Source organism: Spermophilus citellus (assembly GCF_964194105.1).
Source record: "Spermophilus citellus genome assembly, chromosome: 18".
Lineage (NCBI taxonomy): Eukaryota > Metazoa > Chordata > Mammalia > Rodentia > Sciuridae > Spermophilus > Spermophilus citellus.
The window spans coordinates 17,888,450-17,958,242 of record NC_138200.1 but is presented as its reverse complement, the minus strand read 5'-3'; the positions used below and the strand labels follow the sequence as shown (position 1 = coordinate 17,958,242).

Here is a 69,793-nt window from a genome sequence, read left to right as displayed (position 1 = left end):
TTTGTACTGGGCACTGGCCTCTGGTGAGGGTGGGGACACCAGGGCCGGCCGCGGGGTGGGAGAGGGCGGCAGGAATTCACGCGGCATGTTGGGAATGCTGATGCTGTGAAACCCCGTCATTGATGGGGCCGGGTCCCTGCCTGCCACCCTCAGGCCTCGGCGGTGGGACATCTGCTCCTTCACCCCACTCACCACACCCGCCTGTTCCCCCAGCCCGATGCTGTGGCTCCCATTCCTTCCCACAGTTCTCCCGCCTCCTCGGTTTGGGGGGAGGTGTAGCCTTAGAGTGGCTTGGAGACTGAGTGGGTGAGTCCCAGCATCTATAGCAGAAGAGGACACATGGGCAGACTTACGACAGGGCTCAACCCGCAGAAAGAAGGGGACAGTGGGTGCTTAGGCCCCCACCCCCTGGCACCTGTGTGACTCTTGTTCCAGGTTGGCGACTGGCAGCTTAAAGTGGAACTAGAAGATATCCCCAACTCAGGGAGACCGAGGTAAGGGACAGGTACCAACTTCCCTTTCCTCCTGGCTTGCCTGGCTTCTCCCTTTTCCGTGGCTGGCCCAGACTCAGCACTGTCCTTGGAGACCCCCAGGCACATAATCATGCTGAAGATCATTTATCAGTGTATCCCTACCACACAGAAACAAGGAACTTGGTGGCTGAGATCACAGATCTGCTGAGTGGCCTTAGGCAAGTTACTTAACCTCTCTGGATCTCAGTTATAAAACGAGGATAATAATTCTTCCTACATTGAAGAGATCAGAGGCGTTAATGTAGCAGAGTGAGGCACAGGCCTGGAACATGACCCGTTGTTATATAAGTATTTGTAATTAAAATAACAGCAGCAGCAGCAGCAGCAGCAGCGGCTCCTTCCTGAGGCCTTTCAAGAAGCTCCGCCTGTTACTTCCCTGGCCTCTAACCTGCCCCTCTCCCTCTCCAGCTGTGGCTCGCTCACTTGCCGCCCACAATGATATTCCTCACGGCTCTGCCCCTGTTTTGGATTATGATTTCAGGTAATGTCTTGGGGGGAGAGGGTGCTGGGGATCTTGAGCCTTGGTCTCAGGACCCCCAGGCCAGTGGCAGGTGATGGGAGCCGGAGGGGGTTATCTGGTAGGAAGTGTCCCTCAGCCTCAGCTGTCCTGCCTGCCTGCAGCCTCTCGAGGGGGTCACTGGAGTGCCTGGATGCCCTCGTCCATCTCCGCCTTCGAGGGCACCTGCGTCTCCATCCCCTGCCGCTTTGACTTCCCGGATGAGCTGCGGCCGGCTGTGGTGCACGGCGTCTGGTACTTCAACAGCCCCTACCCCAAGAACTACCCGCCCGTGGTCTTCAAGTCCCGCACCCAAGTCGTCCACGAGAGCTTCCAGGGCCGCAGTCGCCTCCTGGGGGACCTGGGCTTGCGCAACTGCACCCTCCTGCTCAGTACCCTCAGCCCAGAGCTGGGGGGCAAGTACTACTTCCGCGGGGACCTGGGGGGCTACAACCAGTACACCTTCTCAGAACACAGTGTCCTGGACATCATCAGTGAGTCCCCCAGGGGTCGTGCAGGCACCAGGGGGTTGGGGACAGCGCTGGGCTGGGCAAGAGTGTGGGAGTCGGTCCTCCCCAGCATCCCTCCAGGGAGGTCTTTGGCAGATGCAGGAGGAATGGGTGGGGGTGCAGACCACATGGACTGCCCACATGACCCAGATGAGCAAAGCAGGACCCTAAATAGACTGGCTGCCCTCGGAGGAAAATGGTTGCTCTTACTCATCTAGAAACATCTGGAAGTAAAGGAAGTGGGGCCCAGGGGTCAGGGGCAACCTCTTTGGATCGATGCTTTAACTGGGTGGTCTTGGGCATGTTTTCTAACTTCCCTGGGACTTGGTTTGCTCTTCTGTAAAAGAGAGATAAGAACAGCACTTGCAGCCAATGAGTGAATAGTTGTCAAGTGCCCCTGGCGGTGCCTGGCACCTGGTACCCTGCTCAGGCTAACAGAATGCAGGGCCACTACTGTCAGGCATTGTGAATTTTCAAGGGAAACCAAACTGTCAATTTTTCAGTGTAAACTCCTAATTCCTAAATATTGGTGCTGATTTAGATATACTTTTTAAAAAATCCTGGACCTGGGGTATAGCTAGTTGGTGTGAGACCCTGGGTTCCATCTCTAGCACCATAAAATTAAAAAAAAAATCCTGTAGGCCAAATAAAATGTGGCTAACTCCAGATTTGCCAATCAAAATAGAGCCTAATTTCAGGCAGTGCCACTGCCTAACTTATGGACCGACTTATTACTTAGAGATCTAAGATTCAGATTCCCCAGTAACACGAGGTCTATACGGGGAGCTGGATTATAGCTCTGGTGTAGAAAGAGACCACATCGAACACACCACACAGTGTGCACATACTATATACACACATGACACATACACAAACTGCACACACCCCACACATACACAACGCACACACACAGGCGGGCAGGTCAATCAAAACAAGCATGGGGGCAACGCAAGGTTTCTTAGAGAATATACTTAGTGTCAACAGCACTGATGCTGACTGCAGGCGGCAGGGTTTGAAGCCCAGTTTCACCCTGTGCAAACTATGACCTCAGTTTCCTCCTTTGCAAAATGCGCAAAATAATAGCGTGAGCTTTTCGCATTGCTGGAGGGATGGGGTGAATTAAGCACCCACGGTGAGTATTCAGAACACTTTGTTGTTACTTCATTATTTATTGCACCCCATTGGGTCTGTGGAGGGCTTTGGGGTGACCAGGAGGAGGGAAGGTTATGGAGATTTCGGTATCCAGGGGCCCAGGTACCAGGAATGGAGTTGGACAAGGTGGGGAAGCCCCGGAGCCCAATGCTGTCTCTTGGACCCTCCTTTTCTTCACTTGGCCTAGACACCCCCAACATCGTGGTTCCCCCAGAAGTAGTGGCAGGCAAGGAAGTGGAGGTCAGCTGCATGGTGCCCGACAATTGCCCAGAGCTACGCCCAGAAATAAGCTGGCTGGGCCACGAGGGACTCGGGGAGCCGACCGTGCTGGGTCGGCTGCGCGAGGACGAGGGCACCTGGGTGCTGGTGTCGCTGCTACACTTCGTGCCCACCAGGGAGGCCAACGGACACAGGCTGGGCTGCCAGGCTGCCTTCCCCAACACCACCCTGCAGTTCGAGGGCTACGCCAGCCTGGACGTCAAGTGTGAGCCTGGGTGCGGGCCGGGGGGCGGGGCCGGGGGCGGGGCCGGGCGGGCCGGGCGGGGCCACGGCGGGGCGAGTCTGCAGCCCCCGCCCACCTGCTGACCCGCGGTGTCGGTTCAGACCCCCCCGTGATTGTGGAGATGAACTCTTCAGTGGAGGCCATCGAGGGCTCCCACGTCAGCCTGGTCTGTGGGGCCGACAGCAATCCCCCGCCACTGCTGACCTGGATGCGCGACGGAACGGTGCTCCGGGAAGCCGTGACTGAGATCTTGTACCTGGAGCTGGAGGAGGTGACTCCCGGGGAGGATGGCATCTATGCCTGCCTGGCAGAGAACGCCTATGGCCAGGACAACCGTACCGTGGAGCTCAGCGTCATGTGTGAGTCCCGGCCCTGTGCACCCCAGGCACCCACATACCTCAGCAGGGGACAGATAAGAGCCAAAGTGTTCACTCCAGGATCCCTGGGACCTGCCGTAAAAGTGGTGGTGGTCGAAGCCATGAGCCAGCCATAAACGTGGAGGGGAGGACTGCAGATCAAGGTGTTCTTTTGTTTTTCCCACAAGTGTCTATCTGGTGTGCTCCTGTTCTGCACCACTCTTATTTCAAGGACAAGACCGGAGGACACCCATTCTCTCCCTGCCACCTAGGAAAGCCCTTTAAATGGTTTCCTGGGGTCAGCCCTTGGCTGATGAGAGCAGATCTGGGCGTGTGTGTGTGTGTGTGTGTGTGTGTGTGTGTGTGTGCACGCGCTTGGAACGGATCTACCACTGATCTACACCCCAGCCCAGGAATCTGTGTTTTAATCTGTTAGTTTCAGGGGAAACCCAGCTCCATTGAGTGCACTGTATACTATGGGGAGCTGTCAGAACCGGTTCTTAGCAGTGAACCAAGCAGAGGCCATTCATTCATTCATTCATTCACAAATATTTATTGAGGCAAAGTGCCCAGGATTGGGGATAATAATGACAGCTGAAGCCAATGTTTACTCAGCACTTCCTGAGTGTTGACACGCATGCTCTTCCCCCAGGCATCCCCTGCCCACCTCCTCCTAGTCTCCCCAAGCCTTTTCTAGCTATCCTATTTTAAACCATGACTACACTGACTTTTCCTTTGTTTTTCCCCACACTTACCCTATTTTGTAAATATATTTGCTTATAGAGCATGTCCCCATGTGGACATTATTTAAGCTAGAACAATGCCTGTCACTCAGCAGATTGTCAGTGAATGCAGGATAATCACCCCTAGGAAGATGGAATTATTATTAAGCCCATTTTCCACATGAAAAAAGTGAGGACTGGGAATGCACATAGGTGGGAAGAGGTAGGTAGTGCCAGGAGCTACAGATAAGCACTCTGGCTGCAGAAGCACATTCTTATAAATTTATAAGACAGCCAGGATTGGGGTTACTGTACCATCCTGAGTGGTTGAATTAGCTTTATGGTGCTATGGTGAAAGTTGACTGGTAGGGGCAGCAGCACTGCCTGGTTTTTGACCATCGGTTCTCTGTCCTGTCCCCTAGATGCACCCTGGAAGCCGACTGTGAATGGGACAATGGTGGCTGTGGAGGGGGAGACAGTCTCCATCCTGTGCTCCACACAGAGCAACCCAGACCCTATTCTCACCATCTTCAAGGAGAAGCAGATCCTAGCCACGGTCATCTATGAGAGCCAGCTGCAGCTGGAGCTGCCCGCAGTCACGCCCGAGGATGATGGGGAGTACTGGTGTGTGGCTGAGAACCAGTATGGCCAGAGGGCCACCGCCTTCAACCTGTCTGTGGAGTGTGAGTACCCCTTCCACACACTGGTAGCCCTCACTCCCTTCACTTGTGATGGGTGGTACAGCCACCTGCCATAAAAGTTGGGGACACCTGGAGGGACACACACATTTCAGCCAGGGAAAGCTTTGTAGGTCCTCACCAGCAGATGAGGATGGGGGTGTCAAGGAAGCTGAATCCATAGCAAAAAAAATAAAAATCTCACCAGCTAATACTGTGTTCCCACCTGCCAGCGTGGAACTATGACCAAGGGAGGTTGCAGGGTCCTGGGGCGACTGCCCCTCTACATGAACTAGAACAGAGACTCCGTGGGTCATTCCTATGTACGAGATGCTGTTGGAAATACTGCCCAAGGACCCACTCATTTCATCTTCATGAGGGAGGTTCTATTATTTCCCCTAGTTTACAGAGAAGGAAACTGGGGCCCGGAGACGGAGACGTTATGCCACTTGCCCAAGGTCACATAGACAGCAAATGGCAGGATTTGAGATTCAAATCCAGGTGATCTGGTTCTACTCTTCTGTACTATCCAGAACGGACCTCATCCTGTGTTACTACATCAGAATACATGGACTGAGAAGTTGTTTTGTACTAAGGGCTGAGCGGCTCTGTGGGAGGTGGGTCACAGGTTTAGAAGACACCAAGCTTATTAACAGATACAGTGCAGCTTGAGTGGTGAGAGGGATGCTCATTAAAAAAAGCTACTGTCTTGGCAATGAAATGCATCCTTCCGTTGCAAACTAGGGCCTCTCCTGACCTCCTCTCTGCAGATAGCACCCTCTGCTCCCGCCTCCCCACCCCAGTCCATCACTGCAGCTTGTAGCAGCCAAGTCCCAGTTTCCATTCCCCTTGGGCAAGTAACTCCCTCTGGAGTGTCACTTCTGGGTTTCCATTCCCCTGCTTCCTCCTCAGCTTTGCTTGGCCTCTGGCGCAGGTCTCTCTGCACTTCACCTCAGGCTTCAGTGACTCCCTCTCTAACAGCCTCCTCCGCGTGAGTTTGTCAGTGAGATTCGACATGTAAAAGCGTTCAGTAGTGTCTGCCCCACAGTCTGTGCTCAGTATTCTGTTCGTGGCAGTAATTAGGACATAGTGGATAGGAACGATCGTGAAACACCATCTCCTGTGGTTAAGCCTTGGTCAGCAGCTCCTCTGTTGACCTATAATCCTGGGCACCATCCCCCCCATCACTGCCCCCTCTAACTTCCTCATGATTATAGCAGATGGCTGTACGGTGCTCTGCTTTCTCATATGTGCCATCCCGGGCCCAGTGTCCCTTCTGCTTCAGCGCCCTTTCCCCCATGCTGCCCCAAATCAGTAGTTCTTATATTTAAGGGCCGGAGAACCCTCTGAGAATCTGATAGAAGCCTCAGAGCAGACACACCCCTCCTGGGTCAGAAGAGGGGGCAGGACACTCTCCTTAAGGGCCTGCCCCGGGCCATGGAACCAGTTCTTCGCAGGCATTATCTTGCAAAGCAGATACACCTCATCATCATCCCCTTTAATTGAGGAGAAAATGAAAGGTCAGAATTCCCTGCGGCCATGTAGCCTTGGCCACAGAGCTAGGAAGGCGGTGGATGTCTAGGTCTTTAGAGTCCTGACAGCTGGCCTCCGCTCTTAGATCTTTGGCTGCTTCTCCTCCCTCTAGCCCTTGACACAGGAGGACTCACTGAATCTTGTTTTGAAAGCAAATGACCAAATTTGGAGCAAGAGGCCTTCAACCTACTGGAGGCAGGTGCAGGGCAGCAGTGGCCCTGTCCCCTGCCCCGCCTGCTGAGGTCCTCCTTCTTCACCAAGAACTCTGTAAACCGCTTGCCCCCAGATCCCTTCTGTCCATGCAGTCAGTGTCCCCATAGGGCATGTAGGAGGCAGTCACCTTTACTGAGTGCTTACAATATGCAGGAGACCTGTCTGAGCAAGGTGCCCATATTGACTGACTTCATTGTCACACCACACGCGTGGGGAGAGGGGACTGTTCTTCACCACAGCTTAATAGAAGGAAACTAAAGTTTTACTGGAGTCCCGGACCTGACAAAGTTGAGCAGACCTAGGGCAGAATCCCTGTTTTCCTTTTTTGATGCACAATCCCGGGCAAGTGACCTCAGCTTTGCTGAGTCTCAGATCCCTCCTCCATAAAAAGGTATGATCAATAGTAACAGTACCGCACTACAAGCAAGGCTTAGAGGACTAAGGGATTCATGTTGAGCCTCCCAGCACCTGATGAATCCTGTGCACTCTATATGTTCGTTTTCAATCTCTTTTCTCATCCACCTTTTACTGGGACACCAGCTTGGGTATTTGTCACGGGTTCCTGCAGCCGAAACCTGGCTCATGTGCTATCTCTAGGATGCTACTATCTACCTAACCTGAGTAGGACTCTTACAGTGCACTCATGCACCAATCTGCAGAGCCCCGAAGCCCTTGCAGGTTAAGGACCACAACCCCTCTTTGTACCCCTCTTCCCCTCTGGAAGGCCCAGGGAAGCTGGGTGACGTCACTTAGCCAGTAGATGGCAGAGCTGAGACTCAAGCCAAAGCCATGCCACCCCCAACTCCCCCATTCTTTGTTCTCCTTGGGATTTATACATCACATCAGGGTTTCATAGGTCTTACAGGTTCCCCGCAAAGCTACCAAGATACTGAGCACATGCCCTGGACTAAGGTGTTGGCCAGTGTCCCCCACAGATCAGGGTGGATGCTCCACCATGGGAGTGACAGCTGTGCTGGTTTTGGAAGGGTTTTGGAAGAGTTCAATCTCTATCATTTTAGATTGATTGCTTTTCATTTTCTCTGAGCTGTGTTGATGGGTCAGTAGTACAATGAGCATACTGCACGTTTGTCTAAATGGCATTTGGGGCCTTCTGTATTTACTTGGTAGACTGAGAGACAAGTGCATTGAGATTCTTATTGGAATTGTTCCTGGTGCAATCTATCTGCTCATGTGACTTCCTGGCCCACTCTTTTGTTGCTGGAAATTGAAAATTCATGGGGTCAGTGGACCAAGGGTCTTTTGCCTGCATGTAAGTGGATTTGGGACAGAATTCACAGGACCAGTGTTCAATCCAGATTAAGCAGAGGACAGTACCGATTCACCAAGGGGGATAAAGAACATGGTTTAAAAAGCAACATTCAATGTTCTCATATAATTTCATATTTTGAAAAATGAAACAATAAAAATTCCAATACAATATTTGTAATCAAATGGTAGCAAAGAAAAGCTCAACCAAATGGCTTGGGATGGATTTGGTATTTGGTGCTGGTGGCAAAGGGGAGCCCAATGAGAGGGAAGCAGGGGGATTCTGGGGGAGGAAACAGGTGGGAGTCATGTGATGGTTGGACTGAAAGCGGGCTGGAAGCCAGGAAGAAGGCAGGAGACTGGATCTGTGTGCAGGATTCTGGGGGCCGGGGAGAATCCAATAGCTCTTCCCTTCCAAGTGTCTGAGGGAGACACAGCAAGACCCAGTCTTGGAAACGAGAGAACAACCATAATCAGTATATAACCAGGTGGGGATGAGTGCCCGGAAGAAAACCTGAGCAAGGCAAGGGGTGAGTGATGAGTGTAATTTCCATGGTGGGTCAGAGAAGGAGCTGCCTCCCTCCTATGGAGGGAGGGAGATGGGCAGGTGTCCTAGGGACGTTCCAGGTAAAAGGAGGAACCACAGACCTGGGGATGGGAAGGTGCTCCATGGGTCTGAGAAACAGCAAGAAGGCCACTGTGACTTGCAAGGGAAGGGACCAAGGTAGAAAGGAAGGAGCCAGGGCAGGGAAGAGAGAGGGAGTGGTCAGGTCCCTGGGGTTTTGTAGACCAAATAATTGAGGTGTTTTGTTGTTGGTTTTTTTTTTTAATTTTGTGTTTTTTTGGCACTGGGGATTGAACTCAGGGGCACTCAGCCACTGAGCCACATCCCCAGCCCTATTTTGTATTTTATTTAGAGACAGAGTCTCACTGAGTTGCTTAGCCTCTAGCTTTTGCTGAGGCTGCCTTTGAACTTACAAATCCTCCTGCCTCAGCCTCCCTAGCTGCTGGGATTACAGGTGTGCACCTGGCCTGAATTGCGGTTTTATTCTAAGTGATCCAGGTAGCAGCTGGAAGAGGGCTTTGAGCAGGGAGTGCTCTGTTTATGTTTCATAAGATGAACAAAGTTAGAGATGGTGCAAGGGGGGAAGTCCAGTTCATCCCTGTGACATGTCTTGATCTGGCCCATTTTGAGGTTGGAGTTGCCCCCAAAGCAGTGGCAGGAGGACATCCTGAACCCTCCAGAGCTGGGGCCAGTGGGGTTCTAAAGGAAGAAGTTCTGAAGGCCAGGGTGGTCGGTCCAAAGCATTTATTAGAGAAACTCTCACACAGATGGTGGGGGGTCCCATGTCCTTGCCAAAGACAGCTAGAGAAAGGGACATTCTTCCTAGGGATCTCTGTCATGAGGGTGTTGGAATGTGGTGTTTATAAGAGGGTTGAAGGAACTCGGCTCAGGGCCGGGGCTGAATTGTTTTTCAGTGTTTTGAGGAACGACCTAAACATCTTTATCAGTGCCTGGGAACGTTCAAGGCCCTGGCCTAGGTTCAACTCTGCAGGGAAAACCTGCAGCTGGGCGGATCACACAGGGGTCAAGGCGCTCCGTGTTTCTTGGTCAAGACAGAGAAAAAGAGCAGGGAGAGCCAGGGATCCCACACACAGCTACCACCCCCACCAGTGGCCACCCTGGCCCTGCCCTCGGCCAAGGAGGCCTTTGAGGCCCAGCCCTGGGTGGGCTCCAGCCCACTCCGTCTTGGTCTTGACCCTGCAGTCGCCCCCATGATTCTCCTGGAGTCGCACTGTGCCGCGGCCCGTGACACGGTGCAGTGCCTGTGCGTGGTAAAGTCCAACCCAGAGCCGTCTGTGGCCTTCGAGCTGCCATCGCGCAACGTGACTGTGAACGAGACGGAGCGGGAATTCGTGTACTCAGAGCGCAGTGGCCTCCTGCTCACCAGCATCCTCACACTGCGGGGACAGGCCCAGGCCCCGCCCCGGGTCATCTGCACCGCCAGGAACCTCTACGGCACCAAGAGCCTGGAGCTGCCCTTCCAGGGAGCCCGTGAGTGCTGTGGCCTTGGGGGTGGGAGGCCCAGGAAGCAGAGGGCCCCTTTTAGATCCAGGCGCCCCCCTCTCCACCAAGGTTACTTGGATACGGATCAGTGGAGCGGATTAATAAAGTAGCACAAGCTACTGAGGAGCAGCTGCCCTGAGTCTGCCTGCTCTTCTCGAGCCCCTTCCTGAGCCCTCTAGCAATTTCTAAAGGGATCCTGCATAGAGCCGGGAGCCTCACGTCCGCCAGGCATTGCAAGGACGTGTCAATATTTTGACTCTCCCAACCTGTCTTTGGAGACCCCAAGTGTCCTCATTGCCACCAGCATCCCTGAGGGCACCTGGGTCTTCTCTGTCCTCAGACCGACTGATGTGGGCCAAGATTGGGCCAGTGGGAGCTGTGGTCGCCTTTGCTATTCTAATTGCCATCGTCTGCTACATCACCCAGACACGCAGGAAGTGAGTGCGGGGGCTGATAAGGGGAGGGGGAGGCTCCAGGGGATGGGAGCGGGAGGTGCAGCAGAGGCCGGGGTGGGCAGGGAGGGCAGCCCTGCGTGAGTGGGGAGGCAAGATTCTGCTCAGGGAGAGAGGGCTCCTGCCTTCGTGGGTCAGGGCCCAGCCTGGCTGAGCACTTGATGTGGATTACACAGGACCTGTCTGCCCAGCCTACAGGGATGGTCCCCTACCATCCCCAGCCAGGGAAGGCGCCCCAAGGCCGGGAAGGGTGGGCAGCTGTGAATGCAATGAAGGGCATTTGCTCTGGTAACAGAAAGAGAGTGTTGGGAGCCACCGTGGGGTCCCTTGGGCCAAAGTCTTAAGGTGGATGTGGGTGCGGAGAGCTCAGGGAGAGGGAGATCTGGGAGTGCCACGAGGGCTGACATGTCCTGCCCTGCAGAAAGAACTTGACAGAGAGCCCCAGCTTCTCCGCGGGAGACAACCCTCATGTCTTGTACAGCAGCGACTTCCGCATTTCTGGGGCACCGGAGAAGTACGAGGTGAGGACCAGAGCCCTGTGGCTCTAGGCTAGCCAGGGGACCTGGATGTCAGGGACTCTGAGGGCCTGAGCAAGGCCCGCGAGGCCAAGGGGCAGAGGGAGAGAGGAAGGAGTTGTGGAGGGCTGGGTTGGCTGGGAGGTGGGGAAGGGGGTGCCAGGCTGAGGCTGTGGGGGGACCATGAGGGACAGGGCTCAAGACAGCCCTTGCCCTGCCTGCCTGCCTGTGTCTATGACTGCCTTTCCTTCTCCAATAGTCCAGAGAGGTCTCTACCCTGCAATGTCACTAAGAGCCCCAGGAGGTAGGTTCCGGGGCCTCAGTGTGCCTCCCTCTGGGCCCTCCATGGTCCTGGGGTCGGCTTGCCTGTGTGTGTCCTGTCAGGCGTCTAAGGCAGTCTCTGGCTTAGTCTGGCCCTGCCCAGCAGCCCCGTCTACTCTTGCTGTTGCTGCTCCCTCCGTCTGTGGCTGCTGTCCCGTGTGTGTCCAGATACCTGGGGGGTGGGGGTACCCGGTGCAAAGCATCATGGGAAGATGAAGTCATACCCACAGGTCCTCCCAGATGGAGGAGGCAGACCACGCCAAATCCAAACGGGGGACTTTGGAAACTTCTGGAAAGGTGGGATCTGACTGAGTAGACTTCACCTGGAAAGGTGTTCTCGGTGGCAGCATGTGGCCCTGGAGTCCCTGTTGAAGAGGTTTCCTGGAGGAACGGACTTTGTAGGCCAGGTTCAAGCTCTGCAAAGAGAAGGTTGTGGTGTTAGGGACATCGGCACCTGCAAAGGCCCCAGAGTGGGACGTGGTGGCTGTGGGGCTCCGAGGGCTGGTGGTCCTTGAGAGAGGAGGCTCGTGCAGGGCTTTGGGGCTGAACTTGGGGACCGGGGAGGTGCCAACACTCTGTCATTTTTGCATCACTTACTGATGCAAAGGAAAAAGAGGGAGAGGACACTGCTGAGGGGTTGTCACCTCCCACAGAGCGAGAGACGCCTGGGATCTGAGAGGAGGCTGCTGGGCCTCCGGGGGGAGCCCCCAGAGCTGGACCTGACCTATTCCCACTCGGACCTGGGAAAGCGACCCACCAAGGACAGCTACACCCTGACGGAGGAGCTGGCGGAGTATGCGGAAATCCGCGTCAAGTGAGGGGCCGGGCAGCCCGTGAGCCAGCCGCCCTCAGGACCCTCACGGCCCCCCCTGGCTGTGGGCTCCCTTCCTCCTGAAAGCTGTGGGGGCTAGGACAGGAAGGGGCTGGGGCAGGTGACACTGAGGTCCTGGGGGCCTGGCCTCCCTCTCCTTCCTAGCTGCCCCCTCCCTGCCAGCACCCCACACCCACATTACAGCTCCCCTCTATCCTCTCTAACCTCATCTGTCTGGAGGGGAGCTCTGTCTGTCCATGTTATTTATTGCTGCCTCCCACCCCACCCCACCTGGTCTCCTGTCCCCACACCTGGCCCCTAGACCTGTATAAAAGGGACATGAAATAAATGCCCCAACACCGAATGTCTAGACCCTGATGATTTCTGACTTGTCTTTGGGGAGCCTGCCATCCTGCTGTTTCTGGAATGATCCCAGAGTTGCTCCTCACCCTCTGCTGGGCCCTGGGTATGGGCTGAGCCCAGGGAGTCTGTCCTTCAGCCTGAGTCAACCGCTATTCTCCCTCTCTGGTGGCTGGGGGAGGGGTCTGTTCTGGCTTCTGGGGGATTTCACGTGACAATCCTCATTCCTGCTTTGGTGGCAGTCAGGATAACTGACAGCACCCGGGTTCCATTTGCATGAGGCTCACTGAAAGGAAGGCAGGTTCCTGAAGGGCACAGGGTCCCATTGACCACAGTCCCCACTGCTCCCTCTTGTCCACACCGACTGGCTTCACTCGTTGACATTACCTTCTGGTCCCTGCAGGTCACGTGGGAGCCCCAGACCCAGGCAGCTCATGAGCCTGTGTTGGTTTTTCTCCCACCCTTTACACTCAGGCTGCACCCTGCAGCTTCCCAACAAATATTAGGTGCCAGTTGTATACAGAGCCCCTTCAGGAAGCTCAGGTCATCCTGAGAAGACTCCCAGAAGAAGGCTATGAAGATGAGTTTATTGGGATTGGAGAAGATGAGTGATTTTTTTCCAGGGTCCCAGAGCCAGGGAATGGTGTGGCCAAACTCTGGACTCGGTTCTTCTGGTTAAAATGTGCTTCGTTTCTATCACACCTGTCAGTAATTTAAAGGGCCAGTCTCTCTGATATAAATGGTAATAATGACACCATTTGTTGATTGCTTACTATGGGCCACAGGATTCTGTGCAATTTATGTTAATTAATCTTCATTTCCTTTTCCTAACAACTATGACAATGGTTCCCAAAGTGCAAGTCACCAGCCAGCAACATAAGCATTCCCTGGGAAACTCATTAGAAAGGCAAATTTGCAGGCCACTGTGCCTCAGACTGCAGGAATCAACACTGGGGAGAGGCCAGCAGAGTGTGTAGCGTGTGTGTGTGTGTGTGTGTGTGTGTGTGTGTGTGTGTGTGTTGAGGCCTCTGGGGGTTGCTGATTCCCACTGATGTTTCAGGACCTGGAGTTGCTAATGCACAGAGAGATCAAGTCTCCTTCTCTAGGCCCCCCAGCTGGTAGGTGTGGAGCCCAGACTTGAGCACCTACCTGTGGCTCAGAGGCCACCCTCCTATCAGCGTTTTGTCCTGTCATTTTGGTGAGAACAAACTTTGCAGGGTCCTGGGGCCTTGAAAGAAGATTTAGAAGGAAGCTGTGGTGCTGCAGGTATTCAGGAAGGGGATCAGGAATCAGGGAACGAAGATAGCAGCTGTCCCTGGTGGTGGAAGATGACAGAAGATACAGGATCCAGATCAGGGGCTGGAGCTCTCTTCATGAAGGACAGGAAACAAATAGTCTCTGTCACACAGGATACCAAACAGTGACATGGGACGCCTGCTGCTAGGGAAAGCGAGGGGCTTTCAGAGCATAGCATGAAAGTGTGACTTAGGGACTCAGCCGTCAGGAGAGGCTTCCCAGGGGAGGAAAAATCACGCCTGGGTGAAGGACCCAGAGAGGAATGTGATTGGCAGAATTCCAGGAGCTGAAGTGGCAGGAGACGTGTGAAATGGGGCAGAGAGTAGGAGGCTCTCTTGACCAGCAGGATGGAAGTTTCTTCCAGTTTCCCCGCACACGAGCTCGTGGGCCCCACCCTGGCGCACCTGTCCCCTGGCAACAGACCCTGGCTCCAGCAGGTCTGGCCCAGTAGGAATGTGCTCTGAGGACTTCGCCCTGAAGAGCAGAGTAGTGTCAATAACCAGGGATCGGGGAATGACATCTGGCTGCCCAAAGTGCAACCCAAGCGTGATAGTGGCACTCGAGATGATCCCAGAGGGGCCGGCGTGACTTTTATATTACTATTTGTACTTCATTTAGTCAGTCTCCCAACAAAAGGAAATCAGCGTACCCAACAGGCAATTTAAAAATAAAAGATGAAATAAAAGCAGCGGAGGAGACTAAGCTAAAAAGAATAAAAAAATCAAGTGAGTTGTTTTAAAGAAATGTATTAAATGAAAATATTTCCTGAGGTTTGCAGACAGAACCCAGGTCCTGAAGATTGTGGGAAAATCTCTAAAGTTTGGGAAAAGGTGAAGTCATCTGATGGCAAAGACCATCCCTTAGGAGAGATGGACACTCCAAGATGATACCCAAGTAGGACTCACGCTCTTGGACTTTCTCCACCCAGCTCCTGGACCCTTCCAGAACTCAGTATGTGCTTAGCCAGGCCTGTGGATGGAACCCAACAGAACCAACCTCTGCCTCTTGGAGCTGACATTGTGAGACAGAGACAGACAACAATGAGGTCAGCAAGTGCCACATTATTGTACTTTAGATGGTAACCATACCAATATGGCGCCTGAGTAGGTTGGGAGGCGAATGTGTGGGACAAACCTGCATGTGAAGAAGAGGAGTCATTTTGAGTGGAGCCCAGAAGGAAGGGAGAGGGGGAGCTCTGGGGGCTTCTGAGAAATGTGGGTCTAAGGAATGTCAAAAATCAGTGGCAAAGGCCTGTGGTGGGAGGGTCCTTGTTGTGCTTGTGGAACAAGAAGGAAACTAGGGAGATTGAGCGATGAGGGAGCCCAAGGCTACCAAGCCCTGGATCAGAGGGCTTCTATGCCAGGGGCAGAGTGTGGGCTTTTACTCTGAGTCGGGAAGCCACCGGAGAATGGGACTCAGAGAAGCGTCCTGGGCAGGCTCAAGGTGTAGCAGACCTACTGGCAGCGGCGTAGGTAGGGTGCAGAGGTGACCCTCAGAAGCAGAGCAAGGACTTCAGAGGTCCTGACTGTTGTCCAAGACAGAGGAAGTGGACATGGAGAGAGGGGCCAGGCCGGGACCCTAGAGGAGGAAGAGATGGGAGAAGGGGATTCCCAAGGGAGGGAAACCAGAGGCGACTCCCCTGTTCCTTAGGTGCCAGAGGAAGAGAGAGGACAGGTTCAGTGGGGAACCCAAGAGGGGTGTGTTCTGGCCTCATTCAGGCCCGGGGAGGGGCTGCTGGGGAGCGGAAAGGCTGATGGCATCCTTCCCTGGAGAACCCGTGACCCAGTGACTCACAGCCACCAAATCAGAGACACAGATAAACTCCAGAGATGAGCTGTGGGCGGGCCAGACTAGAACTGAGCAGGTCTCATGGTGTCATGCAGAGGGATGGGCTGCCACACGCAGGAGGGAGGTCACCCAGGCACCAGGGACAACTCTCCTCCTATCAACTCCTGACATTGAGTTACTTCTGGTTCAGAGGACCCCACCCCCAGCCTGTCCCTGGGACGGTGCCTGGGGCAGGCATCTCCATTATCTTCCTGGATGAAAGGGCTCCAGGCTGCTGCTGCTACTCCCGAGCCTCATCCAGGCAGGGTCCATGGTTGGAGGAGGACTGGGCTCTGGATGGGCCCCGGCGGGAGCTCACAGCGCAGGAATAGCCAAAGCTCCTGCCTTCTCCATCTCTTCCCTCTCAACTCCACCTGCTCCCCAGATAGGAGGTGACAACCTCATCCCAGGCAGAACAGCAGCCAAGCAGAAGACCCCGCCCACAAACTCACTGGGTTTAGAATATCTTCCCTGGGGACAAGGAGGGGAATCGATTTGGTCTCAAAAGCCCTCTCTATCAAACTCAGGCTAGGGTGGGATATCCAGAGGGTCGAATATCCAGAGGGGAGGAAACCAATGTCACCATGGAGCCTTGTTCAGCAGAGCAAGTGACAATGTCTATAATAACAACAGCTCCCTTTACAGAGTGCCCTTTCGGTGACAGCTAGCACACAGTGCTACAATACTTGTGACCATGGTAAGAGTGATGCCACAACACACCCATGAACTCCGTGACATCAATGTCATCCTTAGACAGAAACTGAGAGGATAGCACTGTGACGAATGGAGATCTGGCATTTGAACCCAGGTCTGGTTACCATGTGCTCTTCCCAGGGGCAGGTGCTGCAGAGCACTGACCCTGTGTGAGTCTGCTAACCCCTTGAGGAAGGCGCTAACAGTCCCTCAGCCAGGCGGGGAGTGGCAGTCTAGTTGCCTGGCTCCGCAGCTTCCCTAGTAGGAGTTGACAGGCAGGTCACCCCAAGTGGAGACCATATACATCATTAAAATAAAAGAAGAAAGGAGGGGCTGGGTTGTGGCTCAGGGGCAGAGCACTTGCCTAGCATGGGTGAGGCACTGGGTTCGATCCTCAGCACCACATAAAGATAAATAATTGAAGGTATTGTGTCCAACTACAACTAAAAAAATATTTAAAAAAAAGAAGAAGAAAGGGTTAGCAAGGGCATCAAAACTACCTCTCTTGGGAATCCTGCACCCCAGTCTTTGCCTTCTCCACAAGGTTTCCAGAAATGAGGTCACGTCCTGTCACCCAATTTCCTCTTGGCACTGTGGCCAGCAGAATCCTCAGACACTCAGGTGATGAGCAACGATCCAGTGAGTCCCCTGCCTGAGACTTTTGGGAGCTGGAAGATCTCAGTCCTACACTGAGATCGCTGTTTTTTTTTTTTTTTTTTTAATCTTCTATTTTGAAATAATTATAGACTCACAGGAAGTTGCAAAGATAGAACAGAGAGATCTGATGTTCCCTTCACTCAGTTCCCCTCTTTAGATGCTCCTTACATAATTACAGTCCAATGTCACAACCAGGAATCTGACCTCGGCATAATGCACGTGGATGACCCCACATCGTTCTTATTGTGTCTGCACATGTAGACCCATCGCTGCAGTCAAGGTACAGAATTACTCCCTTCCCCAAAGAGCTCCCTCCTCCTCCTTCTCCACCATCCCTAACCCTTGGCAACCAGTAATCTCTTCTGCATCTCTGTAATTTTGCTCTCTGAAGAATGTTACAGGGGGGCTGGGGATGTGGCTCAAGCAGTAGCGCGCTCGCCTGGCATGCGTGCGGCCCGGGTTCGATCCTCAGCACCACATACCAACAAAGATGTTGTGTCCGCCGAGAACTAAAAAATAAATATTAAAAATTCTCTCTCTCTCTCTCTCTCTCTCTCTCTCTCTCTCTCTCTCTCTCTCCCCACACACACTCTCTCTTTATAAAAAAAAAAAAAAGAATGTTACAAGGTATGACCATTTTGAGACTGGTGTTTTTCACTCAGTAAAATGACCTTCGGAATCATCTGTGAGGGTGCGTATCAATACTCATTCCTTTTCCCAGATACAGAGTATGGCCAGCCCTCCATATCTGCAAGTTCCATATTTGATTCAACCAACTGTGAATCAAAAGTATTTGGAAAAAAATTGCATTTGTAATGAAGATGTCATTTTTTGGTCATTTTCTCTAAACAATACATTACAGCAACTATCTACACAGCGTTTGCATTGGTTTAGGTATTCTAAGTAATCTAGAAATGACTTTAAAGTATATGAGGGGCTGAGGATGTCACTCAGTGGTAGAGCACTTGTCTAGCATGTTCAAGGCTCTGGGTTTGATCCCCAGCATAGCAATAGAAAAAAATAAAATAAATACATTAATATATTTGAATAGTTGAATGCAAATAACACCACCAATTTATATAAGGAACTTGAGCATCCACAGATTTGGGTATCTGCTGGGGATGCTGGAACCCAATCATCCCCAAATACTGAAGGACAACTGTCATCTCTGGTATGGATGCTTCCCAATTCTTTTAAATACTCACTTCTTGAAAGACATGTTGTTTGCTTCCAATTTTTTGTTATTATAAATAAAGCTGAAGTGAATAATTTGAATAAGTTTTTGTACAGATGTAAGTTTTTTTGTTGTTGTTGTTGACAGAATGCCCAGAAGTATAATTGCTTCATCATCTGATAGGTGTATTTTTTTTCCCTGTTTTTAAATAAACTCTTTTTTGAGAGCGGTGGTCCCGTTTTGCATTCCCACCAGCAACATGTGACCCAGGCTCACTGCCTCCTACCAGCCCAGGGTGTTGGCACTATTTTTATTTTAGCTATTCTAATAAGCATGTACTGATCTCTTGTCATGGCCTTAATTTGCATTTCACTAATGGCCAGTGATGTGGAGCATCTTTCTGTGTGGTGAGTTGCCATCTGTTAATCTTCTTCTGTGAGCTGTCTCTGTCCTTGCTCATTTTTTTTCTTTTTAAACATTTGTTCTTTTTAGATATACATGACAGTAGATTATATTTTGACATGTTATACATACATCATTCTAATTAGGATCCCATTCTTGTGATTGTCCAGGATGTGGAGTTTCTCTGGTTGTGTATTCATATATGAACACAGGAAAGTTCTATATGATTCATTCTACTGTCTTTCCTGTTCCCATCCTCCCTCTCTTCCCTTTATTCCCCTTTGTCTAATCCAATGAACTTCTAATCACCTCCCCCACTGTGTGTTAGCATCTACCTTTCAGAGAGAACAATAGGCCTGTGTTTTTTGGGGGGACTGGCTTATTTCACTTGGCATGATAGTCTCCAGTTCCATCCAGTTACTCGCAAATGCCATAATTTCATTCTTCTTTATGGCTGAGTAATATTTCGTTGTGCATATGACCACATTTTCTTTATCTATTCATCTGTTGAAAGGCACTTAAGTTGGTTCCATAACTTAGCTATTGTGAATTGAGCTTTATAAACATTGATGTAGTATGCTAATTTTAAGTCCTCTGGGTATATACTGAGGATGAGCTAACTGGGTCAAATGGTGGTTCCATTTCAATTCAATTGTTTGAAGTATATTAATTGAGTTATGAAAATCACCACAACCAATTTTAGAACATTTTATCACCCCCAAACAATCCCATTCCCATGAACAGCTAACCCCCTCCACTCTCTGCCCTGGGCAACCACTCAGTCTACTTCTTCTATAGATTTTTCTTTTCTAGACACTTCATGTAAATGGAGTCATAAGTATGAGGCATTTGTGATTTTCTTCATTTAATGTTTTCAAGGGTCATCATATTGTAGCATCTATTATCAAACCTTCCTCACTTTTTATTGCCAAATAATACTCTGTTATGTGTATATACCATGTTCCATTTGTTCATTCATCACTTGATGGAAATCTGCATTGTTTCCTCTTTTTGTATTTCATGAATAATATAACAATATTATTTTACAATAATAATAATAATGTGTTATTTCATGAATAACGCAACTCTTGTTTCTATCTCGGCTATTTGTATACCTAAGAGTATAGCAAGTGTAGAATCCTATATTAATTCAATGCTTAAGCTTTTGAGAAACTGTTGTGAGAATTTTTTTCCCAAAGTGGCTGCATAATTTTTTATGCACACTAGCAATTGAGAAAAGATTTAGCTTGTAGCATTTGATAATGCTACTATTTTTAATTTTAGTTGTTTTAATAGATGTGTCCTGGTGATTTCCCATTGTGTTCTTAATTTGCTTTTCCCCAAAGAATGATGGTGCTGAACATCTTTTTATGTGATTACTTTCTGTCTTTATATTCTCTTTGGCGAAATGTCTCTTCATTTTGCTCATCTAATTGGATCATTTTATTTATGTCATTTTAATGTTTTTTTTTAATTTGTTATATATTCCTTCTAGATAGGAGGTCTTTGTCAGATACAAGATTTGCAAACATTTCCTTCCAGAATGTAATTCATCCCTCCTTTTCTTTTCTTTAATATTTATTTTTTAGTTGTATTTGGACACAATATCTTTATTGTTTTTTAATGTGGTGCTGAGGATCGAACCCAGGGCCTCACACGTGCTAGGTGAGCGCTCTACCGCTGAGCCACAATCCCAGCCCCAATCCCCTCCTTTTCTTAATGGTGTTCTCCATAGAGTTAAAACTGCTAATTTTGATGAAGTCTAATTAATCAGTTTTTAGGGACCATGATTTTGGTGTCATGTCTAAGAATACTTCATCAAATACTAGTTCCTAAATATTTTCTCCTATATTATTACCTTCCGAAAGTTTTATAGACTCATGTTTTACATGTAAATCTATTGTCCACTTTAAGTTTTGTACAAAGTTTAGGTTGAAGTTCATGTTTTTGCCTATGAATAACCAATTGTTCTATCACCATTTGTTGAAAAGGCTGTCTCTCTACCTTTGAATTGCTTTTGTCTTTTGTCAAAAATCAGTTGGCCCTACTTGTACGGGGCTATTTTTTGGCTTTCTTGACTGCTCTTTTGATCTGTGTCTATATCTTCACCAATTACACACAGTTTTCGTTACGTATATTAATTCTATAAAAAGCCTTGAAATCGGATAGAATGATTTCCTTTTATTCTTTTTTTTCCAAGAATTTTTTCTATTCTTGTTCTTTTTTCTTTCCATATGAATTTTAGAATAATCATTAATATATCTATAAAAAGGCTTCCTGGATTTTGAGAGTACTTTTATTAAATCTGTTTCACAGTCTGGGAAGAAATGACATCATTCTTATGCTTAGTCTTCTGATTCATGAACATGGTACATCTCTCCATTTACTTAGATTTTTTATTTTTTTTTTAGGAAGCAGTATTTTTAGTTTTTAGGGTACACATCCTATATATGTTTTGTTAGATTTATATCTAAGTAATTTTTAACCATTGTAAGTGGAGTTGTGTTTCAAATTTCAGTTTAAACAAGTTCGTTTTAGTATAAAGAAATGCAACTAATTTTTGTGTTGATCTCACTTTCTTCAACTTGCTGAAGTTACTTACTAGTTTTAGAAGGTCCTGGGGGCATGAAGTTCCCAACTCTACTCTCATCCTTCTCTGGCATCACTCCTATTGAGCATAGGGAGTGGTCTAGGGGCCTTTGTTACAGCCTGGAAAGGGTGCAGGTCTAGGTCCCCACTTTTGCCAGCAGAGATGAGGGTGAGGCTGCCCGGGTTGTTTGTATGTGTGTGTGTGTTTTTTGGTTGGAGTATGGCACTTACTGGCAGAAAGAATTTTTCTTTTTAGGATGCCTATTTGTTGTTTCTTTGGCTAAAATAGAGTTTTGCTGGAATTTTTTCTCCCCCAGTATTATCTTCTTCAGCATCCAGTCTAGGACATATGAAGAAAAAAAATATCCAGGGAATTCATAACATATTATCCCTGTGTCCCAAGACCCCTAATCTGTCTGCCTTCTGTCTGCCTCTCAGTCTTTATATGCTTGTTTCATAATATCAGGGGTTTTAATTGTACTCAGTAGAAGAAATAGGGAAAAACACCATCAGCTCTCTGGGTCCACAGGTTTGGTATCCACAGATTCAGTCAATCATAGATTGAAAATGTAATTAGGACTGAGCAGGTGGTGCAAGCCTGTAATCCCAGCAGCTTGGGAGGCTGAGGTAGGAGGATCACAAATTCAAAGCCAGCCTCATCAAAGGCAAGGTGCTAGTCAACTCAGTGAGACCCTGTCTCTAAATTAAATACAAAATAGGGCTGGGGGTGTGACTCAGTAGTCAAGTACCCCGAGTTCAATCCCTGGTAAGCCTCCACCACCATAAGAAAGAAAGAAAGAAAGAAAGAAAGAAAGAAAGAAAGAAAGAAAATGTAATTAGGTTTACCATGATTGCATCTAAAATAAAAATGTATGGACTTTTTTTTCTTGTTATCATTCCTTAAACAATATATTACAACAACTATCAACATTGCATTTGCATTGTATCAGGTATTATAAGTGATCTAGAAAGAACTTGAAGTATGCAGAAGGATATGTGTAGGTGATATGCGAATACTATGCCATTATATATGAAGGAATTGAGCAGCTATGGATTTTGGTATGTTAAACCATGACACAAATAAAAGACCACCAACTCCAATTTAAATCAAATTAAAGCAAGCTTGTAATCCCAACCAGCCGAGACTGTCTCTCCCGAAATCCATAGGTTAGAGAACAGTATCCCAGCTCTCTAGGAGCGCAGTTTCATAGCACAAAAAGTTGCAAAAAGTTGGGTGTCTTGAGAACTTACAGATAACAGGATTTTGTCAAGCATAATACAAAGGTAGGTAGTAGTTTAATGGTCTAAATAGTTCAGCACTTAGGGAGTAAATTTAGACCCCAATATCAGAATTTATGAGGTGCCAATAGGGTTTCAGAGAGGGTTGTTATCTGGTCAGGGAAAACCAGACATGGGTGAGTTCAAGGCATGGGCAGGCATTCCAAGCAAGTTTAGAAATCACAGTAATTTATAGTAAAACAGAAATTAACTTTTCATGACTTTGTGATGAGATGTGTCCCAATCCTAAAATGGCATTAGGCTGGGTTCATCATTCCCCCTTGTCTTATGTGTCCCTTTCAAATCTTTGATGGAGTAGAGGAAGAGCTCTGAAGGTTACATTTTAATTTTAATCCCTCTTGGACTCACCCAAAACTGGCCTCCTTGATCCGACCTGACTAGATTTACCAATCTATATTGACTGTCTATCTATTTCTGGCTTTACTGTTGTAAGGAAAGGGGTGGCGCTTGTTCTGGCTTCTTTGGAGCTGAGAGGAGGCGATGTGGGGTTCAGGTCAGACTGAAGTCTGGTTGGGGAAGAACAGGTTGTAAAGTTCTGTGAGGATGGGTGCTTCTATGAAAGAGAAACAAAAAACATGAGTACTGAACAAACATTGCTGTCTCTGGAACATGTCAATGAATATCATGAAGACGGCAGAAGTTAATATTTTCTCACCAGGAGGTGTGAAGATTGAGAAGCTGTCCCCATAATAAGGCCAGAGTGGACAAGGCCTTTATATAGGAGTGTAAATTTTTAACATCTTTAGAATTATCAGGAATGTAAACACAACATTTAACTTTTAATGTTGCAGATGTCCATCCCCATGAGATGTAGTTAAGCTACTCAATGTCATCTGATCTTGTAAAATTTTTGCTGGTACAACCTCCGTGTCTAGTAGAGAACCCTTTATTTCTGTTACTTAGGGCTGAATAGTCATACTCACAAACATCAAACCTGCCTATGTAGGTTAGGAATATCTGCAAGCCTTAAATTAACTAAAAACTTCTGACTCTGTCAGTTCCTCTCGATAGTTTCGTTTGATAGTTATCAGGCATTCCTGCCTGAGAATCCCTCTTTGTAGCCTCCAGTCTTACTTATCTTGGGGGCTAACATAAGTGTATAGGTTAAGTTATATTTAACTATTATTATTTATCTTTAAATGCCCAGGAGTGGCTATCTTTTGGTTTTAACTATTTTTGTTAGATGTTTAGGATGAAGCAAGTCAAAATGACTTTTGTTTCTCTCTATTATTAAGAGTCAGCTGAGTTTCCATAGGAGTCACTCTTGTGGGGACTTGAGAGCAATTTCTTAGTTCTGCTAGTGCCATTTGCACTAGGAGGGATCCAGGTCTTGCAGACCATGTGGCTTCCCTTGGAAGCACCATGGATGTCTCCCTTCTCCAATAACCCTCCTCTTCATGGCAAGTGCATCGATTGGCTTTCTGTTCTCCAGGGGTCTCATTAATCTCCCTGATCTGGAGGTTATGGGGCCCAAAGTTGCAAAGCTCTTTAGAGAAGTTCCCTGTTCCCTGGGTTTACACTGACTCAGAGGGCAAGAGCCAAATATTGGTTCTTGGTCCCTTTTAATTTAACTTTAATTTTTAAGTCTTGATCTTAAACATCTACAAGTCAGTCTCACCAGTCTTAAATTAAGAATACTGGGCTTTAACTTTAATGTCTATAATCTCACATTAATTGGGGTCTGTGCTATCCTATCTGTCCTTTGAGTGAAGGCTTATTATCTTAAATTAACCCAGGTTGTATGTTCTTGAAGCAATATCTGTAAAACATTAACAGGCAACATTTAGACAGTTTATAAGGAAAATACAAAATAAAATTAACCAGAGTAAAAACATATTTAGTTTGTGTAATATCTACCTTGGACTTCGACTGAGTTATATTATAATCCCTATTTGAGATCCTAGTAATCTTAACAACAAAAATCAATCTTTTCAATACAACTTTAAATGAACTGAAGTCTGGCCTGCTGTGGAGTCATCTGACAAGTATTAAGATGGATGAAAAGTATTGAGAGCCTTATCTCAGGTAAGGCAGGGCTCTTTATAAATCTTAAGTAAGCTATTCTAGTTGTGAACCTGATTTTTGTTTCTAAAATATCATTTTATAAAGTTTACATATATTGTTGCTTGAAGTCACATGAATATTAGATAACACAATATGATATTACATTTAAAACATGAATTTCAGAAAGGCTGAGAACTTTTAACCTTTTGTGGAAAAGTTGCAAAATGTTTGAGTTCTACAATATTAACCTTTACATACATTAGGCTCTCATTAATTTAAAAATACATTTAAATTGTACCCCAGTAGGGCTGGGGCTGGGGCTCAGTGGTAGAGAGCTTGCCTAGCATGTGTGAGGCACTGGGTTCGATTCTCAGCACCACATATAAATAAATAAAATAAAGGTCCATTGACAGCTAAAAAATATTTAAAATAAATAAATAAATTGTACCCCAGTATAAAAAGTAACATAAAACTTTAGATCTTATTGACAACAGGTCCAGTTATAGAACATTAAATGTTATAAATAAATCTCCAATAAAGTTTATCATCTTTATAAGCCACAAATTACCATACAACTTTAGTTTGGAGAACACCAGCTTGATATAAAGTTATTTTAAAGTTTCTACCTTAAAACTTGTATACCTGGAAGATATGAACATATTTAATATATAAATAATAGCGGTAGCATCATAATTACCTTGATAATTTTATATTAATTAAGTTTAGCTCTTAAGGAAATAAGCATAATATTTTAAAATAACAGTTGTTATTTAACCATAATTGTATAATCCTTAATTCCTTTAAGATTACTTGCTCAAAAAAACCCAATACTTAATAAACACAATGTTATAGGTAATTCAATGTTTTAAGAAATCCTCATTTTTTTTTTAACATATAGATTAAACTTTGGTTTATGTCAGTATATTAACATTTGACCTTAAGGAAAAACTTCAAATAGCCTTGACTAATTATTTTACATATATATATATATATATATATATATATATATATATGTATGACCAACTCATATAATTAATTTAATTTTAATTTCTCTTTTCTATCTGTTATCCCCCTTTTTGTTCACAATATGAAACAATTCTTGTAAATTTTTGAGTTTAGACAAATTATTTCATTAAAAAAAAAAAGAAACACTTTGTTGTTTATATCACTCTTAATTGGAAGAGTTGAAACTTTTGGGCCTTTACATATTAAAATCTTCAATAAACCTTTGTATATAGAATTACATCTGTTTACCATTTCATGCAAACACAATGTTTAATATATAGAATTATGCCTATTGGGACTTTAAATTTTTAGTAAATCCTTTTTAGTGATGATAAACCAATTTTTTTTCATTTACCAATTTATGAAAACATCAATAATGTTACCCAATGGAATTTAAAGAGTTAAGAGTACTTGATAGTATATTTAACAGTTAGCATTTTAACCTAGTAAATTAATCAGATGTCTAAAAAACAAAATTACTGATAAAAATAAGTAATCTCATGTCAATTCTACTTTACTTATTTTACCAAAATGTCAGAGAAGTATATTGAACAGTATTAGCCATTTTTCCTTGTTGAAGAAAATTTCTAGAACCAAAGAATATTAGACATGTTATAGACATCAATGTTTTATTAATTTTTTTGACCACCTAGAGAGACTTGTGAGTTAAGTCTAATTTTAACCATATTTATTTTCATCTGTTTACCCAATTTAAATTAAACCATTTTAAATCATGTGAATTAAAGGTATTTGGATTCATTTTTTTTCTAAATTTTATGAGTGCTCCTTATATATCTGCCAATTTTCATATCATGTACAGGATATATGGACATATGCACATATAGACACACAACATATAACAGAAGTGTGCACACATAACACAATAGCAAAGGCCTTGTAGCTTTTTGCAGGTGAAATCTCCATTGCACTGGTTAAAATCTCCATAGTTGAATAAAAAATAGGGCTGACTGGAAAAACATTAACATAGGTCTGTGGGATCAAAATTATGGGCTCAAAACATACAGAATCTAAGAAAAAGCAAGAGTCCTAGAAAAAATGACCGGCCAGTAATTAGTAAAGTATCATACAATTTACTTTTTGGTTTAGTCTAATATAAGTTCAGGTAAAGGGCACTTTCTCTCTCCTGTTTCAGGGTCTGAGACTGGTCTCTTACTGAGCTTCCATTTGCATTTCAATGTGAGTCCTGGCTTAGGTCAGGAAGGAGCTGGGAAAACTGTTATTCTGAGCAGAAATCTCAAGCCTAAGGCATATTAACCATTTTTTCCTAGTTGGTAGTTGGACAGGTTTGAATATCTAAAATTATGATACCTTACTTCCTATTGACTTTGGGAACAAAGCTATGATGTTAAGTTCCTTACTAAGAGGAACTAAGCCATTTGCTGTTTATAGGTCCACTTCCTTGTGTGGCTATTCCTAGGTTTTGTCTTCCTCTCTCAGTGACAAACAGGATAAATCTTGCTCCAAAGCCTGCTCCTAACTCACGGGAAGCAAACCTTTTGGTAATAGGCTGTTCAGCTATTTTTAAGAGGTCTAAGGTAAGAGATGAGAACAGAAAAGCTGGCACTTCTATTCTATTCTGGCCCCCTACAGAGAAGCAGGAGAAGCGTACCTGGGGCATTTGAGGTTAAAATTTGGCTGAGGTTACCTCCACACATCTAAGGCAGATCAGAACTTGGGACTCTGTGTAGTCACGACAATTGCTCTCTGGGCCTGGACAGAAAAGTAGGAAACGGCTTCAGAAGGCAGAGCCCAACACGCCTGCTCTGTATAGAGCTACCTAGGCTAGGATACCTTTCTCCTGAATTTCCAAGAGTTGGGGCTGCATTAGCTGCATTTAAGTAGCCATCGGGTGCTCATATCATCCTCCAGAAAGAAAGAAAGTGGCGAGAGAATAAAGAGGAGCTGAATTATGGGTGGGGGAGGATCCTCCTGAGAGTCCTGCTGTGCTCACGAATTAGAGGCAGCACCTTTGCATCCAACTCAGCTTTTGACTGTTAAGACTCCTTATTAATTATTTGATCTCTGACAAACCAACTTTTAACTGCAAGAATGTACCATGCTTCAAACACCCATTCAGATATCAGATTGTTACAGTAAAACATCATCTTCTTAGACACATTTACATCTATAAGTAGCCCATTCAGCCAAGATTATTCCCAAGAAACAATCTATAATATCAACACATCAGTGCTCAGGTCTTAAAGGGCCAGAAACAGATACAAAGACAATGACAGACAGACAGAAAGGAGCTCCAAACTATGGCTGACAGACAGGAGCCTTTAAAACAGACCAGATAAGGGAAAAATCTCCCTAAGTTTCCAACTCCCATTTACCACTACTCCCACACCAGTGGCACCATAGATGTTCCCACGATTGGACCAGATGTTCTCACAAAGGGGGAACCAGAAGTGTAAAACCAAGGGTCTCAGTGTGGCAACTTGACTGCATTCAGTTTCCCTTTTTTTTTTTTTTTTTTTTAAGTACACAGAGATGGAGCAATCCTCACAGTGCAGGGAAGGAAGGCGGGGATTCCCCCAAGCAAAAGGGGCTTCGGCAGCTGCTGGGAGTCCCTCAGTCCCTCCTTTTACCCACAGGAATAGCTCCTCTGGTTCAGTCCGACCCCAGGCACGCTCACATGTCTCCTAACTTTCCAGGAGTCAGCTCTCAAAAAGTTCATCTTTCATCCTTGGCATGCAGCTGCTTGGAGTGCTAGGCTTCCCCAAGAAAGCAGAGTGGGGGCTCCTCTGGAATCCCACCTGGGGTGTCAAAATCTTTTTTTTTTTTTTTTTAAGAAAAATTGACATTGAAAGGAATCTTAGAGAGAGTGAGAGAGAGACAGAGAGGGAGAGAGAGAGAGAGAGAATTTTAATATATATATATATATTTTTTTTTAGTTCTCGGCGGACACAACATCTTCGTTTGTATGTGGTGCTGAGGATCGAACCTGGGCTGCACGCATGCCAGGCGAGCGCGCTACCGCTTGAGCCACATCCCCAGCCCGGGTGTCAAAATCTTTAACTGCAAGTTTTGTTCCTGTCCTCGAAGCCAATTAATGCCAATTTCATAATGAGGAGAGGGTTCTGAGAAAAGGGAAAAGGTGGTTTATTGCTTTGCTAACAAAGGAGAAACACGGGGGAATCCGTCCCAAAGGTTGTGACTCTCTTGATCTGGAGGAACAAGGGGTTTTAAAGAAATTTTCCAAGAGTTAATTTTGGTAGGGGTTCCCAGGGTGCCCTGATGGCAGGTTAATTTGGGGGATATTCATTTCCTAGATCCCCAGCAGGCATTTCCCTCTGCAGTGGGTGTACTCAAGGCAGCCAACTAGAGGAAGAAAACATTGCTTCCCTAATCCCACTTAACTAAGGGGGGTAAAGTTTACCAAAGTTCCTTAAAACACAGCTCAAAGGGGCATCAGGCTCACTTGCCTTATTACCCATTTTGATGTTCAATTGTCTTAAGTTTCTACTAGAGAAGACACACAACAAAAAGGCAGAAAAAACATGGAGAACACAGAACAAGACACAAGAAAACAAGAACCAGGCACGAAAACCGAGGGAGCAGGGCAACATCTTGCTAATGTTCCCAGACAGGAGTGTGTGCATACCCCATCAGGTACCTCACTGTCCTTCCGGAGGAATTCCTTACCGAACCAGTACCAGAGCGACACTTTGCTACTGTCCTGGACAGGAGTGTATGTGCCTCGCCAGGCTCCTCTCTGTCCCCAGAAGAGATCTCTCTTAACCGGATGCCAGATGTTATAAGGGTGCCACTTACCTATGGAGGCCTCCTCCACCAAATGCTTGCTAAGTGTTTTAGGGCTGCAGTTCACTCCAGCAATCTGATAAACCAAAGTCACACCCCAGGGCTTTGGAATGTCTCAAGGTGCGCACTCCCTAGAGCGGCTCTCCAGCCTGGAGTCCCAGAGTGAAGGTCCGGCTTCAGAATTTTTGGTGGTCTGATCTCACTGAGGCCTCCAAATGTTAAACCACGACACAAAGAGCAGACCACTAACTCCAATTTTAAATTGATTAAAGCAAGCTTGTAATTCCAACCAGCCGGGACTGTCTCTCCCGAAATCCGTGGGTTAGAGAACAGTACCCCAGCTCTCTAAGAGTGCAGTTTTATAGCACAAAAAGTTGCAAAAAGGGGGTTGTCTTGAGAACTTACAGATAACAGGATTTTGTCAAGCATAATACAAAGGCAGGTAGTAGGTTAATGGTCTAAATGGTTCAGCACTTAGGGAGTATATTTAGATCCCAACATCAGAAAATTCTGAGTTGCCACTAAGGTTTTAGAGAGGGTTGTTATCTGGTCAGGGAAAGCCAGAATTTATGAGGTGCCATTAGGGTTTCAGAGAGGTTATTATCATGGGTGAGTTCAAGGCACAGGCAGGCATTCCAAGCAAGTTAGAAATCGCAATAATTTATAGTAAAACAGAAATTAACTTTTCATGACTTTGTGATGAGATGGCTCCCAATCTTAAGATGGAATTAGGCTGGGTTCATCAGGTATCTGAGGGGTTCCGGAGCCAATTGCCCTCAGATTCTAAGGGACAACTATCCTCCTACTCCATCTTTCAAAAATAGCACTACTTTTTGAAGAAGTTGTTTTTACTCTTTCAGTTTCCATTCCTTTGGTCAGTGGCCCTTAACGCACAGTGGTGTCAAAGTGAAGACTTCTCAGAAGCCTCTTGCATCAACTGTAGGATTTGCATAGTTTGGGCTGCTGTCTTGTTCTGCTCTTGAGATACTCAAAAACAAGAAACTTGATAAAAGTGGTGAGGTTTCAGTACTGAGACTTTCCCACTCGGTGACACTTCATGCAAGATAGCCTTTTCCTTCCTGATGGCTACTCGCTCCTCCCTCCACCCTGGGGATTCTGAAACATCAGTGTCACTGAGCAGATTTCCCGCCATTTCTGTCCAGAATGGAAGGTCATGGGAATGATTGTAACCAGATGGTGTCCCCAAACTACAAATACCTTTAAGCACAATGATGTGAAGAGTTGTAGAGAAACCAGCTTGGAAATTTGATACAGAAAACCTGTCCACTGACACTAAGACCCGACCGTAGAGATGGACGTGCCCCTTTTCAATCTGACCCCAAGCCCAACTTCCTTCCACTGTTTCTTTTCCCTACTCTCCACATCCATGATGCCTCTTGGTCACCCTCAGAGTCATGAGAGGCAGGAGGTGTGGCCAAGGAGAGTGAAAATCAATCATTGGAGACTTCAGTGTACTTCCTGTTTCACTTGCAGATGTCGCCAGGGTCTCTGAAGAGGGAAGACACGAGGAGACAGGTAAAAGCCACATTTTGTTTTTTTCTTTTCTTTTTTTTTTTTTTTTGCTTCAAAGCAAGTATGGAGAGGCTACTATGTGTTGGGCACAATTCCCAGAGCTGGGAATATAGTGGGGGACCTCCTTTCCTCTTTCTTGCTTGCATGGCAACAGGTTGTAGACAGACGCTGTGTTTGAGCACTCCCTGGCCAGGTCTGGTGAGTCTTCTGAGATTGGAACGGGTCGCTGGATGCTCAGGAGTTGGAGAAGCTGGCTCAGAGGTCCCACAAAGCCCTAATCTGGCCCTTATTGAGCAGGCAGTTCTTGACAGGTGCCTTTTGAACCTAATGACATGTTTCCACACACCTGCCCCTTCAGCCTTACAGTTCTTATAGGGCCAGGGTCTCTCTTCCTTTTTTTTTTTTTTTTTTTTTGTTCTAGGGATTGAACCCAGGGGTGTTTAACCACTGAGCCACATCCCCAGCCCTTTTTATGTTTCAATTTGAGACAGGATCTTGCTAAGTTGCTCAGGACCTTGATAAGTTGCTGAGGCTGGCCTTGAACTTGCGATCCTCCTGTCATAGCCTCCCAAGCTGCTGGGATTATAGACATATGCTACCACACCTGGCCTGCATCCCCATTTCTTATGCTTCAGAGACTGTCGGGAGATCCTTAGGAGGGCACACATTGTGTCCCTTTCCCACTCAGCCAGGACCTGATAGGACGTGACTAGTGGGTGCCACCAGAGGGGTACAATGGCCCAGCCCCTGTTGTCACCTAAGGGGAACTCAAAGTTATCTCTCAGAAAATGGCCCTGTGACTTTGTGAAGCTTTTGGTGGAAAAGGTAAAATGATCCCGTGGCCAAAGAAGTGTAGGTAATATACTATACTCTAGCCCCCATGTCTGGAGATTGCTGATGTATATAGAGCTTATTAAAAGATTCAGAATGTTCTACAATAAAGAATCTTACTTAATTTTTTAAGCTCAGCTTTTCCCAAGTGGCTGACTTTGAAGACTTTTTTTTTTTTTTTTTTTTTTTTGTATAAAACATTGCTAACACCTGCAGAACTGAGGTCAGCTTTGCCTGGGAGGATCTGACCTGGCTTCAGTCCCCTCACCCCTAATCTATGCCCAGGCCAGGCCAACCCCGACACCTGGGGACAGAGCACCTCCTGCCTTCAGCAACAGCCTAGCTTTGCCCTGTCACCAGTCACCCAACAACCCAGAGCCTGTACCCTGCAGCCTGGAGAGATAAACAGCCAGAGAGCCAGCCACTGATGCGATATATTGTGTGGGAAGTGTTGGTGGGGCTGGTGGAAGAGGCCAGGGTCTGTGGTGACACCGGAGACACACTCGGTTGGCACATCCTGCTGGCTCCCTGGGGACCAGAACAGAGTTCATAACCATATAAATAGGGACTTAAATTTAACTCTGTGAATGTAACTCTGTGTAAAAATGTAGAAAGGTTGAGGGTAAGCTTATTGCCCAGGGAGGGAGAGAGGGAAGAGAGAGAGAGAGAGAGAGAGAATATCAGTTGCCAATTGGTGGCATTGGGCTACCTCCAGCCCACAGATAAGTTTTGTTTGACCAGCCCTGTGTATTGGACTTTTTGTTGTTGTTATTGTTCTGTTTTGTTTTGTTTTGTACCAGGAATTGAATTGTACCACTGAACCACACCCCAGCTCTTTTTATTTTTTATTTTGAGACAGGATCTCACTGAGTTGCTCAGGGCCTTGCTAAGTTTGCTAAGGCTGGCTTTGAGCTCACGATTCTCCTGCCTCAGCCTCCTGAGTTGCTAGGATTATAGCACCAAAGGCCCCAGAACCTGTGTATTGTTTTTAAAGCGGGACATTTAAATGTGCAAATGTGTCTTCTTCCTTCTCCCGAAACATTGGAAGGTCAGACAGTGCTGGGATGCTGATTCCCACTAGACAACAGTCGGCTGGATTGAGACAGCCGTCATCTTTAGACAAGATATGACCTTTGCCCTCACTTGATTGACTGATGTTTCCTACTCGGCCCTGGGACGCATGAGCAGGTCCCTTAGACAAGATTCTCCTCCTGAGACCTTCCAGCTCTCTGTAAATATTCTCCTTGGCTTTTGAACTTCATTATTGGTTTTGGAATGACTATTTTTTTTCCTGGTCTTTCAAATCAAAATATGTCTTCCCCCTGTGCAAGGTCCTGCACCAGTAGTCCCCAAGAGAGCTCCCCATTACCTGGGAGCCTGGCTTTCAAGATGCCTAGGGATCTGCTCTATTCTGAGCCTGAGAACTGGGCAGGAATTTTAGAATAGCATAGATGGATGAATGAACGGATGAAGGGAGAGAGGGAGGGAGAAGGAAGAAGGAGGGAAGGAAGCTCTTGGGCTGAAGGAGAAGCACAGCATACCCAGAAAAGACTCCATGAGCATCCAAGTCCCACATCCCCACAATGCAACCAGACGTGGCCCCCAGGATCAGGAGCAAGGGGTCAGAGCTCGGTGTGGATGGGCCAGAAGTGGGTGACCAGATGGCTCAAAGACAAACTCTTCCCAACTCAGGCTCCAGCCCAGACACGACATTATGCATCTCCTCGGCCCCTATCTCTTCCTGCTTCTGGGTAAGGCTATGGCCCAGGCGGGTACCTGGGTTCTGGGATGTCAGCCAGTGGGCACTGGAGAAAGAGGACAGATCTGGGTCAGAGAAGAGGAAATGTGGGGTGGGCGGGCAGGCAGGGTGTACACACAGAGAGAGAAGCTTCCCTCTCTTGGTCTTGCTCCTCTGGGGTCTCCCCATGTCTCCCTCTAACTTCAGAGAGAACTCTATTCCTTCAAAAGCTCTCCGTAGCCCTAAATAATGCTTTCTGATCACTGTCATGGGTTTCAGAATATTTGGCTTTCTCTGATTCAAATAAGTGGATCTTCGAACACCCCGCCACCTTCTATGCCTGGGAAGGGGCCTGCGTCTGGATTCCCTGCACCTACAGAATCCCAAAGAAGGATGCGCAAGTGGACAGGCTTGTCGTGTTCCACAATCCTGAGTACAACGAAACCACCAAACGCTACGTGGGGACTGTCCTCTATAATAACACAGTGAACAGGAAGTCCCCTTCTCAGCAGGGAAGGGTACGGTTCCTGGGAGACTCAAAAAGCAACTGCACCCTGAGCATCGAGTCATTGTACATCAATGACAGCGGCCAGCTGGGGCTGAGGATGATGACAAAGGTTGACAAATGGATGGACCATGTAAACCTCAGCATCTCTAGTAAGGCCTTGGGGGATGGCATCTGCTTACCTCAGAATAAGGAGGGGGGCTAGACCGAATCAACCACTGGGACAGGAGTCACAAACTGAGTTCCCTGCAGAGGTCAGGCAAAGGGATGCCCTAGCTATGTGATGGGGCAGTGTAAGATGGGCCAACTGCAGCATGAGCACTTGTCCCTGCCCCTCCGCCCGGGGCCATTCTAGCCATCTGGGTTCCAGGTAGCCAGAGCTTCTGGTCTTAGATGGAGAGATGAATTTTCAAACGGAAAACTCCCCTTGTGTTAATGTTGGGGACCAATTCTAATTAACCTCTCAAGGCCGGATGACACGCATGCAGGGTGTGGATGTGACCCATCAAACGCAGCAAGGGACCTCTGCCCTGGCGAGAGTGGTCACGTCATGCCTGTTTCTTTGGTGGTCGGTTCTAAGCAGCCGTGTGTTTAGGGGGCAAGCTGTCACTCAGACGGGGTTGTCTGAAGGGTGGTCCCACTGGGGAGGGGCTCACTGTACACACGCTCACCTACTGAAAGGACTCGGTGCCTGGGTGCCTCCCATATTGAAGCCATTGAACAAATAGAAAGGTGTCACCAAAGCTAAGAAATACACATTGAAATAAACTTGTTCAATTCACCTAGGGGTGGAGAGAGTCATGAACTTGAAAGCCATTTAGAAAGCAGACATCAGCAAGTCAGAGAGAAAGAAATGGGGAATACATCCCCAGAGAGGCTCAGGGTCCCCAGGGAATGACAGAGAGTATCTCAACTGAGCCAAGAGGTAGCTGATAAGGATTCCTGCCCAGGTTCTTTGGAACGGGACCTCTAAATACAGGTGTAAAAGACTGGGATGGAATCCAGGTCCCCAGGCCTCTAGAACTGTCCCCACTCTTTTGCAGAATCTCCTTTTCCACCTCGCATCCAGATCCCTCCAGAACTTCAGGAGTCCCAGACTGTCACTGTGACCTGCTTGTTGAACTTCACCTGCTTTGGATATGACATTGAACTGCGGTGGGTCCTGGAGGGGCTCCCCTTCACCCCTGCTTCCTCCACCATCTCCTCCTCACCTACCACCCAGAATGTCTCTACCAAGAGCCAGATCGACTTTAAACCGGAGTGGACTCACCACGGGAAGAACTTGACCTGCCAGGTGTGGCATTCTGCCGAAGTGCTCTCTGAGGAGACGGTGCAGCTGAACGTGAAGCGTGAGTCCCCCCACACACACCATGTTCCCACGGGAGTGACGCAGTCCTTGCCACCTTCTCCCTAATGCCCCATCGAGCCCCTGAAGGGTAAGAGGAGCCTTACCTTACAGAAGGATGCACAACCCATCTGCTGCCCGTCACCTGCAGCGTGGCATTGCCCAGCCTCTCCCCCCACTCCCCTCTCAGCCCTGGAATTTCAGGACACAGATTCATTTCTTTGCTTGGCCTAACAGAAATAAAACGATCCATCCTCACCATAGTGTGGGATCATCTGGTTGGGTTTCTCTTTCACCCCTTGTGGGAATTCTTTTCATATCATTATTTTGTGCCTCATTCATTCATTCATTCAATAAATATTCACTGCATGTCTACCAGGTGCTGGGTCCTACAGTGGCCATCAGCTGGAAGGGTGGATATAGCAGGGAGCCCAGTCCTTGCCCACATGAAGCTAGCCTTGCAGTGGGACAAGCAGACAAGAAATAGATTAACAAAGAAACACAGAACCTAATTGTAGGAGTAGTATGTGTCTTAAGAAAAAAATAAATAAAGCAGGGTTAGGATTGGGGGGTGACGGGATGGACGGGGACTTCTCTGAAGAAGGTGAATGTGTAGGGTGACCTTGAATGGAGAGATAGACTGGGGCAGGTAAAGGGGGTTCCAGGGAGAGAAAAGAACAGGTACAAAAGCCGCGGAGTGAGACCCCAGTGTGTCTGATGAAGCCCAGGGCCTGAGAGGTTGGACTTCACAGCATTCGAGGGCCACCTGGCAGGAGAGGACTCTAGGCCTCCTGCACTGTGGGACATGTTTGGGGTTTTATTCTAAGTGTGGAATCCACCGGATGGCTTCAAGCAGGCACTGACAAGCTCTGAATGACAGTTAGGAATCCTGGCAGATGCAGGTGGGGACCACGGAGTAGAGGACACGTGGAGAAGGGGGAAGGAGAATGGAGTGAGGAGGCTTTGACAGTCCCCTGGGTCCATGAGGGAACTACACATGTCCCAGTCCCCTCCCCAATCACCCCTCTGTTCCTCCAGACACCCCGAAGTTGGAGATCAAGGTCTTTCCCAATGAAACCACTGTAATGGAAGGGGCGTCCGTGACCATGACGTGCCAGGTCACCAGCAGCAACCCAGAGCATGGCACTGTATCTTGGCTCAAGGACTGGACCCTCCTGGGGGAGAAGCAGCTCTCGCTAACTCTGTCCTCAGTGACCAAGGACAGTGCTGGGAAGTACCGCTGTCAGGCCTCCAATGACATAGGCTTAGGAATGTCGGAAGAAGTGGCCCTCAAAGTGCTGTGTGAGCCTCCGCGGAGCTGAGGGTGGAGGTGACAGTGGCTGCTTGCTCATGTCACAGGGTTCCCCTCACCTCTCGCCTCACCTCTGCCCCTTCTTCCAGATCCCCCGACAGTTTCCGAGGTTTACATCCACCACACACCTGCTAAGGAGGGACAGTCAGTAGAGCTGGTTTGCACGTCCCCGGCCAACCCTCCTCCAACAAATTATACCTGGTATCACAATGGGAAGGAAGTGCCAGGAGTGACAGAAGAGAAATACTGGATCGCCCAGGTCCTTACTTGGCATGCAGGGTATTACGCCTGCGTGGCAGAGAACAGGCTTGGTTCTGGACAGGTTGGCCAGGAAGCCCAGCTGGATGTCCAATGTGAGCAGTCACGGAGCCTCTGGTTCTTGGGAGAGAAGAGGAAAGTAGGGGGAGGAGGAAGACAGAGGGGGCAGAGGGGGTCCCAGGGTCCTAGAATGGAGAACAGGCAGAAGCCAGACTCTTCCAACACAAGTTTCTCAGGGATCACAATTGTGTTCCCAGCATCTACCTAGCCCAAGGCCTGAGTCTTGGCAGGTGCTCAGATGTTTGTTGAATGAATGCATAACCGATGCTGGGCTCCACCAGGAACAGAGAGACTTCGCGCCAGGCAGCAACTCGGTCCCAGAAAAGGTCCTGAAAGTTTCAAGAACTGGAGCAAGTGTCTCATTACCTCTCCATCGGAAGAACTTCTTTTACCTCTTTTCTAAGGGTTGCACTGGAGAAGTTGTCACTGAGATCATGAGATCTGTGGGCCCTGAAATGTCACATGATGGGTAGGGATCCCCAAACTCTAGGCAGGCAGGATATGCAATAACAGCGGCATCCCTGGCATTGATTGGTGTTTTACTGAGCACTGCTCTAAGGCATCCTCTTAGCTCATCCTTGAGAGAATTCTGCAAGGTGTGATCTTCTCAGGACCCCATTGGACAGGAGGGGCACACCGAGGCCTGCAGCCGCAGCCACACAACTTTCTGTGGCAGATCAAATAGACACAGGTGCAACAGAGAAGCAGGGATTTCCCCCCACGGAGCAGCTGTGTGAATACAGGGGCAGGTGGGTCGGGGATTCAGACAGGAAGAGGCATTATTGCTTGGCCTTACTTTATTCACCTCTCTGGTCTACTCCCAGATGCCCCCAAGGGGGTAACCACTGTGATTGAAAGCCCCACACGGATTCGCGAAGGAGACAGCGTGACCCTTCGCTGTAGGTACAACTCCAGTAACCCAACAGTTACCCGGTTTGTGTGGAGCCCCCAAGGCTTGTGGAATGAGCCATCCCATGAGGTGATGAAGATTCAGAACGTTGCCTGGGACACCCCACCCATCTCCTGTTCTGCCTGTAACCAGTGGTGTTCGCCAGCTTCTCCCATCGACCTGGATGTCCAGTGTGAGTGACAGGTGGGGGGACCTGGGAGGTGGCCCCATGGGATCTGGGATGGAAGGGCAAGGAGGTGGGACCTGAGTCACAGTCTTCAACAGAGAATTGAGGGGTGGGAGATAGGCCTTGAGACCAAGGGGAAAGGAAGTACTGGAGACAACAGAGGGAGAAGAGATTTGAGAGGTCAGCATGAGCCCTGGCCCTGCAGATGCTCCCAAGGAGGTGAAGGTCCTGCAGATCAGTTCCCTGTCAGAGATTCATGCTGGGAACCAGGTCCGACTTCAATGCCACTTCTCAAAGAGCCACCCGGAAGAAGTCCACTTCTTCTGGAAGAAAAATGGAAGTCTTCTGGAAGAAAAAGGAAGAGAACTGAAGTTTGACTCCGTCTCCCCGGAAGATGCTGGAAATTACAGCTGCTTGGTCAAAAACTCCATAGGACAGTCAGCATCTGAGGCCTGGAGGCTGCAAGTACTATGTGAGTGTCTGGCGCTGGAGGCTGAGAGTGGAGACCAGCAGAGACCCGGAGACCAGCTGCCTGGACCCTGACTTGTTTTCCCTTTTCAGATGCACCTCGGAGGCTGTGGGTGTCCATTACCCCGGGAGACAGGGTGATGGAAGGGAGAAAGGCAGCCCTGACATGTGAGAACGATGCCAACCCTCCCATCACACAGTACACCTGGTTTGACTGGAATAACCAAGACCTCCAGTATTCTGGCCAGACGCTGAGCTTGGATCCTGTGAAGGTCGAGCACTCGGGCTCCTACTGGTGCAAGGGGGTCAACCAGCTGGGCGAGGGCGAGTCACCCCCCAGCACCCTCACCATCTACTGTAAGGCCCCTTTCTGTTTCTTCTCAGGCTCCTTTCTGGTGCTGACTGTGCTTGAAGCTCCTCCCACCACTAAGCCTTATGCTGCTAGATCACAGTCTTTACAGTCCGCTTCCTCCCTCCCAGCTCCTGCCCAGCGCAGCCCAGCTACACTCCCTGCTCCATAGCTTCCTGCTGCCACCGCTGGAGCAATCGCCTTGTCCTGCTTCACAGGAGCCTCTCCATCTACCTCTCCTTCTGGACAGGGAATCCTCTGTCCAGGATTCCCTCAGGCTGCACCTATCTTCCAGGCTTCGTGAGCTCCTGCTGGGTCCCTCTCTCAGGAAATGTAACTGGCGCGTTACATAGAAACGCCATGCCCTGGGTCTCCACTTTTTGGACAACTTGAGACTTGCCTCTTTTTCTAAGGGTGGCACTGTGTCCCCTGAATGGATGCTGCCCATTTAGTTTCCCCAGCCCCCTCTTCAAGGCTGAGCAGGTAGACCCTTGTTTTGGGCATGCCTACAAGGACAGGCACAAGATACAAATGCCTAGGTGGAATTGCTGAGTTGAAGAACCAGTGTATTTTAAGGGCTGATAGTGTGTCCAAAACGCCTGGAAAGTTGTACTTGTTTAGAAGGCTGAGGATGCTGCACTCTGTGAGGGCCAGGCCTGCAGAAAACTCCTGCTTGGGAGAAAGACAGTGCTTTCCTCCTAACCAGAGACCCTTCTTCTAACCAAGGGCCCTTCTCCATCTTTCTTGCCTCACTCTCCCATGCACAGAGGAGTTGTGCTGGGAAGAAGAACGGGGGCTGGATGCAGAGATAAGTCAAGGATGCTGGAGTGCAGAGCGAACCTGTGACTCTTTTCTCTACTAGATAGCCCGGAGACCATCGGCAGGCGAACGACCATGGGAATTGGCATCTGCCTGGCCATCCTCATCCTGGTCATCTGGGGGGTGAAGTTTCAGCAAAAGTGAGCTCTTCCTGCTGCCCCCTCCCTTGGCTCATCCCATTTCCAGTTCCTCAGGCCCAAAGCCTCCAGTCTCCTGAATCCACAGGGTCCTTTTCTCATTCCCTGACCCCCACCAAGCCTGTCTCTTCTCCTTAGCTGGAAGAGGACTCGGAGCCAACAGGGGCCTCAGGAAAATTCCAATGGTCGGAGCTTCTTTGTGAGGAATAAAAAGGTAGGATGGGAGGAAGATCAAATGAAGGGCAGCCCTTAAAGTGGAGTGAGGAACTGAGGTGAAGAGCTAAAGAAAAGTGATCAAAAGTCCTCTGGGGCCAGGCGTGGTGGTGCACACCTGTAATCCCAGTGGCTCAGGAGGCTGAGGCAGGAGGATCAAAGCCAGCCTCAGCAAAATCGAGCACTAAGCAACTCAGCGAGACCCTGTCTCTAAATAAAATACAAAACAGGGCTGGGGATATGGCTCAGTGGCCAAGTACCCCTGAGTTCAATCCCTGGTACCAAAAAAATGTCCTCTGTGGGGTCAGAGGCTGGGGGAGGGTGGGGAGAGAGACTCAGAACTGCAACCCTGCCTCTCTCCCAGGTTAGAAGGACCCTTCTCTCTGAAGGGCCCCACTCCCTGGGATGCTACAATCCGATGATGGAAGACAGCATTAATTATGCTACTCTGCGCTTTCCGGAGACTGACACACCAAGAACTGGGTACTGAGGGTACAGGAAGGGTGGGTCCTGCAGCCTGGGAGGGATGTAGGGGGAAAATAGTGGACTAGCTCTTTGTGTCAGGCACCTCCTGACACCATCTACCTATTACCTCATTCCTGTTCTATAACAACCTCTGTTAAGAAACAGGCCTCACAACGGGACCTGTTTCTACAAGCCAAGAGCATGTGTGCCCAGAGCCAACCTTTGTCACGGAGGCTAAGGCGTGGTGACTCATACACATGCATGCTCATTCATCCGGCACACGTTTTTTATTAGCCCCTACTGTGTGCATGGGGCTCGTGGAAGACAGCGAGTTTGTGTTTTCCAAAAAGGGCTGAGGTTGGGGTGCTGCTGGGGGGACTAAGGGAGTCGGGAGAAGGAAGAGAGTTCACAGGAAGCACCTCATTGATGGCTCTCCATCTGTTCTCCCTCTCAGAAGTGCAGGCCCCTCAGAAACACAAGGATCTCTCCCAAATAATGAAGACACTTACTCAGTGGTGCAGAAGTGTCATGTGGTAAGAGGCCAAGGCTGAGAAGGTTGGGGGGCCTGGGTCCTGGTCTCAGCTGGGAGCCCCACAGGGGAAGGACTTGGGTAGATGTCAGTGTGGCGAAAGCTAGATGTTGGCTGGGGGAGGTTTGTGGCCTTAGTCTGTTTTCTGTTGCGATCACTCAATACCCGAGACAGGGAAATTTATAAAGGAAAAGGATTTATTTTGGTTCATGGTTCTGGAGATCCAAGGTCAAGGGACTACATCTGGTGAGCGCCATCTTGCTGATGGGGATTCTCTGCAGAGTTCTGAGGTGGCAGGAGGCATTGCTCAGCAAGGGGGGGGGGTGCATGCCAGAGAGAACTCAATTTTATGACAAAGCCACTCTCTCAGTCACCCATCAACCCATTAATCCAATCACCTCTCAAAGGTCACACCTCCACACACCATTAGCATACGAATCTGGGGATTGAATTTCCCATGCAATCTGGGGGACACATGGGTGGAGCCAGGGTAGGGACCTCTGTGTCCAAAGGCCAAAACAGCCAGTTTCTGGACAAGGGGACTCTTGTGTGGGCTTTTAGACCTCCCTCCCCGAGTGGAACAAGGGAAAAGTGGGGGAGGTGGAGGGAGGCTGGCCCCCATCGCAAGGCCAGGCTTACCCCGTGTGGCTTTCCCAGGGTGACTACGAGAACGTGGCTCCAAATCTTCCAGAAGATGACGGGATTCATTACTCGGAGCTCGTTCATTTTGGGACTGGGGAGCGGCCTCGGGCACCAGAAGATGTGGACTATGTGACCCTCAAGCAGTGACAGCAGGACACAGGCTGCGTTGGATGTGCCCAGAGCCAATGCGGCCAAGGAAACCCCACGGTGTCCCCAGCTGCAGCTGTTCAGCTGCTAAGTCACAGGACCTTTTTATCTCCCTGCACACACACACACACACACACACACACACACACACACACACACAAACACACAATCACTGAGGAGAACCTGTGTCTGTCTGGTTCAGAGCCATTTTCCTTCCCAGGACTGGTAACCCTGACCCTCCTGATCTTTTTCCATTCTCCTTCCCACCCGGAAATTCACCTATGCACCCGTCCAGGATTTCACAGCCCCCTTTGTCCCACACCCGAGACACTGCCACCATCCATCCCCTCCTGAGCCCTCCCCTACTGCCCTGAGATTGATTTGACACTGTTTTGTCTTCCTTGTCCCTTGGACCTCCCCACCCTCACTGCCACCCACTAATCCTATGCTCACTTTCTGCTCCTGGGGAAATCCCAGGGAAGGACAGAAATGAGGTAGACAGAGGCATTGTCCCCAGCTGGCTTCTCCTCTAGAAACTGTCTACAAGCCAGCTAAGCCTTCCGTGGAGGACGGTGCGGTGACAGCCCCTGCCCTCAGGGTCTCGTGGACTGCGCAGATGCACTGAGAAGAACAAAGATAATGTACAGAGTTGCACAATAAAAATGGCACAGAGGCCACTTCCAGGAGCCAGTGAGCTCTTTCCCATCTGTGGAGTCAGAGCGGGGACGAGGAGCTGGGGATGGCATTGTGGGGTCTAGGGGGAAGGAAAAGAGTCACAGTTATCTCATGATCAAATCAGCCGATCGGAGGGTCCAGTTGTCTGGCTGGGAGAAGCGCACCGGCTTTTCAGTTGGGCGAACTTGAGTTTGACTCTGATTCTTCTGCTTCACCAGTTGAGTGATCTTGGGCAGAGTTCACCAACCTGCCTGCAGCTCAGTTTCTGCAACCGTAAAAGGAGGATGCCACTCCGTACCATGCAGGTGGCTCATGGCAGGAAGTGAAGTCTAACCTTAAATACGCCTGAGTCACTTTATAGGAGGCCTAGCAGAGAGGCCAGAAGTCCTTCATTGAACCCAGGCACACTTTACCACTGAGCCACATCCTGAGCCCTTTTTATTTTATTTTTTATTTTGAGACAGGGTCTTCCTAAGTTACCTAGGGCCTCACCAAGTTGCTGAGGCTGGCTTTGAACTTGCAATCCTCCTGCCTCAGCCTCCCAAGCCGCTGGGATTACAGCCATGTGCTCTTACACCTGGCTTTTGTTTATATTTCTAGAAGAATATTCAAAAGGAAAAAAAAAGTGGGGGAAGCCGATTCGTTACTCACAGCTATTCTAAGAAGGGGATCTACCAAGTTCTTTCACAACCCACAGTTGCGGAACCTCTCAAAGGCCAGCTGCCAGGAGAAGCCTCACAGTTCTCCTGTCCTTCACTGTCACCCCACCAGTTCTCTGTTATGTTCTCTGAGACATACTTGTCAAAAGACAACACTTTTCAGTCACTGTCCCCAGCCCCCTTGTCATTTCTCAGGTTGAGTCCTCTTTACCCATTTACCTGCTTAGCCAAAGGACTAAGACCCATTCTGCTCAGAAGGCTGGAACAGGTGGTGAACCAACCACCAACGTGATGGACATACAGTTCCTGGCACATAGTAGGTCCCACCTTCCTTTCAGGTCCCCCCTCCCATCTCCACTCATCAATGCATGGATCCTCCCCTGCCTTAAGCCCTCTTTGTTGCTAGTTTGATTTCTTGTGAGCATCGTTAACTTTTCTGGAGGACAGTGGGACTTCAAGAACTGTTTAAATGAAAGAAGGAGCATTTGGGGGTTTCTGAGCCCCCTGATTAGGTCCAGTGTCATTTGACCATTCATTCATTCCTGCAGCAGACGTTCTCTGAACACCAGCACAGAGGCGGTTGTTGGGGTGCAAAAAAGACACACTTCCAGCCTTGGGGACTTTCCGTCTAGTCTAGGGACCCCAAAGCTTTTCGGGGCGGAGACACCTGGAGGGAGCTGAAGGCAGCCCTGGGCCTCACCAAGCCTGGCTCAGGCTCCCTGGCAACCACCGGGAGCCTTCCCCTCCTGTCCCTGAGCCCAGCTGCTGACATAAACCTACTTCATGACCCATTGACCACGAGATGGGACTGTCAACATTGTTGAGGCGTGAAGAGCAGGCGGCCAGGGACTCCAGAACACAGGCACCCCCACCCCCACCCCCACCCCCACCTGGGTTGGGTTTTACCATCCTCCCAGTGCCCGGAGCCCCTGCAGGGTGCCACACAATGGACAAAGCAGCCCAGAATCTTTGCCCTCCTGAGGCCAGCCTTCTAGCAGAGGGGTCAGCAAACGTGATGTGGCAGAATCACAGAGGCTCCGGATTTACACAATGCAAGATGGATATGGAGGGGGAGAGGGGGTGGGTTTGGGGGGAGAGATGGAGGAAGGCCCGCTGAGGAGTGGTGCAGGGCAGCGGCCCCAGCAGCCAGGTGGTGGGGGGCTAAGCAGAGATCTGGAAGACCCCACGTCTCCCCTAGAGCTCTGCTTTTCTCCTAAATAGTTGTCACAGGAGGTAAAATGGCATTCTTTATTGTTTTCTCCTTTCTGTCCGTTTCTCAGTATTTGCCAAAGATAAAATACTAAGCAGTCGGTGGCATGTTCTTCTCCATTCAAAGTGAGGCGCCTTGACACAGATGCAGGATTGGAGAGGTGTAAGCAAGATGTGAGGTCTAAGCCAGGCAAAGAGCCGCAGGCCTGTAATCCCAGCAGCTGGGAAGGCTGAGATAGGAGGATTGCAAGTTCAAAACCAGCCTCAGCAACAGCCAGGCACTCAGCAACTCAGTGAGACCCTGTCTCTAAGTGAAATAAAAAATAGGGCTGGGGATGCAGCTCAGTGGTCAAGTGCCCCTGAGTTCAATCCCCGGTACCCCCTCCAAAAAAAAAAAAAAAAAAAAGAATCTGAGGTCTAAAAAGGAAGTTGGATAATCCTTCTGGAGGGAGTTGTTGATGTGCTGAGAACCCCATGCTGCTCACCCCTGCAGCCTGGTGAGAGGACTCATTATTTGGACGGGGGATTTGGAAGGGGCAGAGTGGCCTGGTGACTACCACACACCCTTAGGAAAACTGAAGCTGAGAAGTTGAGGCAGAAAGAGTCAGAGACAGATGAAGAGGTGCAGGCATGGTCGGAGAATCAGAGAGACTGAGAGCATTCTTTTCCACTGACCAGATGTGGACCACATTTGAGAGAGAGCCAGACTGGAGCCATTTTAAGTCTTAGGAGATCTTTCTGGAAAGTCAAGATGACCTCCATGGGGAGGTAAATGGCCAGGCATTTCCCCAGGGTTGAGAAAAGCAAGCTAAGCAACCTTCTGGAGGTACCTCCTGTCCTCAGGGAGCACCGTTCAATGTCCCTACCCAAGCAACCTGGGGAGGAATCGGCCTGGACATCCTCGCTGTCCAGAGAGGCCGAGCTGAGGCCGCAGCCCAGTTACTCCAGTGCCCACCACACGGGACTCTGCTTGTCTCTTCTTTCTTCTCCTGCCTTTTATCAACACTGCAAAGGTCAGCAGCTGCTGTCATGAAGCTAGGGAGAGAAGGAGAGGGAGCATGCCCACAGTCAGGGTAAGCTCTCCCTCGGAATGACGCTTTTGACATCCCAACATAAATTGCTGCACACCAATGGGTTGGTGACTAAAGTCACTTGGAATGAGCCAATAAGGCAGGGGCCTGGCCCAAGTGTTCCCCCTGCACTGGGGAAGACGTAGCCCCTGGGGCAGTTTGAGCTGGCAGTGGCTAGGCATAGAGCTGTCCTCTGGCGGACCCCCACGATCTCGGCTATACATGCATTACTCGGAAAAAAGCCCCTTCCTATCCTGGCTCCCTTCTTAGCCCCTGGCCTCTGGCAGTCCAGCCTCGCTCCAGCCCGGGATGCCCCATTAGCTGCTCACCCAAGCTGCTAGTGCCTGAGGCTAATGGCCCTGCCACCCCGCCCTCCTCTCTTCCAGCTCACTGCCCATCCCGGGCATCCTCTGGCAACCCAGTGAGGGGACTCCTGAGCCTCAGAGACATCTGGCAGTACCAAGAGGTGAGTCCCTCTTTCTGTGGCTCCTCTTCTCACCAATGATCCCCCAGGTCCCCTGCCTGGGGTGTCCCCTGAGATCTGCTAAGTTCCTCCCCCATGACATGGATGGGATCTGGCTTACCCTGGGCTCTCCCCTGGGGACCTCCTCTGCTCCCTGTAGCTCATATCCAAGCCCAGGGTCCTCCCTCACCTCTGCACCTGCCCTGTGGGCTCCCCACTGGCAGGGAGTGAGCTCGGGAGTGGGACCCTTGCCCAAGGAAGCCACTCTGACCTCTCTAAATCTCTTCTCTCCCCAGAGCGTAAGGGAGCCAGAGGCCGTGCATCTTCCGTGACTGCATGCCTGGATGTTTTTTCCTGTTACCACACCGCTGTCCTCTTCTTTGCAAGAGGTGACATGGTGGAAAGACAGCTGAGTCCTTGCTGCTGATCCTGGCTCCACTGTTGCCTGGCTGCCTCCTCCTTCAGCATCCTCAGTTTCCTCTGCCTCACCCCAGGCAGCACCGAAGCCAGCTCTCTGGTCGCGATCTGAAGACCAAGTGGGACCAAGCAGAGTGCAGGAGCGGCTGCCTCATGAACCTGCCTCTGCAGCTCTCCTTCGCCCTGTATGTGGCCGCCTTTGCCCTGGGCTTCCCGCTCAATGTCCTGGCCATCAGAAGCGCAGCTTCCCACGCCCGGCACCGCCTCACTCCCAGCCTGGTCTACGCCCTCCACCTGGGCTGCTCTGACCTCCTGCTGGCCATCTCTCTGCCCCTGAAGGCTGTGGAGGCCCTGGCCTCGGGGGCTTGGCCTCTGCCGGTCCAGCTGTGCCCTGCCTTTGCCCTGGTCCACTTCGCCCCGCTCTACGCTGGCGGGGGCTTCCTGGCTGCTCTGAGCGCCGGCCGCTACCTGGGCGCAGCCTTCCCCCTGGGCTACCAAGCCCTCCGGAGGCCGCGCTACTCCTGGGGCGTCTGCGTGGTGATATGGGCCCTCGTCCTCTGTCATCTGGGGCTGGTCTTTGGGTTGGAGGCTCCGGGAGGTTGGCTGGACAACACCACCAGCTCCCTGGGCATCAACAGAGTGGCCAATGGCTCCCCCGTCTGCCTGGAGGCCTGGGACCCAGCGTCTGCCGGCCCTGCCCGCCTCAGTCTCTCCCTCCTGCTCTTCTTTGTGCCCCTGATCATCACCGCGTTCTCTTACGTGGGCTGCCTCCGGGCCCTGGCCCACTCAGGCCTGAGCCACAGGCGGAAGGTCAGGGCAGCCTGGGTGGCCGGCGGGGCCCTGCTCACGCTGCTGCTCTGCTTGGGGCCCTACAACGCCTCCAACGTGGCCGGCTTCCTGCGCCCCGACATGGGGGCCCAGTGGCGAAAACTGGGGCTCATCACAGGGGCCTGGAGTGTGGTGCTCAATCCACTGGTGACTGGCTACCTGGGAGCAGGTCCTGGCCGCGGGACGGTGTGTGTGGCAAGAATGCAAGGAGGAACATTCCAGAAATAGCAGCTTCTGCTGGGAGAAAGGGGCTTCTCCAGGCTCCATGTCGGGGCTGCCCCATCAGAACTGCAGGGCAGCCTTGCCCGCAGCCATCCCCGGCGCCACCTGTGGGAAGAGCTAAGCCTGGAGAGGACAACACCCCGTCCAGAGAGAGGAGTGGAGGCCAGGGGCTGGCACCTCCACACGTCCGCTTGCCTCCTGCCTCTGCCCACCCCTCGCGTCCTTCCTGCCCACTAGGAGGATGACGTCTGGCTTCTAATCCGGAGGAACACCACCGTGCAATGCTACCCTGCAGCCATTTGTGAGGAAAGAACATTTTAGTTTCTAAAGAAGAGATGGAGGCACTAGCCAAGATAACGAGGCTGCCATACCACTTGGAACTCACAAGGGGGCAGCATTCACGCTGTGAATGGGAAGCTGGCCCAGAAAAGATGCTTGGTGAGAAGGGGGCCCAGGTCAGCCACCATGCCCAGTGCTTTATAATGAGCGTTGTCTCTTTCTATCCTCACACAACCCTCCCACTCCCTTTATTTTTTTAAGAGGCAGGGTCTGCTCTTTTGCCCAGGCTGGCGTTGAACTCTGTCCTTGAACTCTGGTGCTCAACCTATCCTCCTGTCTCAGCCTCCCAAGAAGCTGGGACCGAGGTATATGCCACGGTGTCCAGATCACACAACCCTTGGATTTAGCCAGGTGACTGCAGCACAGATGGGCAGGCTGTTCATTGCACAGGGGCGTCAGGCAGAGGGGACACACTGACTACTAGCCCGTGCTGGGCTCACTAAGCCGTGTGCCTGCCTTGCTTCCAATCAAGGGAAGGAGCCTCTCATTTTAATTTCAACAAAGACACCACCCGCTCCTCCAGTAGCGCCCCTTGGTGCAGGGTGGCACTCCCCCAAAAGGGTGCCTTATCCTCTTTGATCAGAAGGCCTGCATGGGGTAGCCTCTGTTGGGGCCAGGTGTATCACATCTTCATTTTGTGGGGTTAACAGACTTGCCCAAGGCTCTATAGCAAGGAAGAGGGATGAGTCGGATTGTTCCAAGCAGGCTGCCCCGAGGGTCAGGGGAAAACCTGGAGTGTCAGGATAATACCTGTATTGGTGACCCATTTTGGGAAGGGTAAAGAGTGGCCCACAAGGGGGAAGACAGAGAAAAGTAGCCCTAGGAGACCTGGGCATCTGGTCTAATGAGGGGAGGAATGGGAATCAAATTTGTTCGATAATGCCACCGATGTTCACAGAGCCCCTATGGGGCTGTGTGGCTGGCATGTACAAACTGGGCTCTCCCAATGGTCTCTTGGCATGCTTCAGTGTCTACAGGTGTCTAGAAGAGCGATGGGCACATCACAGGCACTCCATAAATGTTTGCTGAATGAGTGAACAAATGTTCACAATAGCTCTCCAAAGAATGTTCTAGAACCCCTATCTTATCAATATGGAAACAGGCTAGAGAGGTTAAATAACTTTCTACCAAAGACAGAAATAAACTCAGTCCCTGTGCAGAGGGGACATCAGTAGATTTTAGTAAAAACCCCAACTCCAGCCCAGGAGGCCCCTCTGCCCACCCTCTGCCCACGTCTCACTGCTCTGGGACATCTGCGAGGTGCTGGGCCGCTGCTCCCAGCGACCTGTGCTTCTTCCCACTTGGGGGAGAATGCAGTTCCTGCCTGGTCCCGTGAGGCCCTGCCGGATTCGCCCCAGTTTCCTCTGTTCACCTTGAGCCCAGGAGGTCGAGTTGTATATCAGCCATTCTTCTGGCATGTTCTCTGAGATGTCTCTCTGCATCTTTCTTTTTAAATTGATTCTTTTTAGTTAAACATAGCAGTAGGATGTATTTGACATAATTATACATGCATGGAATATATCTTTTTTTGTGTGTGTGTGGGGGGTGGTACCAGGGATTGAACTCAGGGGCACTCAACCGCTGAGCCACATCCCCAACCCTTTTTTTGTATTTGATTTGGAGACAGGGTTTCACTGAGCTGCTTAGCACTTCACTAATTGCTGAGGCTGGCTTTGAACTCTTGATCCTCCTGCCACCGCACCCAGCATGGAATATATCTTGTTCTGATTCAAACTCCAGTACCTCCTCCTTCCCTTCCTGTTCCCCTCTCCCTTCTTTACCTCCCAGGTATTGATGTCTTCATCAAACTTCCCCCTTCGCTTGTCCTCCTCACCAGATGTTAGGACACCACAACTAAAACTTTGTTCAGGGCTGTACCTTTAACAACTTGAGATATCATTGGCATATAAAAGGCACCCCTGCCAAGTCTCCAAGGCAATGACCTTCAGTAAATTGACTTCAGGGTGCTCTCATCACCCTGCTCCCCACCCCATAAGATCCCTCAAGCTCAATTAATTTACAATTAATTACAATTAATGTACAATTAATCCTTTCCTCCCTCAGCCCCCAGGCAACTGCTGATCTACTTTCTGTCTCTAAAAAAGTCTCTCTTGTAGACGTTTCTTATAAATGGAATCACGTATGGTGCGGTCTCTTGTGTGTGCTTGCCGCTCTCAGCGTGGTGGTTTTGAGGTTCACCCTGGCTCCAGTGTGTGGTTCATTCCTTGTCATCGCCAAATAGAACGCTATTGTGCGGATGCACTGGTCTGTTTATCGGTTCACAGGTGGACGGACAGCCCGTGATGTTTCCACTCTTTGTAGGAACTTTCAGGAGCAAGCTTTTGTGCACAGGGGGCTCCATTTCTCCTAAGTAAATATCTGCAGTGGGGCTGTGGGGCCTTAGGGTAACTTTTTAAGAAACGGCCAAATTGTTTTCCAAAGTGGCTGCACCAGCAATAGATGAGAGCCCTGGTTTCCTCCCCTGGGCTGCTCAGTGCTTGGAACTGTCCGACTTCTGGATGATAGTCACCCTAATGGGTGTGAAATGGCATCACATTGTGCTCCATCAGTCTTTAAGTGAATAAATACATTATCTCTGAAGCCAGAGAGAACTTGACTTTGAACCCTGGTGGTCATACTTAATGAGGTTTATGCCCTGGAGCAAGTCACTTCCCCGTGGAGAGGCTGAAGGATTCCACACAGAGAGATAAAGCAGTGATACCCTAAGGAACAGAGGGCCTGCTATGGATCTCCTGCCCACCAGGATGAAGCCAGTAGCAGCCTGGCCACCTCTGTCACTTCGACCATCGTCTTCATCATCATCATCACCCTCCAGAGACAAGCCTGCATCATGACAGGGACTGTGGCAGGGACAGTTTCAGGCTCCATTGGAGGCACCTGGCCTGTGTCCATGTTTTAATCTGTGACACTGTTTCTATAACCGTCCCTGTTTTATAGATGAGAAAGGGGACACAGAAGGGGGACCCTTGCCCCAAATCACAAAGTTGGCGAGTCACAGAGCCAGTTCCTGAGCCCAGCCCTCCATCACCGCATCACACTTCCTGCCCTTACAAGGCAAACTGGAGAAGTGCCATTCCTAGAGAAAACAGACCAAATTCAAGTGGAAAAGAGGAGAGAGGACCACGGCGTCATCGGAGCATGGGCCTGGACGGGACATCCCAGCTGAGGCTGCTCAGGAGGAGGCCCGTGGTGGAATCTGCTCTTCTTCTTTGCATAGGGACACAGCCCTGGGAACAGAGCTCAAGGCATCTTTTGTGCTTCTGTTCCACAGTGAGTGACGTCACGGGCACTGCTAGGTCTTTAGCATTTCTGCCAGATAAAGAGCTCAGAGCACTTGTTCTGGAGAGGAGAGCAAGGTGAGGAGCAGCAGAGGGCTTGCGTCTTCAAAGCAGGTGAACACGGTGCTGGGGGAGCACCTGGGTGCTTTCTGTGCTGGGGGAGTGACAGGAGAAAGGGCAGGTCCCCCCAAGGCAGGCTGGCTGATCCTGCCTGGAAAAGTATGTGGGGCTGTGCAACGGTGGGGGTGGGGCTGGCACTGGTGACAGAGTTCCTGGCTGATGGGTGAGGGACAGAAAGACCCCTCCCTGGACTCCTGCACTCACCTCTCCCCCTCTTACCAGTGGCTGTGACCATGGAGACAAGCCCAGACAGGTTCTTCTTCCCGGGAAACCACTGGCTGTACTTCTCTGTGTACCTCTTCTCCTTCCTTGTGGGGCTCCCACTCAACCTGATGGCCCTGGTGATCTTCGTGGGCAAGCTGCGGCGCCGCCCGGTGGCGGTGGACATTCTTCTGCTCAACATGACCCTCTCCGACCTGCTCCTGCTGCTCTTCCTGCCGTTCCGCATGGTGGAGGCGGCCAGTGGCATGCGCTGGCCGCTGCCCTTCATCCTCTGCCCCCTGTCCGGGTTCCTCTTCTTCACCAGCATCTATCTCACCTCCCTCTTCCTGGCAGCCGTGAGCACTGAGCGCTTCCTGAGCGTGGCCTACCCGATATGGTACAAGACGCGGCCCAGGCTGGGCCAGGCTGCCCTGGTCAGTGGCATCTGCTGGCTCCTGGCGGCTTCTCACTGCAGCGTGGTCTACGTCGCTGAATTCTCTGGGGACCAATCCCACAGCCAGGGATCCAACGGGACCTGCTACCTGGAATTCCGGGAGGACCAGCTGGCCTTTTTGCTGCCCGTCCGGCTGGAGATGGCCGTGATCCTTTTTGGGGTGCCCCTACTCATCAGCGGTTTCTGCTACAGTCGCCTCGTGTGGATCCTCAGCAGGGGGACCAGCCGGCGCAGGTGCAGGAGGGTGGTGGGGCTCGTGGTGGCCACGCTCCTCAACTTCCTCGTGTGCTTCGGGCCCTACAACATGTCCCACGTGGTGGGCTACCTCGAGGGTCAGAGCCCCACCTGGAGGAGTTACGTGCTGCTCCTCAGCACCCTGAATTCCTGCGTGGACCCCCTTGTCTACTATTTCTCATCATCTAGGTTCCAAGCTGATTTCCAGGAGCTGCTGGGGAGGCTGACGGGCGGCTGTAGCCCTTGGAGGCTGGAGGTTAGTGTGGAGCTGAAGGTCAAGGGTGGAGGAGAGGGGCAGGTGCAGGACTGTCTGACCTAGAGAGCAGGGACAGACTCCAGGAAGGCTAGGGAGCAGGTAGCCCCAAGGTCTGGGCTGAGCGTGTGGTCCTCTGGGGCAGGGAAGTGTAGCAGATCCATGTCCCCAGGGCAGGACCATGCCATGCCGTGACAGGACCACTGGACGTGGCTCAGGGGCAGAGCAGACACCCTGCCCCCTTAGGGATGTGCTCACAGAAGCCAGCTCTTGATTTTTGCCTCTTCCGGTTCTCCCATCTGCTCTGGATTTGACTCTGGGAAGTTGTCAGGATCGGAGACTTCTCTGGAAGAAAATGACCTCCCCCAGTGTCCCCCCTCCCTCCTCCCCGGCCCTGACAGCAACAGGCCAATTCCTGTGTCTTTCTGAGGGAAAAGGAGGAAAGAGCAGTGCCTAGGGTCAGAGGGAGCGGCCAGGCGACAGGAGAGGGGAGTTCACTCTTCAGGTTGGGAGGGGAGCAGACAGGGCCCCAGGGGTGGGGAGCAACCTGCCCCCCCCAGGGTGGGCTGTACCAGAAAGTTCCCAGTGCTCAAAGAATTCAGATCTTCAGGGACGGTTTGTGAACCATGACAGAGAAAAGTCACCCAAATAAATTTGGTAGCGAGCAAAAGAGAATGGTCTCTCCTTATTCTCCTTTTTTCTCACGTGGTGAATGGAAGCATCAACACCCAGATTCGGAAGGGAAAGAACTAGATGACAGGATGCCTCTGGCCGAGGCTCTGGGTCAGGGAAAAGAGAAATAATAGTGAACCCATCTTAGGAGCTGGCTGGATCCATTACCTCCCCAATAGCCACATGGTGGGGACGACATTATCACCATTTGGCAGAGCAGGGAACCAGCCCAGAGAGGCCAAGTATTCCCCTGAGATGGCAGAGCTAGCCTAGTGCGTGACTGGAGGAGGACTGGAAGTTGGGCTTTGTGACTCCAAAACCTAAACCCCCAGCCCACTCTGCATCCTTCCTTCAGCTGTGGGTCAGTCTGCAGTGACCTGGCTCAGGCAAACTTCCAAAGTTGGGGGACCCGGTATAAACAGGAAAAAAGTAAACAGGCCCCAAGGAGAGACAAAATCAGAGGCAAAGCAGGTCTGCTCTCTCTGCAGGTCCATTCTCCTCCCAGGAAAGAAATACGTGCAAATAATAATAATAATAATTGTAATTAATTAATTAAGGTCATTAGCACAGTTGACTTCAGATGGTGACAAACATAGATGGACCTTCTTAAAAGCTGTTTTTGCTGAGATGTGGTCATCGTGCAAGTTTTCGCTCTGCACTGAGGGGTGACACATGGGAAACAGCTGGCCGGGCCTCCCTTCCCCGCAGGGCAACCAGAGAAACGCTGGTGCCTGTTTGTACTCAGTCTTATTGCCAACGCATTTATTGATCACCTACTGGGGGTAGATGGTTGAGCTCAGAACTTCAGGGATTTCAATACCAATGTTAAAAAATGTTCGCTTTCTTCTCGGGAGAATGAGGCCTGGGTGTGGGCGGGGGCTGGGTTTGGGTGGGGAGAGGAAGGTGTACGCTGTCACCCGTGTGGCCCAGGGCATTCTGCCACAGCGGCTGCTAACAAGGTGATGCAAACCTGGGTCCACCTGGTTCTGAAAGAAATCAAAGGTGTCATGAGTCCTGTGACCCCTGAATGGATAAAGCTGGGAACAAGTTGAAAACCTCACATTCTGAAGAAAGCCACGGAGAACAGGGGTGTGACTCCTTCCCCTGGGCTTCTGGCGAGGAGTTAGCGGCAGGTCACTGGCTTTGCTTGCCCTCCATCCTCACCAGGCAGCCCCCCAACTGCGTCTGTGCCCGTGAAGAACTCGGGTGCCAGGAGGTTCGGTCATCAGAGTTTGGGGCGATCGTCTGGGTGGTGTGAGGGGGTGTCGGGGCATTTTCCGGGACTCTCCAGACGTCAAGGGAAAGGGGGCCACTCTGGGGACGGAGGGTGGATTCTGGGCCATGTGAGCGGGGGAGGGAGAGTGGCAGAGAGATGACAGTGGAGTGTCCGCGGGTGACAGCAGTGACAGAGCAAAGCTTTCCCTCTGGTAGGGCAAACAGTGAATCGCCCCTGGGGGAGGGGACACAGCAAGGGTGGAGGTTCTGGGGAGATGCTAATGTTACCATCCAGGGGCGCTGGGCTCCTTGTCTCTGCTCAGCGAAGAACTGAAAAGCCGGACACAGAGGTCGCAAGCCGGCATCAGCATCGGGCTGACCGCCAAAGCCACAGTCACAGACTTCCCCAAGAGGAGGGGCCCTGGAGCCGGGAGTCCAGGGGGCAGCTTTGACCTGGGTGGCCTTTGGAGTTTCCTCCTTTCCTATCTCCTGCCCTGGCCACAGGCTCCTCACTATTTTTGATTGGTGCCTCTCTGTCCATGCATCTACTTAAGGGAAAGAGTACAGAAGTGTCCGTCTGATTGGGTCCCCCGCTTGTGCCTCCAGCACTTTCATCAAGCAGGAAGCTGACCTCATCAGAAGACCCTCTCCATGCCCCTTCGTCTGGCCCTGCCCCCGGCCTCCTCACCGGCCACCTTGCCCTGGCTGCCTAAGCCCTTCTACATCTCCCTCACTGGGAGTTGATCCAGATTGGATCTCCCTAGACAGAGAGGACTCACATTCTAGCTGCGAGGAAGCTGGTTATATTTCTTTCTCCTGCTTGGGCTTTGCGGCAAACACTCTGCATATCAGTTTATGTGGCCGTCTGGAAGGACACAGACCATTCCAAGATTGCTTCCTCTTCCAAGAACTGATTTCCTCCTTTGGGGGGATGCTGCTGAGAAGGCAGGAGCTAGAGAAGCAGTCTCCACCAGGAGGCTGAGGAAGCCCATCTCACAGCCAACCAGGTGAGACCGCAGGGGAGCTCACACCCCCGGAGGAGAAGTGGGGCCACCTCCCCAAAGGAAAGCCAGAGTTACTGCAGAATTGGAGATAAAGGTGGAGCCAGATGTAAACGGAGCTGTGTTTGCTGAGCTCAAAGCAAAGCCAGGATGTGGGTAAAGAGGCCAACGGGAGTCAGACTGAGAAGCTGACTCAGAGCCATATTTCTTTGTGAAATACAAAATAAGGATAAAGATAGAATCAGGGGTATGCAATTATCTCAAGCTCCAGCAGGTTGACAGTCAGGCTGCTTCTCTGAATCAGAGACTCAGGTTTCTATTTATATATAATTTTGTTAATTAACTATGCACGTCTTTAAAGGTTTACAAGAGCTGCCCCTGGGGGAAATATCCTCCTTCGACCAAACCTCAGGCAGGGCAATCCAGAGGACAGAAGGAAGACAAGACATGACCCATCTCCATCCCAGATTTTATGGAGTCTGTTCTGCATGGGTTTCAGTGGGATGGCGTAGGGGTGGCTGCAGAGGTCTGACTCACCTGGAACCTTTTTCTTTTTTCTTTCTTTTTTTTTTTACCTGCAGTGCTGGGGATTGAACCCAAGGCCCCTTGCATGCTAAGCATGTGCTCTACCACTGTGCTACATCCCCAGTCCCTATGGAAACCTTTTTTTTGGGGGGTGGGGGCAGATACTAAGGACACTTAACCACTGAGCCACATCCCAGCCCTATTTTGTGTTTCATTTAGAGACAGGGTCTCACTGAATTGCTTAGCGCCTTGATGTTGCTGAGGCTGGCTTTGAACTCACGATCCTCCTGCCTCAGCCTCCCGAGCTGCTGGGATTACAGGTGTGTGCCACGGAGCCCAGCTCAAGTCCCATCTTTTTTTTTTTTTTTTTTTTTTAGTTTTGAGACAGGATCTTGTTAAGTTGCTTATACAGCCTCCCTAAATTGCTGAGGCTGACTTTGAACTTACAATCTTCCTACCTTAGCTTCCTAAGCTGCTGGGATTACAGGTGTGCTCCACTGTGCCTGGCCATCCCAGCTTTTATTTATCTATAAAAATGATTTATTTGTTCTTTTTAGTTATACATGACAGGAGAAAGTATTTTGACATATTAAATATACAGGATGTCTAACTTCCCACTTTTGTGGTTGTATATTAAGTGGAGTTACACTGGTGGTGTATTCATATCAGAACATAGGAAAGTTATGTCTGATCATTCCACTGTCCTTCCTGTTCCCATCCTCTGTCCCTTCCCCTCATTCCCCTTTGTCTAATCCAATGAATTTCTAATCGCCTGCCCCACTGTGTGTTAGCATCCACCTATCAGAGAGAACATTCAGCCCTTGTTTTTTTGCGACTGGCTTATTTCACTTAGCATGATAGTGTCCAGTTTCAGCCATTCACTGGCAAATGCCATAATTTTGTTCTTCTTTATGATTGAGTAATATTCCATTGTGTATATGTACCACAGTTTCTTTATCCATTCATCTGTTGAAGGGCACTTAGGTTGTTTCCACAGTTGAGCTATTGTGAATTGAGCTGTTATAAACATGGATGTGGCTGCATCATTGTAGTGATACCTGCCTTTTCTATTTCTATGAACAACATTGGAATTTTAATAGGTATTACATTAAATCTGTATAGTGCTTTTGGTATATGGCCATTTTCATCGTATTAATTCTGTCTATCCAAGAACATGGGAGATCTTTCCGTCTTCTAAGGTCTTCTTCAAGTTTTTTCTTTAGTGTTCTGTAGTTTTCCACTGTAGAGGTCTTTCACCTCTTTTGTTAGATCGATTCCCAAATATTTTATTTTATCTGAGGCTATCGTGAATGCCTCAGCCTCCCAGCTTTGACAGCACTAGGGAGGTGACGGGGAATTAGAAATCACCAAGTGTGACCAGGTACCCAGGAAGGCTACCCACAAAGTTGTTAAAAACCCGCCGAGATGGCTCAACCCATCCCGAGTGAAGACTGTGAACGGCCAGATCCTCGCAGGTTACCTGTCCGACAACCTCTGACTGTTCAACCTCCCTGCATCCGAAGAGGGCAGAGCAGGAACGAGGGGGTGGGTGGGCGCTGCCTTGTCCCCTAGCTCACGGTGACCTGAGCCTGGGGAGGATTCTGCAAAGGGCCTCCGGGACAGGGGACGCTTCGATGCAGAACAGAAGAGGTGGCTCTGTTTCAACTGGACCCCAGGAAGGAGGCAAGGACAAGACAAGGTCAGGGCCAGCAGAGGTGGCAGGGAGGGGCCCAGGAGTCTGCAGCAGCTGTTATAAGAATCATCAAAAAAAAATAGAGGAAACAGAACATCAGTGACAGTAGGAGGTGGCCGAAAGTCAGGCCACAGATTCTGGGAGAGGAGAATTGGAAGTGCGAGATCAGAGTCTGGGTGGGGAAACAAAGAGAAAGAAATAGTGAGAAAGTGGCCAACTTTTGACCTCTCTGGCAACATGACCCCTCTGGGTTAAAAAAAAAAAGTCCCAAGAAATACAGGTAGTTGTGGTCTCTAAAACTTCTTACAATCTGTGAGAAGCCTGCCGACTTCCCTTTGAGGAAGTTCTGAAAGATCATCTCCACATGGGGGTAAAAAAGATGGTGGGAGCTCTGGGAGAGGAATGCTGGGGTCACATCTGGAGAAAGAACGGGACAGGAGGAACGGAGCTCGTCAAGTTGGCTGAGGAGGGGAGATGCAGAGTTCACCCGCGTGACAGCGAGATGGAGAGGAGAGGGGTTTTGGGAAGAGATTGATTTTACTGCCTAGAAGGGTACAGAGACAACCAAATAAGACACCGGCTCCTGCAGATCCCCCAGCCTCAGGGATCAAGTCAGGATGGGCACTTACCATGACCATCTTGATCCTCTTTCCTGGTGACTGGTCTCAGGATGTACATGCGACCCAATTCTAGCCCACAAAATGTTAAGAAGTCTCCTGGGGTGGGATGGTAGACTCTGGGAAAGTTTTTTTCTCCATCTCATAAAAGAGAGAGGTCTGAAAGGAGCTACTCTCTTTCTTCCTGACTTGGAAGCTTTTATGAAAGGACGTGATACTTGGAGCTGCAGCAGCCATATTGGGGCCATAAGGCTTCGAGCTTAAGGAAGCATCTAACTAAGGGTGGCAGAGCAGAAAAGTGGAAAGGGTCTGGGCCCTGGACCTTGTTGAGTGCCGCAGTCTTGGCTGGGCACAGAATCACGAGCCAATCAAGCAGGAACAAAACTTTATTTTGAAAAAGCCGCTAACACTCTCAGCGCCAGCAAGTCAAAAACCGGTCCTCCCACGAGGGTGTCCGACCGGAACCGCGCGCCGACCGGAACCCCCCCGTCTCCTCCCACCTCCTCCGGAATTCCCTCCTACTATCCTTCCCCAACCAATGGGAACTCTCCAGCAGTCCCGTAAAGTCCCGTAACTTGAGTCCGGTAGCAGGCCAAGGTGAACAGCGGGAGTCCAGTTTGCATATGAATGTAAATTTTAACATAATCATCTCAGTGGCTAGCTGGCGTCACTTTACAACCAAAGGTGCCATACATCGTATATATGCTTGTGGCTCCTAGCATCTGCCCCCTTCTGTTTAATTAAGCAACAAGCAATGTGGCTAGGGACCGTGCCTGGTAGGTTGTCCAATTTAACATATGGTTCTTACCCGTCATGGGAGAACTGACCTTTAGGCGTCAGCTTCCTGTCTTAGGTTGAATCCACTGTAATCAGAGCAACCCGTCGCTGACTACCGGTCCAGCATTCAGCCATGCTTGTGGATAGGCCTATGCACCAGTGGGGGGGTGAGGTTCTTGCCTCACCTCTGTTGGCCCCCAAATTTAGCCTTGGTGCCAGTGGGGGGGTGAGGTTTTTTGCCTCACCTCTGTTGGCCCCCAAATTTAGACCATCACTAGTAGAAGGGAGGAGGATACAGAAATGCCACGACACCAAGCCAATTGACGGCTCCTTTGGAAAAATTGCGTCACTGGTGACACCATCAGCAAAGATATGCCAGTATTACCACAATAAACATGGGGTGAGCTGGCAAGGAAATTGCATCACTGGTGACACCATCAGCAAAAATATGCCAGCAGTACCACAATTCGGTGTACCAGATGATATTTCACAATGTATGCAACTGATATATAGTCCAGGCAAGTTCTGCAAGCAGTTCAAATTGGAGGAGTCTATCAATATGTCCATATCCTCCCAAAGTAAATCAAGTCCTTGATAGCATTACTTGTTGAGTTATATTCATTGATGCATCAGTTTATACAGTTTACTGTGATAGCTATCATAGAAGCTGTAGTTTGGTTTTATCTCAGTCTTCACTGGAATTGGGATGGAGATGGAAATTCTGGCAATGATGGTAAAGAGACATTATCCTGAACAGAATTATTAAATATAATAAAAAGAAAAGGTGAAAGTAAACAAACAGATCTGTTAAACTCCTTTAAAAACAATCCTTAACAGCCGTTTACCAAATTTAAATTAGTAAACAAACAGATCTGTTAACCATCTTTAACAACAATCATAAACAGCTGTTCACCTAATTTAAATTAAACCATATAAATCACGTGAATAAAGAAAAAATTCGGATCCATTTTTTCATGAGCGCTCCTCATATAAGAAATATGGACATACACACATACAGACATACAACACAAAACAGAAGTGTGCACACAACATACAACACATAAGACAATAGTAAATAAAGGCCTTGTAACTATACTTAGGTGAAATCTCCATTGCAATGTTTAAAAACTCCACAGTCAAAAAAAAAAAATAAATAAATAAATAAATAAATAAATAAAAAATAAAACACAGTCAAAAAATAAAACTGATCAGAAAAACATTAACCTAGGTTTGTATGAGCTCAAAAATAAAATAGAACTTTATGATGTGGAAAAATGCAATAATAAAATAGATACTGAAAAAAAAAACCTTGGTTAATCACTGTCGCAGATGTAAGAATAGCCAAGCTGGAGCTCTGGATGTCAGCTGTTATGGATTTGAGTCAAATCATCTTCTTTTTCTGTAGAAATTGTTTTAGTTAATCTCTCTGGAATCCAAATCGGTTGCTGTTCATCCTGTGGGAAAACACAGACAGCGCCCCGATTCCAGACTATCACTGGATCCGGGCCTTTCCATTGTCCTGTTAGAATATCTTTCCAAAGTACCTTAGGCTTATGTACATTTTTGGGGTACAAATGTCTTTCCGCAGCACTAAGTCCCGATGAATCTAAATTTAAAAAGTTTAGAGTAAAAAGGGTTATTTTAAGTTTATCTTTGGGGGATATATACCCCTTTCCAATTCCCTCCTTTTGTTTTAATAAGTACATTTTAATAGTTTGATGAGCTCTTTCAACTATGCCTTGTCCTTGTGGATTGTATGGAATTCCTGTTATGTGAGTAATACCAAATGATGAGCAAAATTGTTTAAAAGAGGAGGAAGTATAACCAGGACCGTTGTCCGTTTTTAACTGTTTTGGAACGCCCACAGTGGCAAAATTTTGTAAGCAATGAGCTATAACATCTTTAGTTTTTTCTCCGGCATGAAGGGAGCCCATCAAAAATCCGGAAGAGGTATCAACTGTAACATGTAAATATTTTAATTTTCCAAATTCTGGCAAGTGTGTGACGTCCATCTGCCAAATATGGTTAGGTATTAGTCCTCTAGGATTGACTCCAAGATTAACTTGTGGTAAAAATGTCACACAATTTTGACATTGTTTTATTATATGTCTGGCCTGTTCTTTAGTTATTTTAAAACGCTTTTGTAAAGTATTAGCATTGACATGGAACCTTTTATGAAAATTTATAGCTTCTTCTATTGTGGAGAAAATATGTATGTCATGTGTAGATTTATCTGCTAGTTCATTGCCCATACTAAGGGCTCCAGGCAATCCTGTATGTGCCCTGATATGACCTATGAAGAATGGATCTTTTCGGTCCCAGATTAGACTTTGTATAGCGGAAAACAAAGAGAAAACAGTAGAGGAAGGGGAAATCCTACCAGCATCTTCAAGGGAATTAATAGCATTAACTACATACTGACTATCAGAAAATAAATTAAATACAGAATCTTTAAACATCATAAAAGCTTGTAATACTGCATTAAGCTCTACCTTTTGAGCTGATTGTTTGGGTACTAAAAATGTAAAAGTTTGATCAGGAGTAACTACTGCTGCTGTACCATTGTTTGACCCATCAGTGAATATATTTGGAGCATTTATGATAGGGGTTTTTCTTGTCATTTTTGGAAAAACTACAGGATGCTTAGACCAAAAAGACAACAAAGGATTAGATGGTAAGTGATTATCAAATGAAACACTAGTTTTACACAGGATTATTGCCTAAGTATTTAACTCATTAGCTAACTCATCAATTTGATCCATAGTATATGGAGTAATAATTTTATTGGGAGAAATCCCAAACACTCCCTTAGCTGCTTTTATTCCTTTGAGTATTAATTGTCCTACAGCCTCAGGATATCTAGTAAGACTAGTGTTAGGGGAATAAGATAAATGTATCCACAATAATGGACCTTCTTGCCAAAATACTCCTGTAGGAATATTTTTTGTTGGTAGTACAATAAATAATAAAGGCAAACTTATATCAATTCTATCCAAATGCATATTTTCCATATATGTTTCAATGATTTTTAATACTTTTCTTGCTTCAGGCGTTAACATGCGGGGTGAATTTGGATCTGATGGACCTTTTAGAATATCAAATAAAGGTCCTAACTCTCCTGTTGGTATGCCTAGATAAGGCCTTATCCAATTTATGTCTCCCAATAACTTTTGAAAGTCATTAAGTGATTTGAGTTGATCTACTCGTATTTGAATTTTTGGTGGACGGACCATGGTTGAGGATAATAGAACTCCTAAATAATTAATTGGAAGATTTAATTGTACTTTATCTATTGCTATCTCTAGATTATAATTTTTCAATAAATTTGTAAGTGTGGCATAACATTCTAGTAATGTGTTTTTATCTTTATGTGCCAGTAACACATCATCCATATAGTGAAATATTTGTAGTTCAGGATTTTGGTTTCTAAGTGGCTGGATTGCTTTATTAACATAAATTTGACACATAGTTGGGCTGTTAGCCATCCCTTGAGGGAGTACTTTCCATTCATATCTCTGATCAGGACCTTCATGATTCAGTGCAGGGATAGTAAATGCAAAATGTGGACTATCCTCGGGATGAATTGGAATTGAAAAGAAACAATCTTTAATATCTATAACTAAAACATGCCAGGTTTTTGGTAAAGCAGACAATTGAGGAATCCCTGATTGAGCAGGTCCCATAATAACCATCTCATTATTAATGGCTCTTAAATCTTGTAATAATCTCCATTTACCAGATTTCTTTTTAATGACAAAAATGGGAGTATTATAGGGGGATACGGAAGGTTGTATATGTCCTTCCGCTAACTGTTGTCTGACCAAGTCATGGGCTACTTGTATCTTTTCTTTAGTCAAGGGCCACTGAGGAACCCACACTGGTCTTTCTGATTTCCAAGTAATTTTGATTGTCTCAGTGGCCCTTTCTGAAAACCCAATTCATGTCTATTTATTTCTTGATCTATTTGAATAGGTGCTGTCATACCTTGTTCTTGTTCTCTTAATCTTTTTTCTTTCCTAAAGCCTTGTTTAGCCCTAGTAGTGGGCGCGTTAGGATTGATGTTATTTGTTAATGTCAATCCTAATTGATCTAGGACATCTCGTCCCCATAAATTTACAGGAAGATGATCCAATACATAGGGCTGTATAGTTCCTTCACATCCTTCAGGATCCCTCCAATCTAATACCATAGCACTTCTATGGGGATTTGTTGCCACTCCTAGGCCTCGAAGCGTTTGAGTGGCTTGTTGTAATGGCCAATGTTTTGGCCATTCTTGACGAGATATGATGCTGAGGTCAGCTCCTGTGTCCAGCAGCCCATTAAAGTCATGTCCTTGAATTTTTAATTTTAGCATTGGGCGAGAATCTAAATTTAAAGACAGCATAGCCCAATCTACACCTGTGGAGCCTAATCCCTTGGAACCTCTTTCTACATTACAACTGGAAAATTTATCATGCAGGCTGGGTATTATTAATAACTGTGCTATTCTATCTCCTGGTGAAATTACTGATATACCTCTTGGAGAACTAGCTATAATTTTTATTTCACCTTCATAATCGGGATCAATTACCCCAGGACTTATCATAAGTCCTTTTAGTGTAGAAGAACTGCGTCCCAATAATAAGCCTACTGTTCCCTGGGGAAGAGGTCCTTTTACTCCTGTGGGAATGATTTGAATTCCCATCTCTGGGGTTAGTACTGCTCTGGCAGAGGCGCAGATGTCCAGCCCTGCGCTCCCTCTAGTTTGTCTGATGAGGGATTTAATGGATAATGCGTCCTGGGCACTACCTTGATGGGGCTGTTGGGTTCCTCCATTGCCCCATATATTTGTGGTTTGGGGCCCCGGGGCATTGGGCCCTCTAGTCCGTTTTTTGGCAATGGAGCTTGATACCTTTCTCCACGATATCGTGGGTAAACACTTGGTCCTTGTCCGTTTTTTGATAACGGAATACCCTCTATGGTGGTTTGAGAACGGCATTCATTAGCCCAATGTCTCCCTCTACGGCATCGTGGGCAAATACCTGGTATTCTATTCCTTTGATATCCAGCTTTGTTAAACCCTCCTCTTATGGGGCAACTCCTTTTAAAATGTCCTGTTTGATTACAATTATAGCATGTTCTTGGCCTGGCATCTAAAGCCTGTTGTACTGCTGCTAAGACTTGCCCCTGTTCATTAATGTCTCTACATAATTTAATATATGTGTTTAAATCCTCATGTCTCCATGGTCTAATGACCTCTCTGCAGCAACGATTTGCTTGGTCATAAGCCAGTTGTTTTATAAATGGCATTACCTGTTCTGTATTTCCAAATATCCTAGAGGCTGACTGAATAAGTCTATCTACAAATTCAGCATAAGGTTCATTAGTTCCTTGTATTACCTTAGATAATTGACCTTGTAAGTCTCCATGCCCCTGTAAAGTTTTCCATGCCCTAACTGCATCTACAGCAATTTGTGCGTACACACCAGGGTCATATTCAATTTGTTGTCTTTGACCCTCATAAGGTCCCTTCCCCAAAAGCATGTCCATATTTCTTTGAGGGTACCCAGCTTCTGCATTTCGCCTAGCTGTCTCCATGCAAAATTCCTCATTGGCAACCTTCCATAACAAATATTGTCCTCCGTTTAGCACAGATCGACACATGTTAGCCCAATCTGCTGGTGTCATGTCCAAGTTGGTAACAGATTCAACCATGCTTATTGTGAAGGGAGCTTGCGGCCCATAGGTCGTTACAGCCTCCTTTAATTGCTTTATTGTTTTGAAATCTAAAGCACGGTGAATTCGTTGCCCTCCTGCCTGCTCAAGTACAGGGCATGCTAATCTTTGGGGTCCTGCCTCAGAATTCCGTCCATCAACTACGGTAGTTGAGGGCCGCTCAGCGGTAGATGGAGCTGTTGGCTGAGTTACGCCCTCTGGTGATAGAACGGAGTTGGTAGCAACCTCCTGTTGTAATTCTCCACCTGATGGCTGCTTGTCCTCTAAGCTTGCTTTCTTTAAATTCTCCTCTGTCTGACTAGCTTGAGAGACCTTCTCTTTTGTTTGACCTAGCGTTTTTTCTACCATAGTCTGGACCTCTAACAATTTACTTAACAGTTTTTCGGTTTGTTTTTTATTGGATTCTAATCTACTATAACCTAACCCAATAAGGTAGGATAAAACAAAGCCGAAGCAGAATGAAACAAAGACGGAGCAGACAATGGTTGTATCAATTTTCTCTTTCTCAGGGCTGAATAACTTCAAACCTTGAGCCAACCATTTTTTCCAGTTCGCCTGAGAAAATTCTAGGGCTAGGGAGCTCGAAATGAAAACAAAATAAATCAAAACAAGAACACATTGTTTTCTGAGAAGGTCATCCATCCTGTCGCCTTCCCTCAGGGGCGAGCAATTTACTCACCTCTAAGCTTCAGGCGTTCCCCGTACGGGCCGCCAAATGCCGCAGTCTTGGCTGGGCACAGAATCACGAGCCAATCAAGCAGGAACAAAACTTTATTTTGAAAAAGCCGCTAACACTCTCAGCGCCAGCAAGTCAAAAACCGGTCCTCCCACGAGGGTGTCCGACCGGAACCGCGCGCCGACCGGAACCCCCCCGTCTCCTCCCACCTCCTCCGGAATTCCCTCCTACTATCCTTCCCCAACCAATGGGAACTCTCCAGCAGTCCCGTAAAGTCCCGTAACTTGAGTCCGGTAGCAGGCCAAGGTGAACAGCGGGAGTCCAGTTTGCATATGAATGTAAATTTTAACATAATCATCTCAGTGGCTAGCTGGCGTCACTTTACAACCAAAGGTGCCATACATCGTATATATGCTTGTGGCTCCTAGCAGTTGAGCTGGGACCCCCTACCTCCAAACTCACCATCAATAAATGACCCTGTGGTTGACTGTCTATTGCCACATATTCTCTCACTTGCAATCAAATGCATCCTAACTCTAATAAATCAGCTGATCAGCCTGTATTTTGGTTATCCTGCATCCTATCTGAACTTACCTGGTGTCTAAACTCTGCCTGATTGCTTTGTAGGATCTGTGGGGGATTAAACCCAGGGGGCACTTTACCACTGGGCCACATCCCCCGCCCTCTTTTATTTTGAGACAGGGTCTTGCTAATTTGCTGAGGCTGTCCTTGAACTCGCAATCCTCCTGCCTCAGCCTCCTAAGCTGCTGGGATGACAGGCGGGCACCACCACATCTGGCTGGGTCATCTTAATGTCTGCCTTACCTGTAATGACTGATCTCAGGGGAGTGTCTTATGGTTCCAGTCACTAGCTCTGGTACCAAGACGCCAGGACTCCCTTCATTCAGGAGGGGACATTTGATGGCCGTCTGGCTAAAGGTGCATGGACACAGCACTCCAAGGACAAGCCAAAAACATCAGGCTGGACGGGACCCTCTCTAAGGTCAAACACCATCTGACCTGCAGACTTGATTGCCACTTGCACTCCTATAGGTAAAGCTTCCCAAGCTTATTATAGGATCTCAGATGCCACAGAAACAACAGAGGGACAAACAGGGGGCTGGGAGTCACGAGTCACGTATGTTCTGCAGGAGGCAGCTCTCTCTGTTCAGAGTTCTTAGAAGCAGGAGAGTCACCCTGCCCAGTCTTCTCGCCCACAGAGTGACCATGACACCCACAATGCTCATCTGAAGACAGGGTTTGCTTCCTGAGAGCCCCATTTATTACCTACAGCGAATGCACTCAATCAGGGGCCTGCTGCTCGCTGGTCCCCCCCCCCCACCCATTGTTCTCCAGCACGTCTCTGTGCTTGCAATACGCTCTCCGACACCCTGAGAGTCTCCTTTAAAATCTTCATTAAAAGAACTCCCTGGGGCTTCTTCTTGGAAAAACAATCAAATGATTTATTTGCAGGAGCACCCCCCCCGCCCCCCCCCACTCTCGTGAGACTGCGCTGGGATCACCGGGGCCAGGGCTTCTCCTGGCCATTGTCGGGCTGAACTTTCGATTCCCAGGGTAGCTTCTGACAGAAAGCAGACCCTGGTTGTCAGGGTGCGGGGTTGAGAGAGGAGGAGGAGACTGACGGGGAAGGTCCCCAGAGGCACGTTAGGGTGGTGGAAATGCTCTGTAACTTGATTATGGCGGGGGTCACATCGCAAGGCCAGTCGTATTGCACAGTGAGCTTCAAATGAAGGCGCTGTATTTTACGAAAAGTCAGCCTCAGCAGGGCTGTTTGAAAAATTGCGTCCTCTCACCTCCACGTGCAAAATAGACAGGTACATAACAAGGTCAAGGCCAGAAGGGCTCTGCTTTGTCTGTGTCACTCTGCAGAATCTGTGACTGCGCAGGGATCTTGCAGGTTCCACCCAAGGGTAGAAGCCAGGGTGCGGACAGGTGGTAGAGGGCCACCAGAGCTTATCCTGGTGCTGGAGAACCCGACAGAGTGGTGGAGCTGTGGTGTACAGGAGAGTCATTCCACTCTGACTTGTCCCTGAGGGGGCTGTCGGCCACAGGACTATTGCACCTGCCAAAATTTCAAGCTGAAACTCCAGTGGTCATTGCTGTTTTTGGAATCTTACATTCTTACAAGCTGAAAACAAAATTCAAAATGTCCAAGTATTGGATGGGCTTCTAGGCTCCCAGGTTGTGGCCTCTGTGGTAGTGAAGGTCAAGGAGCCCCCAGATGCTGTGCGTGGGTCGGGAAGGTACATCGGGGGTCGGATTTTGCCATAAGCTCAGCTCAGAGGTACTTTGGCCCAGAGGTGAAAACACATACAGGCATGCGCCAGTCACATTAGTGCCACTTCAGTCCATGCTGGATCACATGGATGATGGAGATCCATGAAGTTACGGTGGGTTCCTATCAGCTAGTGACATCATGGCTGTAGTGACACAAGAATGCGACGTGCCACTCACATTTGTGCTGATGCCGGTGTTGACAAACCTGCGGCACGACCTGTCACGTAAAAGCAGAGCACACACACTTCCGTGCCATCAATCACAGTAAGTGACTCTGCTGCTGGTTTGTGTATGTGTCATGCCACACTTTTAATGGGCTCCTATTTATTTTTTTAAAAAAGCTTACTGCAAAACCATCTGCTCTGTTGCCCTCCCAGCCTCCTGCATCTTGTGTTCGCTGACATCAAGAGTTCACGGGGAGCAACTGGCCGGGACCACTGAGGTCTTGGAAGTTCTTTCTGGGCTGTTCGCACAAGCAGGAAACCAACTGGCCCCGTTTCTCAGAACGGGTCCCCATCCTTAGGCAGAGCACGGCGGCAGCAGTTGCTGGGACCTTCTGACTTTCTAAACAACGCTCTTACCAGTCCCTCGTTCTCATGGGGAGGTCCCTGCCACCCCTGTGGCCCTCCTCTGAGGACCCTCTCCCTCACCCACCAGGGAAGTATCTGGAGGACACAGGCAGCCGGGAAGGGAGCGCCCAGACTCCAGACCTCAGATCCTCCGACTCAGGCCTGGCCCTTCTTCCTGCCCCCGCCCTGGGAGGACCTCCTCAGGCTCAGCCCTGGTTTTCTCGTGCCCTCCACCCTCTCCCAAGCATCTGATCCATGACCATGGCTTTCAATGTGGACGACCTACCCACGTCTCTCCCTCTCCAGTCCCAGATGGCCTGTCTCCAACTCTGTGTGGGGACATCCCAACTCCACGAGTCCAAACTGAGCTCTCCACCTCTCCGTCTCATCCCCCAGATCTGGCCCCTCTACTCAGTCACCTCTATAAATGACAGCCTCATCTCCCTGTCTGCCCTGCCAGAAACCCTGGAGTCATTCTTAAAAAAAAAAAAAAAAAAAAAAAGATTTAATTCTTTTAAATTTTTTAAAGTGATTACACAAGCCCACTTTTCCAGGAAGGAGTGTGCCCTTCCGAGAATTTTGAGACATCTAGAGATTCCTGGAAGCATCCCCACAATGGAGATAAAAAAGGAATTAGTGGCACGTCGTCCCTCACCCTGCCCCAGTGATAACCACAGGTCGGTCTCTATTGCTAAAGATGAAAAAGATTTTGAAAAAACTTTCAAGCATGTCCCATAAATGAAACCATGTGGCTTGCTTCCTTGGAGCCTGCTTCCTTCACTCGGCATAATGTCTCTGAGATTCCTCCACATGGTGGTGGGTAGCGATGGCCCGATTCCTTTATTCCTGAGGGGCTCCTCTGTGTGTCTAGATAACACAGTTGTCTATCCACTTCCCCAGGTTGGAGGGATTATGCTGCTCTATGCATGTATGCCCCGGCTTTTGTGTAGACAGTTTTCATCTCTCTAGGTCTGTGTATTGACCCAGAAGAGGGAGGCTAAATCCTATAGTAATTGTATATTGAACTTTTTGGGGAGAGGAGGTACTAGGGATCGAACCAGGTGTGCTTTAACACTGAGCCACATCTCCAGTCCTTTTTCATGTTTTATTTTGAGACAGGGTCTTGCTAAGTTACTTAGGGCCTTGCAAAGTTGCTATGGCTGGCCTCGAACTTGAGATCCTCCTGCCTCAGCCTCTTGAGCCACTGGAATTACAAGTATGCACCACCACCACCACCGGCCTAGGAGATCTGAACTTTTTAAAGATCTCTTCTCACTGTTTGCCAGAGTAGCCATCCCTCCAGTAATCTGAGAGATCCAGGGCTTGGCATTGCCAGCGTTTATTTTTTTTTCTGGCCATTCTGACAGTGGGTAGTGCCTTCTTGATGTCCCACATCCAGTTCACCCTCAGGCCTTATCGCTTCTCTTTCTCAAAATGCCTTATAGAAGTCTGCTTCTCTCCCACTCCACGACCACCTCCCTCGCTCACCCACACTTCTGCAGACGCTTCCAACCTGGTCTTTCTTCCCATCCTCATTCCAGTTAGTGCCTTTGACGAGGGAACTTTGAGAAGCGTAAATTGGATCACGTCCCTGCCCCGGAAAAAAACCTTTCCAAGCTTCCCACTCTGACCCCCTCTCCCTGGCCTCTGAGGCTGTGTACCATCGGGCCCCACCTCCCTCTCTCCGCTCCCCTGGGGCGCCCCACCATCACTGTGGCCCGGCCCTCTGTCTGACCCTCAAGGCCAGCTCTCGACATCACACACACCATTTCCTCCACGCTTCACCTGACTGGCCTCCGGCTTCCTCCAGCTTTCTCTCTAGTGTTATCTGTGATGGAGGGACTGTCCCTGATCACCCTGTCTCAAGTGCCCCTCTCCTTTGATGGTATCTTATACTGCACCACGGCAGTTTGATTTATGTATTTCATGAGACTCCTCCTACCAGCCTGG

The 69,793-nt window shown here is 48.8% G+C and overlaps 4 protein-coding genes across 8 annotated transcripts in view; all 4 read left to right on the top strand.

Annotated features, from left to right (window-relative positions):
* Nucleotides 1-12,137, top strand: part of MAG (myelin associated glycoprotein) — a 14,566-nt gene extending 2,429 nt beyond the window's left edge. For 3 of the 4 annotated variants that reach the window (XM_081275089.1, XM_081275087.1, XM_081275088.1), the window contains exons 2-12: nucleotides 436-494; nucleotides 942-1,014; nucleotides 1,155-1,523; nucleotides 2,878-3,174; nucleotides 3,294-3,551; nucleotides 4,693-4,953; nucleotides 9,728-10,015; nucleotides 10,368-10,464; nucleotides 10,901-11,000; nucleotides 11,254-11,298; nucleotides 11,969-12,137. In XM_081275089.1, the coding sequence (XP_081131215.1) occupies nucleotides 969-1,014; nucleotides 1,155-1,523; nucleotides 2,878-3,174; nucleotides 3,294-3,551; nucleotides 4,693-4,953; nucleotides 9,728-10,015; nucleotides 10,368-10,464; nucleotides 10,901-11,000; nucleotides 11,254-11,286 (1,749 nt within the window). In that variant the 5' untranslated portion in view covers nucleotides 436-494; nucleotides 942-968 and the 3' untranslated portion in view covers nucleotides 11,287-11,298; nucleotides 11,969-12,137. Of the gene's footprint in view, nucleotides 1-277; nucleotides 307-435; nucleotides 495-941; nucleotides 1,015-1,154; nucleotides 1,524-2,877; nucleotides 3,175-3,293; nucleotides 3,552-4,692; nucleotides 4,954-9,727; nucleotides 10,016-10,367; nucleotides 10,465-10,900; nucleotides 11,001-11,253; nucleotides 11,299-11,968 lie in introns of those variants that run through there. The other variant, XM_081275090.1, reaches the window with a different exon arrangement.
* An 18,576-nt stretch (nucleotides 12,138-30,713) lies between these two features.
* Nucleotides 30,714-42,290, top strand: CD22 (CD22 molecule). 2 transcript variants are annotated; one of them, XM_081273713.1, is made up of 14 exons: nucleotides 30,714-30,751; nucleotides 33,272-33,330; nucleotides 33,597-33,974; nucleotides 34,866-35,171; nucleotides 36,206-36,469; nucleotides 36,569-36,832; nucleotides 37,622-37,879; nucleotides 38,079-38,345; nucleotides 38,435-38,698; nucleotides 39,553-39,649; nucleotides 39,785-39,860; nucleotides 40,224-40,342; nucleotides 40,779-40,857; nucleotides 41,511-42,290. In XM_081273713.1, exons 2-14 carry the CDS (start codon nucleotides 33,294-33,296, stop codon nucleotides 41,640-41,642), a joined length of 2,541 nt encoding a protein of 846 aa, XP_081129839.1. In that variant the 5' UTR covers nucleotides 30,714-30,751; nucleotides 33,272-33,293; the 3' UTR covers nucleotides 41,643-42,290. The 2 variants fall into 2 exon arrangements, with proteins under 2 accessions (XP_081129839.1, XP_081129840.1); XM_081273714.1 differs by lacking the exons at nucleotides 36,206-36,469; nucleotides 36,569-36,832.
* A 3,998-nt stretch (nucleotides 42,291-46,288) lies between these two features.
* Nucleotides 46,289-47,191, top strand: FFAR1 (free fatty acid receptor 1; the record flags this gene model as incomplete). The annotated part of the gene is made up of 1 exon (XM_081275670.1): nucleotides 46,289-47,191. One exon carries the CDS (start codon nucleotides 46,289-46,291, stop codon nucleotides 47,189-47,191), a length of 903 nt encoding a protein of 300 aa, XP_081131796.1.
* Nucleotides 47,192-51,176: 3,985 nt separating this feature from the next.
* On the top strand, nucleotides 51,177-52,151 carry FFAR3 (free fatty acid receptor 3; the record flags this gene model as incomplete). Its single annotated transcript, XM_081275689.1, has 1 exon — nucleotides 51,177-52,151. The coding sequence occupies one exon, from the start codon at nucleotides 51,177-51,179 to the stop codon at nucleotides 52,149-52,151; it is 975 nt and encodes a 324-aa protein (XP_081131815.1).
* Nucleotides 52,152-69,793: the final 17,642 nt, after the last annotated feature.

Bases quoted from the DNA above. Each gene is read 5' to 3' on its own strand.
- CD22 (XM_081273713.1), top strand. From the start codon at position 33,294: ATGCATCTCCTCGGCCCCTATCTCTTCCTGCTTCTGG. The intron at 35,172-36,205 runs GTGAGTCCCCCC...CTGTTCCTCCAG, and splicing joins GGTGCAGCTGAACGTGAAGC to ACACCCCGAAGTTGGAGATC. The intron at 40,343-40,778 runs GTACTGAGGGTA...TCTCCCTCTCAG, and splicing joins ACTGACACACCAAGAACTGG to AAGTGCAGGCCCCTCAGAAA.